The sequence below is a fragment of the Mytilus galloprovincialis genome, chromosome 7 (genome assembly GCF_965363235.1).
Source record: "Mytilus galloprovincialis chromosome 7, xbMytGall1.hap1.1, whole genome shotgun sequence".
NCBI classification, from domain to species: Eukaryota; Metazoa; Mollusca; class Bivalvia; order Mytilida; family Mytilidae; genus Mytilus; species Mytilus galloprovincialis.
Genome location: NC_134844.1, coordinates 16,965,952 through 17,038,040, shown reverse-complemented (window position 1 = coordinate 17,038,040; position 72,089 = coordinate 16,965,952). Strand labels below are relative to the sequence as shown.

The window sequence follows — 72,089 nt, the reverse complement described above, 5'->3', positions numbered from 1 at the left end:
AGAGATTGGCAACTCGGCGAAATCCCGTAATTTTACACGGCCAGATTTAAACCTCGCGAGATCTATTTGGGTAATAGAGTCATTATCAAAGTATTAAAAGTACTTGAAGTTAGGGCGAATGTTTAAGCATAAATTAATTGTTTCAGTGTTAAATTTAACATAAGTAATTAAGTATTTTGAGTTCATACATAATTATTTATTTCAATGTCATTTAATTTTGATTTGTATTATTTATATAAGAGTAAGTTTTCTATGAATAATACTGACTTGAATTAAAAGAGGCAATTATAATTTTCATAGTTAACAAAGTCATTTGTTATTTCAGAAAGACAGCATCATTTAGGATATGCTTAAATGGTCAAAGATTAGAACATTTAACAAGTATACCGGTATCATTTATGTAGCAGTATGTGCATGGAGCTGTTTGACAAGTTCTAAAGATTGCTGCTTTAAGAATTTCCACGCTTCCTCTTTGCTTTCGAAGTCAGCAATATATAATCATTCACACTAATTATTCTATAACCCTTTCTAATAAATATTATGCTTAACAATTTAATGTAACAATACATATATTTGTATTATATGTCTCTGGTCATACCAGTAGGCAAATAAGTATCTTAAATTACCAGTAACAAATAGACCATCTCTCATCACAGACATATGGAAAGACAACGTACAAAACAAATATAACAAGTACTGAATTTTTACATGTGTATATTTTTTCAAACGTTGAATAAAAATATAAGTGTTTTGAAAACTGGTTGGATTGGAAAGAAACATTTTTGATTTCAGAAATAAGTGATGGTTGTACAAAAACTTTGCCTAAGCAATTTATTGAATTGTCGTAAAACTAGGTCACATATATTTTTTATCTGTACAGATATTCTGTGTATATATAGGGGGAATGCTATAGATATGAAGCAGCATGATTTTTGAACTCACTCTCACATAAGTTTTGAACTATCATTGCAGTAAATAGTGTGTAAATGATTGAGAAGGAGATTTATAATTATAATTTGGAAATGAAGAACAAATTGAAAACCGACGTTTCCTCACCAGACAGAAGTACCTAATTACAAGTGCCGGGTCCTCATCTTACATCCTATGATTACTCCCTAAAAGAATGCAAACTTTGTCTGATAAGCCATATCAAAAGTCTGGTCTGAAATGATATAAATTTGATGATGTTATTTGTATAGAATAGGAAATACCTCAAATGGTCTGGCTACAAGTCTATAACAAATAAATAGACATAAGGAAAATTACGAAATAAAAACTATACATAGTCTTAAGGTAACACATTGTACATATTATTATCTAATTGCTACATTTTTACAACTCTTCATTTTTCTATAACATTTCCTCACGTTTGTATAACTCGTGTCTCCTGATACCAATAAATAAATATATAACAAGTGATTAGAAAAAAATATTTTGGTAATTTTTAAAATGTTTATTATAAAAGTAACATTTATTGTTTCATTTCATGTGAATCTATGGAAAACAAAACAAATTGTGTGTTGCTTTATTTTTGTTATTCGGTATAACTAAGTTTTCATGCGGAAATGACAATCAAAAGTACTATTTGTACACTCTATCAAAGCATTGGATAATGAAAATCTCCACAAGCTGCAACATATCATTTTGAAGATCATTTGTTTCATGTAATCTTTATGGAATTTGCAAAAACCGCTTTACTCCATTACACTCATTCATTGTACTTTTTTTTTACCGTAATTGCTAAGTACAGTATAATTGGCACCATTGTAGTATCAAAGTACATTCTTACTGTCCTAGTTCCCTTGTTAATAATCAAGTTTAACATGTTTTGACATGCACCTCACAGATAATGAAATATGAAAAACGGGTGTACTATAAAAGTGCGGGAAAATAGATCTTTCGGTAAAATTGCATTATATAACAAATATGAATATATCAATTAGCTTCATCTAATATTTTATTCAAATACTATTGCATTATTGACATGAAAACAAAATTATAAGCTACCGTAATTTGATTTCGGCAAAGTTAATTCTCCTGAATACGGTTTTCCATCTATCCCCAGAAACAAATTACTGTGATCCATTACCACGTTAAATAATATAATAAACAGTCTAGGAACGAAAAAGGACGATAGATAGCTATGTAACATTCCTGAATTAATCCTTCATGCACGATTTTCGACACACACATACGAAAAAAGAGATTTAGCAAAATTGAAAAGAGTAAGTATTCTATGAATAATACTGACTTGAATTGAAAGAGGCAATTATAATTTTCACAGTTAACAAATTCACAGAAAGACAGCATCATTTCGGATATGCTTTGATGGACAAAGATTAGCACATTTAACAAGTATACCGGTATCATATACATTTGTATGTAGCAGTATGTGCATGGAACTGTTTGACAAGTTTTAAAGATTGCTGCTTTAAGAATTTCCACGCTTCCTCTTTGCTTTCGAAGTTAGCAATATATATCATTCACACTAATTATTCTATAACCCTTTGTAATATATATTATGCCAAACAATTTAATGTAACAATACATATATTTGTTAATTAAGCTTTTTGGCAATGATCTGTAATCTGACTTGAACAGTAAGATGACGGAGAGAAACTGAATTGAATTAAACGACAATTTAAATGTATTTTCTTATTTTTATCTGTTGCATTGAAATCAATATGGAACTAAGCTATATACATATTAGCAGTAAAATGCATATTTCATGAAAATGAGGAGATGTGAGTAGAACCATAATTGGCACCATGAGCTAAACAAGTTGCAAAAATACCGCACTTTTCAAAACAGAAAGTCCTTTATCAAATGGCAAAATAAAAAGATGAAATACATCAAATGAAATGGAAACCAGTTGTCATATTCCTGACTTAAAACAAACATTACCTTATAAACAAATTGGTTGATTTAACATGGTATTATAGCTACATTTATCTAAAACTATCACTTCTATGACAGTTGCACATATTTGCATTATATTGACAGCAATGTGTGAGCAAAATAAATACTGACACTATAAATAAAGGCAACAGTAGTATACCGCTGTTCAAACTCATAAATCCATGGACAAAAAACAAAATCGGGGTAACAAACTAAAACTGAGGAAAACGTATTAAATATAAGAGGAGAACAACGACACAACACTACAATGTAACACACACACAGAAACGGACCAAGCATCAGAAAAAATCCCCCGAGAATAACAAATATAACATCAAAACCAAATACGTGAATTTGGGATAGACAAGTACCGTGACACGTCTTATCGCAATGTGAATTTACACTAAAAAATAACAGAAAACAAACGACGCAACGTTAAAATGCAACACACACAGAAACGAACTATAATATAACAATGGCCATATTCCTGACTTGGTACAGGACATTTTTAACAGGAAAAAATGGTGGATTGAACCTGGTTTTGTGGCATGCCAAACCTCCCTCTTTTATAGCCATGTGGAATATAACATTAAAATGACAACTCAACACCACAGGACTACAATATAAATAAATTGGAGAACACAATCGACAAAGAAACACACAAACAACAGCCAACAAAAGGCAACAAGTTCAAAATTTTAATACGCCAGAAGTGCATTTTGTCCACACAAGATCTACTAGTGACGCCCAGATACAAAAGTTTGAAAGCCGAAACAAGCATAAAGTCGAACAGCATCGAGGACCAAAAGATCAAAAAAGTTGTGCCAAAAACGGCCAGGGTGTTCTGTTAGTTACCAGAACATCCCTATTATTTAGAATAATTTATACTTTTGCAAACAGTAAATTTATAAAATTATATACAAAAGATGTACATGATAAGACTGAAGTATTAACTTATTACAGGAAACAACTGAAATACATTACATAACCAGACATTTGTAACACAAAATGTAGACAAATCCGAATAGGTTTAAACCTGAACGCCAAGTGACATCATATTTGAAATTGTAAAAAATGACAAAAAAATGACGTCATTTGAATTTGTAAAACAGATCATCAAAAAATCAACAATGACGTCACATTTGAATGAATAAGATAGAATAAGGATTGATTTAAGATTATATTTGAACTAAATACTGCATTTAATAACAATGCACATTTTAATACTTATTAATAGCAAACTAAGGTAGCAATTAACTATATTATAAAGCTATGTCCGGTTTGTTTTGAATCTAACTTCAAACGTAAAATATCGTACTGATTACGTTGAACAAAATGAAATCTAATGAATGAATGCGGTGATAAATTTGTTTTAAACCATAACACATATATATAATAGAAAAGACGTCAACACATTTGACAAAATCCGATGAAAATTACAAATATAACATTAAACATTTAAACTAAATACATGAATTTGGGATAGACAAGTACCGTAACACGTCTTATAGTAATGCGAATTCACACTCAGCAAAACAGTCACAATCGGGAATAAGTCACTTTCGGTAATTAAAAGATTAGACGACATAATGACAAACCACAATCTACCATGTGGTAAGAATGTCCTTAGCTAGTTTGGTGAAAGACACATCGTATGGATCCACCAATTCGTGATGGTGTCCATAAAATTTACGGAGTGTCAATTTTAATCTGTCCTCCTCATAACTTTGTTGGAGCAGTTTCTGCGTAAGGAGAACACTCCTGTATATGAAGTCCGTATAGTGTGAACAAGCACGAGAATAACGTATCAATTTTGATATGTAAACACCATACGAAGGGGCAGAGGGTATGTTACTGCTGAGAAATGGGAAATTGATAATTGGGAAGTTGAAATCGTCCCGTTTATCATAGATTTTCGTGTGAAGTCGTCCATCTACGTCAATATTGAGGAAAAGATCAAGGTATGAAATGATAAGTGTTACACGGACCCTTCTAGTATCAGTAGTATCCTTAATTTCAAGTTCACTGGGATATATGAGATGTAGGTATTGGCTGAAATATGGGTTATAAAATGATAGAACATCATCAATATATCGGAAAGTAAAATTAAAGAATTTTGCAAGGTGCTTTTTCTTTTTGTCTTTTAGAAGGTTCTGAATGAATTCTGCTTCATACGAGTACAAAAACAAATCAGCCAACAGGGGTGCACAATTAGTACCCATTGGAATACCGACTGTCTGTTGAAATATAAATCCTCCAAACTCAACAAATATATTGTCGATCAAAAAGTCCAGCATGTTGATAATATCATCTTCAGTATATTTTCTGGAAGATTCAGTGTGATTCTTCACAAAATACGAATCATTGTAACCCAAAACAAGAAATTTGTTTCTACGGTTCCCATTTTTATAGAAAAAGCTCTGTTCTTTGAGATGGTGAAGTCGATCTTTCAACTGAGCATGGGGAATAGTAGTATATAGCGTAGAAAAATGACAGGTTTTTATGTTGCTGCAAAATTGCAAAGATTGTGATCGAAGGTTAAGCAGTAGATCTTTCGAATTTTTGAGAATCCACATCTGGTTAACACCACTGGTAGAATATATCTCCTCACAATATTTTTGAAGCCCATCTTTAACTGTAGAAAGAATAGTAGTCAGTACTTTAGAAAGATGTTTAGTCGAACATTTTGAAGACCCAGCTATGTATCGTTCTTTATATGGAGTTTTGTGTAATTTAGGTATCCAGTATAATGAAGGCAAGTTTTCTTCGTTTTCTTTGATGTTGATACTAAAAGAAAGAAGGACAGATTTACGATTTTGTAAAATTTCGTCCTTGGTAAATGATGTTAAAGAATATGTAGGATTACCAGTAGTTTTATCAATTCCAAGCTCTGTAGTGAGACATTGCAAATAATGTTTTTTACATATGAAGACAATATTATTGGAGGCTTTATCTGCTGGAACAACGACATATTTGTCATGCAAAGAGGATAAAGCATCCACAACCTCCGGATTCTTGAAAGGGTGAGAAACTCTAGTACTCATATTACATCGTAGTTTTTGTATGCGCCTCTGAATGCATGATCGAATAGCTTTGATCCATTCAGACAGAGTGTCCAGTTCTGGTTCTTCTGGTTCGCGCTTTACCCATTTTCTTGCATAGTCCTCAACTGCATCCATCCGTAACTTGAAGTTCTTTTTCCAGGCTGGGGGATTCTATATTTTGGTCCCTTGGCTAACAACTCTCTTAGTTGTTCATTGGTAACGATACCAAGGTCACCAGTAACAATATGACCAGCTGGACTGTAATTGTATTGTGACGATTCACATGAGCAATCCGGAGGTTTGGATTTTGTATCTTTGAGGTTAAAAGCCTCTAAAACTTTCTTGTGGTTGAAAATTTTGGATGCAGTACACTTTGTGTAAGTATAAGAAATAACAGGTGTAGCTTTATTTTTGAAGTAATCAGGTATAGCTTTTTGTACAGATTTTTGATGGAAAATATTGCTAATATTTACAGCATCTAAACCTTTATTGGCGAATTCTACCTTTACAAAATAACGTTTTTCCTCACTATTGGATGTAGTCAATACGGGTTTGAATAGTCTATGGTTAGCAATGTCCATGATAATTGCAACTAATCTATACAAAATAGAACGAGAATCAGTAACGGAAGTATTTTGGGCATCTTGAAATAGTAAAGAAAGTTTTGACAATGAAATGGAGTATAATTTAGTTCTAATATGATGAATTCCTAAAGGTTTTTAAACAGATGTTAATAGACTATCAATTGTCACGGTGTGTACAGCAGGTGGTATATATTTTCTGTGACCATGATTTCTTTTTCGTCGAGCAGAAGTATTAAATAATTGTAATGTATTGACGGTACTACACCTGGGACTAGACAAAATACCTACACCATCAATTTTGTCATTGCATCCATAGGGAATGGCTGTTCCCAACTCTCTTATCCAAAAGTCTTCTCGTTGTAAACGATATGGTGTACTCAATATGGGGTCATTTGTTGGATGATATATTTTCTCTATAATCCGGACTTTCATTGAAACAATAGAATGGTCAGGCTGATTGAAATGTTTATAGAGAAATTTGTTGTTATTAGGATCATTAACATTAGACCGATGTTCATTCATCCTAAAATTGAGTCTTTGTCGAGTTTCCCCGACGTAGATCAATCCACAAAGAGTACATTCAATACCTTATACAGTATTGGACATCATGACTATGTGTATTGTAATTTTTGGTGCTTAAATTACTTTGAAAGTATCAGTTATTAGTATATCACAGGTTTTACAATTTTTACGGTTACATTCTTTCTAGATGATTTGTCGTCGTTGGGTTATAAAACCAGGTTCAATTCACAATTTTCTGCATTTGCGAATGCCTGTACCAAGTCAGGAATATGAAAGTTGTTGTCCATTCGTTTGAAGTGTTTTATCATTTGAAGTTGCCATTTGATTAAGGACTTTCAATTTTGAATATTTTTCGGAGTAAGGTATTTTTTTTTTATTTACTTTTTACACAATAAGTAAAGTTGTCAAAAATAGTGGTACAGCAGGCAAAGTTGTGTTATAAACACAAACACTATAAAACAAATAACTATTTCAACAAAGAAAAATATAATTCCATATAGACACTCTATAGACAAAGAAAACAAGATTTAGATTCCTCCCCTTTTCCTCATCCGAAAAAAAGTTGAGTAAAGTTAATTTTTTACACATGTATGTTGACCTTCATTGAGTAAATACTAATTTTCAAATTTTCAAAATCGAGGAGGTCTTTTTGTCAAAAGAGAAATACAGGCTTAACATTTGTTATTATTAAATACTTGATGTTTGTGAGCTAAACTATTACCAATTTTCGGTCTGAATTTTTTTCCTAAATAATATTCCGTATCAGATATTTTGTTTTGTTCAATTCCAACGTTCCAACATATCAATGTCGGATTTGGGTTTGAAAATTAATAAAATAAAATCATCGAATACGCATTCAAAAATGAAAACAGCAAATTATAAATTTCATTCATTCGAACCGCTTTTCTGGTTTTACCCTCACCGGAACGCTAAATTGTCGTATTTAGCATAATTATTATGATGCATTTACAATGGTACTGTTGATGGTATGTTATGATATGATATAACAAAGAGAGGTACGTTAATCAACAATGCGTAAGAAATAATGCATTCATAAAAGATAAAAATACCTCTTTTGGTGGGGAACATATAATACTTTCTAGATGATTTGTCGTCGTTGGGTTATAAACGTACACTAAGTATTTCTGCATATTCGCATTAAATATTGACAGAGCAAGTTAAAAAGAACCCGAAATGAAAAGTGTAAATCAACTCAAACGATATAACTCACTTATATAAAATGTACAAAAAAATAATAAACCAAAACCAAACAAAAAATATACTGCAACAGACGATAATCACTGAAATATAGATCCCTGACAGATACATACACAATTGTGACAGAGTTAAGCATGTTTACTAGGGCCAAACCTCGGTCGACGTAGTAACAGCAAACTACATGACCACTCTAAAAAAAATCTGTTTGTGTAAGTTATCGGAAAATGAATCAACAGTACGGGGAGCAAATGTGACACTAAGTTAGTAGGGCATTATTATCAAAATAGAACTAGTAATAGAAAATTCACAAGCTGAAATTAGATAATAGAACTAGACTACAATTTCTAGAAAGACAGGTTTGTAAAAGTTCATTATTTCAATTCTGTAAACGACCTCAGCAATAACAACCATATAAACTAAAACAATTTCATTAGTTCTGCATGTCAATGCCCTTCTTCACTTTCTCTCATGATAGCATTCATCAATCCACAAGCAACTAGGTGAACAAACGCTAAAAAATTAAATAGAAAAAGATATGGTGTAGCTCATACAGTTGATGAAATTTCGTTTTTTTACAATTTGAAGTAAAGTTGTCTGTACATTTTGGCTCTTTGAATTTTTTAGTTGACGGAGTGTAACATAGAGCACAAAGATCACATTAACATAATCTCAAAATATCTTAGAAAAAAACAATAATTGCTTTACAGGTATACATTCATTTTAAATCTGTCACTTGCCAATCAAGATTTTCACACTTTGATTAAACTACAAGACTTAGTGGAAAACACAACTATAAAGTTGAAGATCCTAACATGTTAACCTCTAAATGTCCTCTGGATTTGTTAGTAAAACTAGATATTTTCATTGCAAAATTCACCGCCTTAAAAATGTAAACATCACTTTTGTTATAAAAGATATCCCTCCGAACCGGACTTAACTTCCTTTGAAATGTTCAAAGCCGAATATTTGAAAAGCAAAGGAGTATAAGGACAGAAATAGTAGAATAGTGAAACGATCAAATTAGATCTACAATAATTGTCAAGTCCTTCAAAGGTCGATTTAAAAATGTAAAAAACAAGAGATATAGGAAGAAAATAATCTTGTATAATGTGCAAATTAATTAGTTTACAATTTCAATGCACAAAAAATAAAATATTTACCTTTTGTATACTAGTAGTTTTGTTCTAAATAATAACTGTCAATGGATTTGTGCCCGAAAAAAAATATCGATCGAACAACAACAACACAAAAAACATTTTGAGTTATCTATATGTTTTAAGCGTTATTATTTGATCAGGGAATTCTTATTTGGGTTATTGTTGTGTTTGTTTTTTGTGCTCTATGTTACATTCTACGAAAGACCAGTCGCAATAATATTAGATAAATGGTTGTTTTCCAAACTAGTAAATTAATGAAGTGAACATATTGATAATCATGTGATAGTAAATGCATTCAGTTTGCTTCTTTTGGGAATTGTAAGTACATTGTGCCTTTGATAATATAAATGTGTTTTCTTTTTCACTATATATCAAAATTTGTTAAATGATGCATTCAACATGCATGTGATACGGGCGTTTTTTTTTGTACTTACAAAAATGTAGTTTAAACCTTGCGTACGTATGTTTTATTAACATATTTGTAATTTTAATATTTTCTATTTCGTTTTACGTCAGAAACTGAATTTATTTTCTATCATAGCTGTGTTAAAAATGTTTAATTATTTTTCAAACAGTTGATGTCAATAATTAGATAAATTTTTCTCTTGAAAATAAAGCTGATTTCATTAATAATTATGTCCACGAGAATTCGTAAAGAGATACTGAATCGGAACACATTCGTATTTGGCACAACTTTTTGGAATTTTGGGTCCTCAATGCTCTTCAACTTTGTATTTATTTGGCTTTTTGAACTATTTTGATCTGAGCGTCACTGATGAGTCTTATGTAGACGAAACGTGCGTCTGGCGTATAAAATTATAATCCTGGTACTTTTGATAACTATCATCATACAAACCTTTGATCGCATTAGAAATTATTTTTTCGCTCAAAACAATTATACATCTTGTCACATTATACATCCAACAAATTACTTCATTAATAAGGTGTTTTGTTATTTTGGCGTGAAGATTTACAAAAAAACAAGACATAAACTAATTTGCACCAAAGACTAATAAACTATGATTATGGCTAAATATATAGTTCAATGATCGGTCATGGACGCATTGATATCGGAAAAGAAATATTGTAATAGTTCACATTATTCACAAAGAGTATGTTAAAACGTCTCATGATGCTATAAACAACGGCTACGTATTAGTCACATTGTAGTTGAATATGAGACAATTGAGTCATGTTATGTCCAACAAATCATAGAGTTGTTGCCTAATTGCTGCAATTGTCACGTCCAGTTGCAAATGTTTCATCATTGGCATTACCTGTCATAATTGTATAGAACTTTTATTCAATTATGTTTGAAAAATACATGAGAATTGTTGACTTCAGTTGACTTCAACTCCAAACTTACTTGATTAAAGGCTGCTTAGAGTTAATTTAGTAAATCGTATAGAGACTGGGCCTCTCAAGAAAATGAAGACAATTTAGGATTATAAGTTTTTCCTGTCGAAACGGTGTGGTTTTCAACGATTACTCTAGTTTCTTCACAAATAAAAACTGTCCGCCACGATGTAGTTATAATGCTGACAGAATGTCATTAAACACAAAAAAAAAACAATAATCAAAAACACAAAATCAAAGCTAGAATCTATGGAAACATTATTCAGAGATCTTACCACGATGTGAAACAGATAACCTATTAGACTATATTTAACAAAGATCAATAAATGTAAATGGATTGTAGCTGAATTTATTGTTTTTAGAAAACAAACTACCCTCGCAAAAGGATGCGATATTCCGTTTAATAACAAATACAGCCAAACGTTAAAAAATATAAGTTGCATTTATGAACATTTTATTTTCGAAATCTCTGACTTACTCGCATACAACTTGCCATTTTATAAAATAATTGAAATCCAAAACGTCAATGTAGACAGTGGACAGTCAAATATTTGGAGAAAACAGACCGAGAGATGAGATCAAACGAAAATTAACAAAAGAGAACGAACAATTGAATCTTTTGTGATTATTATATCATATAGTCCATTTAGGAAACTGTAATGTTCACGTACCAATACTCGTTTAATGTTTACTGCCAAAAATTCATTTCGAAATCACTTAATCGTAGCTGTTCGTTCCACTTCACCGATTAAGTTGGTCTTAGTAACATAAGACGTCGCATTTACAATTTCGAATGTATATTTTAAATGTCTGGGCTTTTGTTAAAAAGAGTTAATCTAAGATCAGTTAGCTTATATAGAAAGGATGGAATCATATAAGAAAGATCAACTTCATTTAACAAACAAAAGGTTAGTTAAAACAGGTGTGAATAACTACAGAGGACACTCTCGAAATATTGAAATTATAGATAGAGGATATTGATTGATTGGTGTTAGAGTGGCAATTATTGCTTGCATAGTTGAAAGAGAGCATTCATGTTTAATATAATTCATTCAGAATATGAACAATACTTCATACACGACCTCATGTAAAGTTTTATTTAACTTGTAAGTTCACAGTTACTATGTAACAGTTAGCAGGCAGACGCTCGTTCTACAGGATATGTAAATTATTAATGTTTCGACTCCCAACCGACGAATCTCCCATCGCATATTAAATCACGACTTTCCACAATCGAAGCAAGGAAGCTACAACGAGACCAAAACAACAAATAGATTATAATAAAAAGAAATGCCGGGTCAACTTCAATGAATTACTATGTGTGCTTACTTCGATAAAGTATTCTTTTTTTTACTCTTCTTAGAAATAAAGAATAATCATTATTATTCTAGTGTGTCGTTAAATGTCTGCAATGATAAGTGTTTTAGCAAAGTGTTGATTCTCAACACATCAACAACAAACTACGGTTGATCTCTATTTTGAACGACCCTGATACCCGTCGGTGTGTTTTACAACAAGAAAAACATTAAAGTATGCATTATCTGAAATATAGTTATGTGAAATAATTCATTTCAATTTTTGGGACTGATAGAGGCCTCAGTTCCAAAGAAGGTATCATTCATACTCATAACGCGAATTAACCTGATGTCTGATTTGTCATCATATTATACAAAACAAATATGAATAATTCTTTTTTTTTTTTTTTTTTATTAAAAAGTAATTGACACAGTTGTCTTCTATGTAATAAATTCCTCAACGTGAACATTTTCAAAAAATAAAGTATGATTACAACCGTCTTATATTTCATAATATTCAATTAATCAAATAAAATAATACTATAGAACCATTTATAATCAGTGACATAATTATCTTTTGAGTCCAAAAATGTGGGTTATTTGTACACTTGGGAAAGCATGTCGAAGTGATAATATTTCTTTTTTGTTTTTTCTTAAATAAAATTGTAAGCTCTTGACACTGAAAGATTAGATATGGGTGTTTGTTGTTTATGGGATTGCTGTTTGAAATTATCTTTTAAGTACGGCATCATATTTCAGTGCCTAAGCCAGCACGATTCCACATAAACATGTAGGGTACGAGTATATTGTCAGTGGTAATTACAAGTTTATTTTGATACAGTCTTGTTAATCATTTGTTTTGTTTAATGTTATAAATTTGTATTTTTTAACTTTTTTGATTCGTTCAGGAAAAGTCACATGTGAAATAAACTCATCAGAGATACCAAGAATGCAACTTTATATCTAAACCGGCCGAACGTTTCGTTTATAAAAAACCTAAGTATTTCAACAGTTAGTTTATAATTATGACCATATCAATGATAATTCATGTCAACACAGAAGCGCTGAGTACTGGGCTAGTGATTCCCTCGGTAAACAATGGCATCCACCCAGTGGTTGTAAATAAACTCATCCTATATACCAGGATGACAATTTTATATTTGTACCAGACGCGTGTTTTGTCTACAAAAGATTCATCAGTGTCGCTCGAATCAAAAATTTATTTCATAAAGGTCGATTGAAAACGGCGGATAGAAAGGTGATAATTGTGCACTTTTATTTTTAGAAAAAACTATAAACCGTAGTACTTCGATACGTCATCTAATAAATTTCTTGATATTGTTATAAGTGTTTAAAAGTGTATATTAACAATCGAAATATTTAATGACAATAATTTTCATACACAAAAGATGTACCCCCAAAAAAAACCATAAAAAATAACAACTAAAATGTTTTAACTGTCGTATCTATAAAATTCCGACAAATTAAAATGAACGAAAAAAAAGAGTCTATATACATTTTGTAATGCATCGATGATTATAATACAAATTTGGTTGAAAATTAATAATATAACATTTGCAGCTTTTGTTTGAGGTCAATAAAAGAGATATCGACCCTAAGCTGTATACCAATCTAGAACTTCGTCCCCAGTCGGTATGATTCTTTCAGATCATTATATCCTTGCATGGCCCTCATACAAAAGCAATAATTGTATATTACTGATTTGTTTATATAACCTATATTGTTATTGTTTATTCTGCAGGTATTGTTCAGTGAAGTGCTTTATCTTAATATAACTGAGTAGGTTGTACTTTCATATATGTTAGTTTTGTAAAACAACGGATTTTGATTAAATTTAAGAAAAAAGGTGAAGATTTTTTTTTAATAGTTTCATACAGCTTTATCTTATTCAAACTCTTAGATGCTTTACTTAGGTTATCAATGTTGTTTACGAAACGCGTCTCAGTTGTACTTTTGAAATTTTCGTTAGTTCTTTTCTATACACAGCGTTTATCTTATACCTTAAAATTGATACTAAAATTTAAAAAAAAATTGCATACCAAGGAAATATATCTATTTACATATAGGTAATACATTGTAATAATAATAAGTGTATGACATCAATAAATATATGTTATGTATTTGTCAGTCATATATATCACACTCATAGGATTGAGTGATGTATACATATTGTCCGATAATGGTGTCCATGATTGATGATTTAAGAATCCACAGCAACGTCTGATCGGGATCCTGATGTAGAGATAGTGCCATGATGTCTGCACGCAAACGAACCTAAGGATAAGTTATTGGATGACCCGTAGGTACAATATCTGCCCTATCTGACAAACCTTCATTTTACAATGACTTTTCAAACATACCTATAAGATTTATCACGAAGTTCAAACTCCTATTAAACTCTAACAAACAGAGAGTATATCTTCCTTTTCAATCTTTTGTCAATTATTTCAATGATTTAACACCGACTTTTAGAAGATTTTTTTTTCTATAAAACATATGTTTGGTTTGACTCTGCAGTATTGTAAAGTTTTTGCAATCGATATCAGGACAAACATTTGAATTATCTGAATAACATACAGTTATTATAAAGAATGAAACGTAATTAACTTTGATTGAAATATTTTTTTATTTTGCAAAATTCATCTATGAATCAAACAGCATACCCATCAAGTCCAAGCAATGAAAAATATTGCTTTTCATGACAGTACATGTATATGTATATTGTTATAGAAACCGTTGATAGTGTAAACACTCACTTATTAACATAATCTGATTCAACCTAGATATATAATGTATCCCCAGAAGTAGACAGATACGGTGATGATTGATAACTGGACATTTGATTAAGGCCATTCTCTGAAGTGGACCAGTATAGAATTTAATATACATAACTAAACAAACTATTGTTATTTAATTTTATCTGCCGCTAACTTTCTCCAGAGATAGTGTTAAGTATACATCATTTAAATATCACGAGTAACATAATTGACACCAAACCAATTTCTTTATTCCTAAGAGTATAGATATAATATAATTGATCACTGAGAGTTGACCACTGGAGTCGTGGTCATACGGTCTGTAGATTGATCAAAATCAGGGAAAAAATACCAAGTAGTTTGCTAAAATTAGTTTGTTTCAATGAAAAACAATTATCAAAATATCTTCCTTTCAGGAAACTACATATATATATGTTATCAAACTGAATAAATTTGTATTAAACTTGTGGATGTTCATTTTAGTTTAATTTCTATGGGGGATATTTAACGTGTACTTGTAATTAGTACAAATATAGTATTCTTATTCATTTCAGAAGACCATATACTGTCCAATTGTTTATGTATCGCTCATACATTTATCTAATTATAAATTTGAATGTGTCTTGATATTGGTACAATCGATATATGTAATGTGATCAAGTTTGAAATGTTTTTTAAAACATCCTCGTTTTCATTGTGATGCCTAACTAAACATAAGCAACTCAACGAGTGTCACATTTGAAGTAGGATCTGTTTGCCCTACCGGACAACCTTAGTTGACCCCCAGTTTGTTAGTTGGTTCGTGTTGCTTAAAGTCGAAGACATACTGCGCAACAGAGTAGTAGGGTTGGCTTTGCAAACCAAAGCTAAATGGATTAGCTTAAAGAGACATGCACCATATCTACCAATAACGGAAAACTCCAACAAGTGTTCTATTTCTATATTACGCATTCAACAGATCTTTACGAAATAATTAGGAAAAGATGAATAATGAAGAAGTTTGATCATGGAATACAAAAGTCTGAATTATATCTGAATAATTCCATTCTCAATTTTATTTTTATATTAATCATGTTAATCTTTGGAAGCAGAAGAAAACATCATCGAAAAAGAACTTGGTTCGACAAAATCGGTGACCCTTATCTTAAAAAAAAATATTTAAAAATGTAACGCATGACAATGCATTCAGTCATTTACATGCAAATGACCTCCATTTTCATATTCTATCTTTGGTAAGTAAGTTATCAGTTATTTATTGGACAGACAGATATTGTCAGTATTGCCTATGGTCATGAAATCGTCTTATCGTCAGATGATAAGTAAATATTTAGGTTAACTTACTTCTATCAGGAGGCACAATCATGAAGTAAGTATTCTATCTTCTATTATCTCATATATAAAATGTCACATACTCTAATATTTGACAAAATAGTATGAAACGAGAAATAAATTGAAATATTTATGACTATATGTCGTTACTCAAAAAGACTGCACATTTAAACATTTAATGTAAAACCAGTTGTTGGCATGATACGGGCTATATTTTATTATTATATTTTTCAAACCTCTAACAGGAGGAATTGTGGTTGGTTGTCTTATGATGAATACATAATCTTTAAAGCAATTTAATTGAAGTCTGGAGATAGCATGACAGTAACTGTTAGAAGTCCTTTGTTCATTTACATTGATTATTGTCATTTTGATCAGTTTTTTTCTTTACCTTTTCTAACTTCGGACTCGGACTTCATTAATACTGACTTGTATTGAGCGTATTGATAAGCGGTGGAGTATTCCATTTTGGCTAGTGAAGACTTGAGATCTCACAAAACAGTTTAAACATCGCTACATATTTGTGTCTGTCCCAAGTCAGGAACCTATAGCGTTTGTTATATAACAAAAAAAGATGATATGATATGATTGCAGATGAGGTCACTCTTACAAGAGACCAAATGACAGAGACATTAACAACCTATACGGCTTCAACATTAAGTCATGTATGTTTCGTAAATTTTCGTAAATTTTCTTTTTTAGTGTAGAATGACATCTAATTTCACATTATACATGATTGCTTCTGGGCTTGCTGAATCCCGCCTACTGTTGCATGATTTTGTTTTTCGATGTGTTGAAGACCCATTGGTGGCCTTAGGCCATTATCTGCCCTTTGGCCGAGTTTCTTTGACACATTCCTTGTTTCCAAATTAAATTTCACCTTGACGAAGTGTGTTAAAGATTGGCCAATATAATTGAAAGTGACATTCTGATTGAGATCAAGGAGATAACCTTATCATATAAATAGAAGTACATCTAAATTAGGTCAAAAAAACTTATGTAAAAATAGTCCAGGATAATACAAGATATGTAGGGGGCAATGATATCAGTACAAACGATAAATATTACTAAACAACATTTTTTACATTATGCATGAACCCAGAAGTTAGAAGTTAAACTTTAAAAAACACTTTGACATCAACACGAGCAGCAAACAAACAGAACGGGATATAAAAATAATATAAAACACAAATTGTGGGAAAAGATAACAAATAGTTTGTATGAACAAATTGATATTTCATATGTTACCCAATTTGAAAAGCATTTAACAGTCAGGTGAAGGTAACACATGAGTTATTTTTCATTTGACGTATTTTGATTGGTTAATACTTTCCCGTTGACCTGTTCCATCACTACTTTCCTGTTCACCTTTTCCATTATCTGTATTGCATATAATTGTTTACCATTATCTTTTTATAGAGGCAAAGAAAACACATTTAACATAAAAATATTCAAAATGGTTCAGTGATTGAGCTGTTTTAACTATGCATTTTCAAATAAAGATTTATTTCGACTTCAAGACTGGTTTCCACTTCTTAACTGTCGATTCTACTTACTATTTCACTTGGTACAATCAAAAACCTTATTATTTTCTTTTCAAATAAGGTCTACGAAAATAGTGCAAATAACAGCAATTAGAGTGTCAAAAAATTGTTGGAAATACTAATATTTTAGATATTTTTCAAAATAACTGTTTTGTTCCCTATAGAGATTTCGCTCATCGCCAAGTAAGTAGTTGATATCCAATGGGACCAATGAGTTTACATTGTAATGTTCTTTTTGATCCGGTCATTGTCTAATAGACACGATCCCCGTTCCAATTCTCTATTCTATTTTTCTCAATGAAATTTTTAGGATATAGCTAATATAAAAAAGAAGATGTGGTATGACTGCTAAGCATGGTCAAAACTACTTGTTCCTACTATCTTTTGTTTAACAAAAAAATACCTGACTGTTTTGTCTTTTGTTCTAATGATTTAAAACTTTCAGTTATTGCTTGATATGTTAATCTTATACATATAAAAACAAATATATAAACCTTATTTCTCTTCTGTTAAATTATAACAGCATTGTTCTGTAGAGAATTTCCATTTTTTAGCAACTGCTTTGTTAGAAGGATATATTGTAGTGTTGATCATCTGAACTTTTTTTAAATTTTTCATGAGGAGTGCATTCTAATTGTAAATAACTTGTCAAAATATAGATACCCATTCAATTGGGGTTTTTTTATCTGGAAATTCATATTTCGTCCATCACATTAAAGTTTTATAAGACAATTTTACTCGAATTTGGAATAAACCGATATTAAACAGTTATTGTCGTTTAGAAACTTGAATGAAATCACGATTCATGCTTATTTTCCAGGATAACAGCACTAATTGTTTTGACATGCGCAATGTGCACTTTTGCACAAACGCCGAAAACTACAGTGTCAGTCTCGACCGATCATCTACTTAATATTTTAGAGGTAATGCACAAATCTCATATCTACAATTCCCTGCCGTCATCAGAGAGGGTGCTACTGGTAGAGTTATTGGCTGCAGCAGAGGTTGACCAAGTCACACATTTAATTGACAGAGTTGGATTCGCTCGAATTGCTCAGTTTCTTGATCGTATGTAATAAGTTATTAATACAAAAAACAAGTTTGAATACGTGTCAATGAAACAGCAACTTCAACAGACACAAAAAAACAAATCCGAATCATTAATAGGATATACAATATTCTAATCTAGTTTTTGTTTGTAAAATTATACCATCTACCGTTTAATATCGACCAGTGGAATAACAAAATATAAATAAAAAGATTTACAATAAAACTGCATCACAGATAAATTGATATAGTTTATAGATAATGTGCAATTGAAACCACATCTATTATAAAAACATTATACGTTAACATGAAAACTATTCACATAAGTGAAGGATTGAATGCCATTTAAAAATTAGATGAAGGCAAATAATAATTTTCGTCGCCTTTTACGAACATTCTATACATTTATACACCTATTATATACTGTTGTAATTGTTGCATATCTGGTGTTATAACTGGTACACATATTTTTTTTATATATATATTCGTATGGAGTTCAACCTGTAGAATTTTATTAAATCCGAAATATCGCCAAATTAAGAATGATTTGCATAACGATACAAAACAAAATTGTAATCTAGTGTCTGGTAAAGTTACAAAACAATATTATGTCACGTATCTGTATATAGTTTTTCACACAACTTTGTTTTTTTAGAATGGTTAAAAAAAAAAGCATTACTCTCTAATATGTGTATGAATTCCTTTCGATTAGACTTGTACATGTGTATAAAAAAAATCAACAAACGACGGTTTTATGCTTATTTCGATACTGCTTTGAAGAAAGTATACCCTAATGATGAATTTCCAAATTTTATTATTTTATATATTACGACAATAGAAAAGAAAATTTATTTTCAGAAAATCAATGTACTGAGTTTATAGAAAGGAGTTTATAAGACAGTTTTAACTTAGCGCTTTAAGAAGGTAGTTTAAACACGGAAAGACATAGTATTGTCTAGTTTCCAACGTGTATGAGCTCATATATTGAAACCGAAAGGTTGATATATTTTACTGCAAACAATTTTATATTTCAGATGTAACGAAGATAGATCAAGGGGAGGCAAAACTTTTGGAACATTATCTGATACAGGTTAATATAGTTATTAATACATGCATAACATTTTTTCTTAATACTATTCACTGCTGACGTTTAAGCTGATTTTCATGCTAGAATATACGATTGTATACTATCCTAATGTCACGTTAAAACTTTCTAATTATAATATACTTGTTGGCATGAACACCAAGAAGGAAGTTTTTGAGACTATCAATAATCAGATACAGTCGTTAACTGTTAGAGTGGTAACACCATAATATACTGTCATTTTCATGAATAACAAAGGAACTTTCTTGCTCTTAGTCAGCAGTTGGTTTGTGTTACTTCTTCCTTTCCTTCTAAAATTTTACATGGGCATAAACCAGTTGGTTATATGTTCATAAAGGTGCAATGTATTGATGCATCTTTGGCTTTCAAGTGTTGAGGTTTACGCTTTCCTGCTGAAAATTACTCTAGTGAAAAAGCAACATGTTTAAGATTCCCCGTTATTTAATTAAAACATTATTAAGAAACTAAAATTCAAATTCCTTCATGCAATTTAATCTTCACGAATTTGGCTATTTGTTTATTCACTAGGTTAAGATTTGAGCGCGTTAGATGAATGTAGATCATGAAAAGTCCTTATGACTCATATTTTTTCAAGGGTTTATTCCATTTGAAAGTCATTACACAAATCTCAGTTAACATTACGAATAAGTAACCGCTATATTAACGTTAATCAGAGGTACTTTTCAAGACACCATGCATTCAATATCAATTAGGTTTTCCAGACATGCGGTTAATCTAAGAAAAACTTATCAAAGGAGCTTGAATTAAAAAAATATGACAAAGCAATAATAACCAACAATTCCAAACAGTGGTGCAAATTACGGATAGGACAATGACTACCCGTAGTTGAAAAACCTCAGTGTTTTTATGATTTGACCATTTAATGAACAGAAATTTGACAGGAAATTGAATCGGCGTTAAAAGTATTATGTGCAAGTTTTCGACACCGATCATGCTTCATGAACGGGTGTAGAAATAAAACTTTTTAAAAACAATTCCCCGGAATTATCATTGGACTAATTGCCATGTTTAACCTTTCATCAGCAACACAACTGGTGTACGTGTGACATGTAGAACATTATCTGATTATTCTTCAGGATTTGAATAAACAACTCTCCCATTGTTTTGGTGGAGTTCGTGTTGCACACTCTACATTCTATGTTTTGTTTGTGCACTTTTGTTTGTCTGTTGGTCTTCTCAAATTTAACCATGACGTTGACAGCTTGTTTTTGACTTGTGAATTTGAACGTTCCTCTGTAATCGTTCTCTTTCAACTTTTAGGATGGCATTATAAAGATATTCATGAGGTATCACAGTACCTATAATCTTCACCGAGTCAGTGGACAGTAAATACACATAATTTTGACATTTTTATTTTATTCTAGGAATTAAATCAGGAGACAGTGACCGCAGTTCATCATTCAGATGACAGTGTTGTTATAAAGGTAAATACGTCACTTTGTACTTAATTCGGCCGTTTTTTTTTTTTGTTTTGCATTTCATCTGTGTTATCTGAATCGTCTATATTTCCCAACTTTTTATTGCATCCTTGGTTTCTTCCAACCCTATTGTTAAATTTAATAGTTATGTAAGGAGAATAAGCATTGACAACACTATATATACGACAAAACAATCTAATAGTTGTTCTCGTTATATTACTAATCTTAAATATAATTTCCAAGATGTGAACAAACTCCTTCACATTTTTATGCAAACACACGTTTATTGTATCAATTGATATGTGTATGTAGAGATTACTTACATCACCAACTAAAGGCCCACGACAGATTATAATTGTATATATATAAGATTGTTTTTACAAGCACGATAAATGTAAGATGCCGATAACGCCATCAACATAATAGATACACAAGCAAGGTTTGAGCGCCTAGTGTCTGTCGACAGCTAACATTGATAGGGTCAATGCATTTTGTTGTTGCAAGCAAAACATAAAATTGAGAATGGAAATGGGGAATGTGTCAAAGAGACAACAACCCGACCATAGAGCAGACAACAGCAGAAGGTCACCAACAGGTCTTCAATGCAACGAGAAATTCTCTCACCTGGAAGCGTCCTTCAGCTGGGCCCTAAACAAATATATACTAGTTCAGTGATAATGAACGCCATGTACAGTTCTTTACTTTTTCTAAGTCACATACCGGTCGTCTCTATACGTTCACGACTAGATTTTTAATATAAATCAACTCTTTTAACTTATTAAATAGTAACTTGTTAGCAAACAAATACGGATGTCCTATGCGGAGAAGGAATGATATACATGTACCCCTTCGAATGACACGGTGTGTGGGAATCAATGTCAACTTCTTCATATACTGTAATGTCTGGCGTAAAAATATCAATACTGGTATCTATGATAAGTTTATTTTAAGAGCATAACTTTGTAAACTATGTCTTTTTATTAGAGATTTTCAATAAAACGACTTTACTCGACATAACCGACCTAACTCAACGTATTTGCATTGTAGTATGACGAAGGAAAGAATACACTACATGCATGTTTTACTCTTTGAACACGCCTTTTTAGCTGGAATATACTTTATGTAAAATTTAACCCTAAATAATTTTTTTAATATTTGAATATTTTGTCATTAAATTTTGAAAGATTTTATTGATACAAATATTATAATGGAATAAGTAAGTTAGCAACTTGAAATCAAATACACCCATCATTACTTGTCATTTTACTTGACCCATATTTTAGTTCTTTTCAAATTATGAATTTTAAAAACTACAAAGACGAAATTTAGCAAATAATATATTAAAATAATGAATTCCGAAGCGAGAAGGTTGTCTTTTGTGTTGTTTTCACAAGTTTTAACGTTTACAGTAGATTCCAACCACCCGAATGTGAAAGGTGTACTCGACTATTTTTTTAATAGTATTTTTCTATAATTTAATTGAAGATAATTTGATGTGGGCGGAAATTCATATCATTGATATATTTATCAAAAGTACTTTTTCGTCTTTTAATACCTATACCATGGAAGTATTATCAGGTGTTTGTCCTTGTATACCTAAACGTGCATTCGAGGATACAGGGGTAGAGGGCGTACCCCCTTTTTTCGATCGCTAAATAATTTTGAAAATCTCATGTTTTCCACAATATCTATACACATTTTTAGCGTATACTAGAAATCGTCCAAACTATTTTGTGGCATTGCTCCGCTCGTCAACATAAGTCCAATATCGGGAACTACACCCTCTTTCAAATATCTTGGATCCAGCCATATTCACAAATTGTATTGAACAAATAAAAAAAAATAAAAGATTGTCGTTTGACTTTGATGACTACTGTTTAAAAACAACACTGTCTGAACATTAGACATTTCGCATGAAATGTAAAAGTTTGAGACTACATGTATACTGAATTGGATTTTCCCGTAATTTAATAGCTCACTTAACACAGAAATTTGATACAGATGTGTAATCTAATGGACACACGGAAACTACATATACTCTGCTATACAACTAATGGTCCTACACACACTCTGTTCTTTTGACATGACAAATGTCTTGCTTTTCTAGACTGTCTATAGATTTCTTATACTTCATTTCACGTCAATCCCTTTCTTACTGTTTTAATTGTGACATGATCATTCGATAAACATACTTCTATGATCTCTATTGCCTTTAACTTGGACATTTATAAAAACTAGTTATGTAGCACAGAGATGCATGCGTAAAATAAGTTCTTGACATAAATTGGCAAAAATATCATATAAGAATTAAGCCTCAAGTTATAATACTTACGAAGAAGCCTCAAGCATTATAAAATGCACGGACTTACGACGGGGAATTAGCATCAAGCTATAGTACTTATGATGATGTTGATACTGATGTTTGTTTTATATCCAGCGACAAATATTACATACAATTTTTAGCTCACCTGGCCCGAAGGGCCAAGTGAGCTTTTCCCATCACTTTGCGTCCGGCGTCCGTCGTCCGTCGTCGTCCGTCGTCGTCCTGCGTCGTTAACTTTTACAAAAATCTTCTCCTCTGAAACTACTCGGCCAAATTACACCAAACTTGGCCACAATCATCATTGGGGTATTTAGTTTAAAAAATGTATCCGGTGACCCGGGCAATAAACCAAGATGGCCGCCACGTCTAAAAATAGAACATAGGGGTAAAATGCAGTTTTTGGCTTATAACTCAAAAACCAAAGCATTTAGAGCAAATCTGACATGGGGTAAAATTATTTATCAGGTAAGATCTATCTGCCCTGAAATTATCAGATGAATCGGAGAACCTGTTGTTGGGTTGCTGCCCCTGAATTGGTAATTTTAAGGAAATTTTGCTGTTTTTGGTTATTATCTTGAACATTATTATAGATAGAGATAAACTGTAAACAGCAATAATGTTCAGCAAAGTAAGATTTACAAATAAGTCAAACATGACCGAAAAGGTCAGTTGACCCCTTTAGGAGTTATTGCCCTTTATCGTCAATTTTTAACCCATGTTTCGTAAATCTTAGTAATCTTTTACAAAAATTTTTCTCTCTGAAACTACTGGGCCAAATTAATCCAAACTTGGCCACAATCATCTTTGGGGTATCTAGTTTAAAAATTGTGTCCGGTGACTTGGCCTTCCAACCAAGATGGCCGCCATGGCTAAAAATAGAACATAGGGGTAAAATGCAGTTTTTGGTTTATGACTCAAAAACCAAAGCATTAACAGCAAATCTGACACAGGGTATATTTGTTTATCAGGTCAAGTTCTATCTTCCTTGAAATTTTCAGATGAATCGGACAACCCGTTGTTGGGTTGTTGCCCCTAAATTGGTAATTTTAAGGAAATTTTACTGTTTTTGGTTATTATCTTGAATATTATTATAGATAGAGATAAACTGTAAACAGCAATAATGTTCAGCAAAGTAAGATTTACAAATAAGTCAACATGACCGAAATGGTCAATTGACCCCTTTAGGAGTTATTGCCCTTTATAGTCAATGTTTAACCATTTTTCGTAAATCTTAGTAATCTTTTACAAAAATCTTCCGCTCTGAAACTACTGGGCCAAATTAATCCAAACTTGGCCACAATCATCTTTGGGGTATTTAGTTTAAAAAATGTGTCTGGTGACCCGGCCATCCAACCAAGATGGCCGCCATGGCTAAAAATAGAACATAGGGGTAAAATGCAGTTTTTGGTTTATAACTCAAAAACCAAAGCATTTAGAGCAAATCTGACACAGGTTTATTGTTTATCAGGTCAAGGTCTATCTGACCTGAAAGTTTCAGATGAATCGGACAACCTGTTGTTGGGTTGCTGCCCATAAATTGGTAATTTAAAGGAAATTTTACTGTTTTTTGTTATTATTATCTTTAATATTATTATAGATAGAGATAAACTGTAAACAGCAATAATGTTCAGCAAAGTAAGATTTACAAATAAGTCAAACTGACCGAAATGGTCAGTTGACCCCTTTAGGAGTTATTGCCCTTTATAGTCAATTTTTAACCATTTTTCGTAAATCTTAGTAATCTTTTAGAAAAATCTTCTCCTCTGAAACTACTGGGCCAAAATAATCCAAACTTGGCCACAAACATCTTTAGCCTAAAGTCCGGTAGTCCGGTAGCCTAACAGCATGAAAACTAGTAGAACAAATAATATTATACTGGATGACACGACGCCCAGGATAAAAAGGTGTCAATCGGCTGTTGTCAAGGACACAACAACACCGATTTTATCAGGTGTCCCCAGGATCATCTTAAATGATGTTATGAAAATGACACATGTGCAGTCTTCTGAATCCGCATTGTACTATAAAAATTCAGACAAGTTTGAATATATTCGGCCGTGTACTGTTCAACTTTCAGATATTTTAGATTTCAATGACAACCATCAATATTGCTCTATTTCCAAATGTAACCGTAAAAATTGTAAAACCTGTGATATACTAATAACTGATACCCACTTTCAAAGTAATTTAACCACCAAAAATTACAATACACATAGCCATGAGGATTTGAATTGCACTGCCTCCAATATTGTTTACGGTATTGAATGTACTCTTTGTGGATTGATCTACGTCGGGGAAACTCGACAAAGACTCAATTTTAGGATGAATGATCATCGGTCAAATGTTAATGATCCTAATAACAACAAATTTCTCTATAAACATTTTAATCAGCCTGACCATTCTATTGTTTCAATGAAAGTCCGGATTATAGAGAAAATATATCATCCTACAAATGACCCCATATTGAGTACACCATATCGTTTACAAAGAGAAGACTTTTGGATTAGAGAGTTGGGAACAGCCATTCCCTATGGATGCAATGACAAAATTGATGGTGTAGGTATTTTATCTAGTCCCAGGTGTAGTACTGTCAATACATTAAAATTATTTAATACTTCTGCTCGACGAAATAGAAGTCATGGTCACAGAAAATATATACCACCTGCTGTACACACCGTGACGATTGATAGTCTATTATCGTCTGTTCAAAAACCTTTAGGAATTCATCATATTAGGACTAAATTATACTCCATTCCATTGTCAAAACTTTCTTTACTATTTCAAGATGCCAAAAATACTTCCGTTACTGATTCTCGTTCTGTTTTGTATAGATTAGTTGCAATTATCATGGACATTGCTAACCATAGACTATTCAAACCCGTATTGACTACATCCAATAGTGAGGAAAAACGTTACTTTTTTAAGGTAGAATTCGCCAATAAAGGTTTAGATGCTATAAATATTGGCAATATTTTCCATCAAAAATCTGTACAAAAAACTATACCTGATTACTTCAAAAATAAAGCTACACCTGTTATTTCTTATACTTACACCAAGTCTATTGCATCAAAGATTTTCAACCACAAGAGAGTTTTAGAGGCTTTTAACCTCAAAGATACAAAATCCAAGCCTCCGGATTGCTCATGTGCATCTTCTCAATACAATTATAGTCCAGCTGGTCATATTATTACTGGTGACCTTGGTATTGTTACCAATGAACAACTAAGAGAGTTGCTAGCCAAGGGACCAAAGTATAGAATCCCCCAGCCCATCAACTGGAACAAGAATTTCAAGTTACTGATGGATGCAGTTGAGGACTATGCAAGAAAATGGGTAAAGCGCGAACCAGACGAACCCGAACTGGACACTTTGTCTGAATGGATCAAAGCTATTCGATCATGCATTCAGAGGCGCATACAAAAACTACGATGTAATATGAGTACTAGAGTTTCTAACCCTTTCAAGAATCCGGAGGTTGTGGATGCTTTATCCTCTTTGCATGACAAATATGTCGTTGTTCCGGCAGATAAAGCCTCCAATAATATCGTCTTCATATGTAAAAAACATTATTTGCAATGTCTCACTACAGAGCTTGGAATTGATAAAACTACTGGTAATCCTACATATTCTTTAACATCATTTACCAAGGATGAAATTTTACAAAATCATAAATCTGTCCTTCTTTCTTTTGGTATCAACATCAAAGAAAACGAAGAAAACTTGCCCTCATTATACTGGATACCTAAATTACACAAAACTCCATATAAAGAACGATACATAGCTGGGTCTTCAAAATGTTCGACTAAACACCTTTCTAAAGTATTGACTACTATTCTTTCTACAGTTAAAGATGGGCTGCAAAAATATTGTGAGGAGATATATTCTACCAGTGGTGTTAACCAGATGTGGATTCTCAAAAATTCGAAAGATCTACTGCTTAACCTTCGATCACAATCTTTGCAATTTTGCAGCAACATAAAAACTTTTGATTTTTCTACGCTATATACTACTATTCCCCATGCTCAGTTGAAAGATCGACTTCACCATCTCATAAAACAGAGCTTTTTCTATAAAAATGGGAATCGTAGATACAAATTTCTTGTTTTGGGATACAATAATTCATATTTTGTAAAGAATCACACTGAATCTTCCAGAAAATATACTGAAGATGATATTATTAAAATGCTGGACTTTTTGATCGACAATATATTTGTTGAGTTTGGAGGATTTATATTTCAACAGACAGTCGGTATTCCAATGGGTACTAATTGTGCACCCCTGCTGGCTGATTTGTTTTTGTATTCGTATGAAGCAGAATTTATTCAGAACCTTCTAAAAGACAAAAAGAAAAAGCACCTTGCGAAATTCTTTAATTTTACTTTCCGATATATTGATGATGTTTTATCATTGAACAACCCATACTTCAGCCAATACTTACATCTCATATATCCTAGTGAACTTGAAATTAAGGATACTACTGATACTAGAAGGACTGCTTCATACCTTGATCTTTTCCTCAATATTGACGTAGATGGACGACTTCACACGAAAATCTATGATAAACGGGACGATTTCAACTTCCCAATTATCAATTTCCCATTTCTTAGCAGTAACATACCCTCTGCCCCTTCGTATGGTGTTTACATATCACAATTGATACGTTATTCACGTGCTTGTTCACACTATACGGACTTCATATACAGGAGTGTGCTCCTTACGCAGAAACTGCTCCAACAAAGTTATGAGGAGGACAGATTAAAATTGACACTCCGTAAATTTTATGGACACCATCACGAATTGGTGGACCCATATGATGTCTCTTTAACCAAACTAGCTAAGGACATTTTTACCACATGGTAGATTGTGGCTTGTCATTATGTCGTCTAATCTTTTAATTACCAAACGTGACTTATTCCCGATTGTGACTGTTTTGCTGAATGTGAATTCGTATTACTATAAGACGTGTTTCTGTACTTGTTTATCCCAAATTCATGTATTTAGTTTACATGTTTAATGTTATATTTGTAATTCTCATTTTGTCAAATGTGTTGACGTCTTTTTATTATATTTAGGTGTTACGGATGGAAAAATTAATCACCGCCTTTGTTTATTATATTTAATTTCGTACGATTAATTACGTTTGAAGTTGGATTCATAACAAACTGGACTTATATATATTACAGTTAATTGCTATTAATAAGTATTGCAATATGCATTTTGTTTTTATAAATTATCAGTATTTAGTTCTAATATAATCTTTAAGCAATCCTAATTCTATCTCACTTTTGAATTATAGTTTTTCATGTGTGACGTCATGCTGTTTCTAAATTTCATAAATTCAAATGTGGCATAACGTTTGCCTTTTCGCCATCGTATGTGACGTCATTTTTTTTAATTGCGTTGACGCCTGGACTGATTCGGGTGTGTCTATGCTGTATTGAACTTGGCATCATGTATTCGGGTTTAGTTTTCTGTAATAAGTTAATACTTCAGTTTCATTATGAATATATCTTTCACATTCATTTGTTCAAATTTACTGTTTGCAATACTAGTAGCATGAATCGTTCTATATAAAAGTGTTCTTATCCCGGGCATAAAAACAATGCCGTATTTGGCAAAACCTTTTCAACTTTTGATCTTCAATGCTGTACAACTTTGTACTTTTTTCAATTTCGATCTTTTATATCTGGGCGTTATGTATTCGGGTTTAGTTTTCTGTAATTAGTTAATACTTTAGTTTCATTATGTATATCTCTTTCATATTCATTTGATAAAATTTACTGTTTGCAATAGCATGAATTGTTCTATATAATAAGAATGTTCTTATCCCGGGCATACAAACAATGCCGTATTTGGCAAAACCTTTTCAACTTTTGATCTTCAGTGCTGTACAACTTTGTACCCTTTTTTTCACTTTCGATCTTTTATATCTGGGCGTCACTATTGAGTCTTGTGTGGACTAGACGCGTTTTTGGCGTATTGAATTTTAAACCTGATGCTTTTTGTTATCTATTAATCATGCTTTTCTTTGTCTAATATGGTCTCCTTTTTATTTGTATTGTAGTCCTGTAATATTATGTTGTCATTTCAATGTTATATTTAACTTTGCCATTAAAGTGCGAGGTTTGGCATGCCATAAAACCAGGTTCAACCCACCACTTTTATTCCCCTTTAAAAGTGTCCTGTACCAAGTCAGGAAGATGGCCATTGTTATAATATTGTTCGTTTCTGTGTGTGTGTTGCATTTTAACGTTGAGTCGTTTGTGTTTTCTCTTATTTTTTAGATAAGACGTGGCACGGTACTTGTCTATCCCAAATTCATGTATTTGGTTTTGATGTTATATTTGTTATTCTCGTGGTGTTTTGTCTATTGCTTGGTCCGTTTCTGTGTGTGTTGCGTTTCGGTGTTGTGTCGTTGTTCTCCTCTTATATTTAATGCGTTTCCCTCGGTTTTAGTTTGTTACCCCGATTTTGTTTTTTGTCCATGGATTTATGAGTTTTGAACAGCGGTATACTACTGTTGCCTTTATTTGGGGTATCTAGTTTAAAAAATGTGTCTGGTTACCCGACCATCTAACCAAGATGGCCGCCATGGCTAAAAATAGAACATAGGGGTAAAATGCAGTTTTTGGTTTATAACTCAAAAACCAAAGCATTAAGAGCAAATCTTACAAAGGGTAAAATTGTTTATCAGGTCAAGATCTATCTGCCCGGAAATTTTAAGATGAATCGGACAACCCGTTGTTGGGTTGCTGCCCCTAAATTGGTAATTTTAAGGAAATTTTACTGTTTTGGGTTATAATCTTGAATATTATTATAGATAGAGATAAACTGTAAACAGCAATAATGTACAGCAAAGTAAGATTTACAAATAAGTCAACATGACTGAAATGGTCAATTGACCCCCTAAGGAGTTATTGTCCTTTATAGTCAATTTTTAACAATTTTCATAAACTACTTGGCCAAGTTCATTATAGATAGAGATAATTGTAAGCAGCAAGAATGTTCAGTAAAGTAAGATCTACAAACACATCACCATCACCAAAACACAATTTTGTCATGAATCCATCTGCTTCCTTTGTTTAATATTCACATTGACCAAGGTGAGCGACACAGGCTCTTTAGAGCCTCTAGTTTTATATTAAGAATGATGATATGATTATGATAAATACATATACCTTTTTGTACATGCCCAACACTAAGAGTCGCATTGTCATATGCTAGGTTACAAGGCTTAAAGTCATTCGATCAGGGGATACAACACAATAATTGAACCCGTATTCGAGACTAGTCTGCTACAAGTCAATCCCATGTACATTGTACCAGTATATAATTATGTGTATAACAGGTTTTTTTAAGTCGTGTATCACCTTCACTGGTGATTCTGTCCATGTATCTGTCGCAGAGTTGTCACGTTTATATATATAAACCTTCAAGCGAGACAAAAATTGAAACTAAAAAAAATCTCTAACTCAATTAAAATATGTGATAACTTTAGAATCCACTTCTTATTGGTAAAGTAAGAGTAAAACAAACTTCCCGTGAAGACTGTCCCAAAAATGTAACAAGTATGTAAACTGGCATTCTCATCCACATTTAACCAGAGATACTTGGGAACAGGATATTTAAGACAATTAATATGTACTATAAATTGATAGTTTACTATCCTCAGTGACCAATGTTTATATGCAGATTATTATTCATCAGTTGTAAATTTCCTGTGTATAAAACTGCATTTTTCGAAAAACCAAGGATTTTCTTATCCCAGGCATAGATAACTAGATAACTGATATTATCAAGATGCTTGATTTCTTGATTGACAACATATTTGTTACGTTCGGAGGACGTATTTTTCAACAGACTGTCGGCATTCCAACGGGAACAAACTGTCCCCCTCTACTTGCCGACTTGTTTCTTTATTATTATGAGGCTGACTTCATGCAGGAACTTCTTAGGTAGAAAGATAAGAAGTTAGCAATATCCTTTAACTCTACTTTTCGCTATATAGATGATACTCTTTCACTAAATAATTCAAAATTTGGTGACTATGTGGAACGCATCTATCCAATCGAGCTAGAGATAAAGGATACTACAGATACAGTTAAGTCGGCCTCATATCTTGACTGACATCTAGAAATTGACAATGATGGTTGGTTGAAATCAAAACTTTACGACAAAAGAGATGATTTCAGCTTTCCAATTGTGAACTTTCCATTTCTAAGTAGCAACATTCCAGCAGCACCTGCATACGGGGTATATATCTCCCAATTGATACGATATTCCCGTGCTTGCATTTCCTATCATGATTTTCTTGATAGAGGGTTGCTGCTCACATGGAAGCTATTAAACCAAGAGTTCCAAATGGTGAAGTTGAAATCATCCCTTCGTAAATTTACGGACGCCATCACGAGTTGGTTGACCGTTATGGAATAACCGTTTCACAAATGATATCGGATATGTTCCTTACGTCGTAACTACAATCCCCTTCCCCTTCATGAATGTGACCTACCAAATTAGACTATTTACCGGATTTGTAATCACATAAGCAACACGACGGGTGCTGCATGCGGAGCAGGATCTGCTTACCCTTCCGGAGCACCTGAGATCACCCCTAGTTTTTTGTAGGCGTTCGTGTTGTTTATTCTTTATTTTTCTATGTTGTGTCGTGTGTGCTGTTGTTTGTTTGTCTTTTTCATTTTTAGCCATGTCGTTGTCAGTTTGTTTTAGATTTATGAGTTTGACTGTCCCTTTGGTATCTTTCGTCCCTTTTTTACCTTAGCCGTATTTGGCACATCTTTTTAAAATTTTACGCACGTCTGGCGTACTAAATTATAATCCTAGTACCTTTGATAACTATTGCTAATCAAGCACACCTTCCAAATTACAATCTATATATAAATAATGAATTGATGTACACACTTATTTACACACATTATTATCAATTACAATATTCTTTTTCTTTAATGTTAGTTGACTTTCATTTGAAAGAAAAGTGTATGTCAACTCATTGAATTTAAAGAAGTACAAGACCTGTTTAATTTTTTTAAATATAAACATCCCGTTGTCGTACGTTTTTCCAGTTAAAAAAATTCCGAGATTGTAAATTAAGGAGATTAACTGCAGAAGAGGAGAACGTTTGAAATAATGCTTAATATTGTAGGATGGAATCCAAGTTATCAACTTTAACAGACACATTCTAATTAACACTTTGAGTTCACTTTTTTGGAAATTGATAAAAAAAAACCACCACCATATTTAATAATAAATACCCGCGAAAATTAAATATTATAAAACATTACATAAACGAACAGGGACACCAATCTGATAACGACAAACAGAAGCAATAAAAATATTAAATAATAATCACCGTGTATCATCGTACAGCGGATATAGGTACTAACCAAGCGGGCCTGAGCGATTTTTATCTTACACGGTAACGAAAAATCTTTGTTTTTGTTCACATAATATCAATGTGTACTTCAATCTAAACATAATGTTTTAAGAAATGATTTGGTCGTAGGTTGATGATTAGAAATGTCTCATTATTTCCCCAAAACAAGAGGGATTACTAAAAGCATGTGCAAATACTTGTAAAAGAAGTTGGCACTCGTCTCATCCGATATTATTCTATATTCATTGCAACTCATGTAAATGTCTCAACAACTGTATCGAAATTGAAAGTTGGTGTTGACATTCACAACTATTTGCAAATTTACAAGTTAATTGTTCTTATTAGATATCAAAGTTGTTTTATGAATAGGAAAAAATCGATGCGAAAATTATTTGGGAGCAGGAATTTCAGATGTTCAGAAATATACATTGAATATTGATAAAGCAAAACAAAGTTTTTTGTTATCATGAAAGGTCAAAATCGATCATGCCTGCTTGGTTAGTACCTATATCCGGTGTACTGATGATACACGGTGATAAAAGGTTCATTAAATTTTGCAAAGTATATCGGACAAACAAAGTCATGGTCAAAAACATGAAAGACAACTCCTATGAATCGAATGATAGGTAAAGATACGTATATATACCGTTTATACGTGGTCTTATGACAGTGAAGATTACGCAGGAATCACGTGATATATAAAAATCATGATTTCTTTCGTTTTTCATCATCTAAGAAACACTTGATATTAAAAAAATAAATTATGAATGGGTTTAATAGTTAAGGAATACTTAGTTAAAATTTGAGAGTCGCATTTAACAAAATTAGTTGGTTAGCAATAACCGGTCCCGTTACGTGCGTACGTCGAGTGAGGTACGTATGTCATTTAATTGGAAATCTCTAATATACCTCGAATTTGACATGGTGCTTTTGCTATAAAAACAGGTTCAATCCACCAATGTCTACATTTGATTGGGACTTTCCGTTTTGAATTTTCATCGGAATTCAGTATTTTTGTGGTGATTTTACCTATTTGTTTTCAAAATAACACTGTTTGTTGCTCTCTATATATAGCTTATTTTATTTCCAGTTACGAGAACTCCAGACACAAGTCAATTATCTTATGCAGACACATTTGTACACTACATATCTTATTTTATTTCCAGTTACGAGAACTCCATACACAGGTCAATTATCTTATGCAGACACATTTGTACATTGCATATCTTATTTTATTTTCAGCTACGCGATCTCCAGACACAGGTCAATAATCTTATGCAGACACATTTGTACACTACATATCTTATTTTATTTCCAGTTACAAGAACTCCAGACACAGGTCAATTATCTTATGCAGACACATTTGTACATTGCATATCTTATTTTATTTTCAGCTACGCGATCTCCAGACACAGGTCAATAATCTTATGCAGACACATTTGTACACTACATATCTTATTTTATTTCCAGTTACAAGAACTCCAGACACAGGTCAATTATCTTATGCAGACACATTTGTACACTACATATCTTATTTTATTTTCAGCTACGCGATCTCCAGACACAGGTCAATAATCTTATGCAGACACATTTGTACACTACATATCTTATTTTATTTCCAGTTACGAGATCTCCAGACACAAGTCAATAATCTTATACAGACACATTTGTACACTACATATCTTATTTTATTTTCAGCTACGCGATCTCCAGACACAGGTCAATAATCTTATGCAGACACATTTGTACACTACATATCTTATTTTATTTCAAGTTACGAGATCTCCAGACACAGGTCAATAACCTTATGCAGACACATTTGTACACTACATATCTTATTTTATTTTCAGCTACGAGATCTCCAGACACAGGTCAATAACCTTATGCAGACACATTTGTACACTACATATCTTATTTTATTTTCAGCTACGCGATCTCCAGACACAGGTCAATAATCTTATGCAGACACATTTGTACACTACATATCTTATTTTATTTCCAGTTACGAGATCTCCAGACACAGGTCAATAACCTTATGCAGACACATTTGTACACTACATATCTTATTTTATTTTCAGCTACGAGATCTCCAGACACAGGTCAATAACCTTATGCAGACACATTTGTACACTACATATCTTATTTCATTTTCAGCTACGAGATCTCCAGACACAAACCAATAATCTTATGCAGACACATTTGTACACTACATATCTTATTTTATTTTCAGCTACGAGATCTCCAGACACAGGTCAATTATCTTATGCAGACACATTTGTACATTACATATCTTATTTTATTTTCAGCTACGCGATCTCCAGACACAGGTCAATAATCATATGCAGACACATTTGTACACTACATATCTTATTTTATTTTCAGCTACGCGATCTCCAGACACAGGTCAATAACCTTATGCAGACACATTTGTATACTACTATGAATCAGCAGGATAAGCAGTTGGTTGTTGACTTATTTGTTGCTGCTCAACATCACAACGTCACAGAATTTATTCATACAATTGGATACAGTAAAGTCCTAGCTTTGGTAGAACGTACGTAATTTTTATTCAAAAGAATATGTTATGCTAATTATAAGTTCAGACGACATTGAATCAAACAATAACTATCTTAAATGACTGTTCGCCACATTTGATGCTGGATGACAGCATATAGAGAATATGAAGTCGTATACGTTTGTTGATTTTTTAGCTCACCTGGCCCGAAGGGCCAAGTGAGCTTTTAGCATTACTTGGCGTCCGTCGTATGTCGTCCGTCGTCGTCGTCTGTCGTCCGTCGTCGTCGTCCGTCGTCGTCGTTAACTTTTTTCATTTTGAACTTCTACTAGAGAACCACTGAATTGAATGAAACCAAACATGGCATTAATGTTCCTTATGAGGTGCTGACCAAGTGTTGTTACTTTGTAGTCCATCCATCATCCAAGATGGCCGCCAGCGGGGGACTTAGTTTAACATAGGACCCTATAGGAAATGCATACAAATGACGTCTTCTAGAGAACCACTGAATGGAATGAAACCACACATGGCATGAATGTTCCTTATGAGGTGCTGACCATGTGTTGTTACTTTGTAGCCGATCCATCAATCAAGATGGCCGCCAGCGGGGGACTTTGTTTAACAGGACCCTATGGGAAATGCATACAAATGACTTCTTCTAGAGAACCACTGAATGGAATGAAACCAAAACATGGCAAAAATGTTCCTTATGAGGTGCTGACCAAGTGTTGTTACTTTGTAGCTGATCCATCATCCAGCGGGGGGCTTAGTTTAACATAGGATCCTATGGGAAATGCATACAGAAGTCCTCTAGAGAACCAAGGAATTGAATGAAATCAAACATAGCATGAACAGTCCTTTCCTTATGAAGTGCTGACCAAGTGTTGTTACTTTGTAGTCAAATTTTATCTGTTTTTATATGATTTCAAAAACCTAAGTAGAGTCAAATGAGCGATACAGGCTCTTGAGAGCCTCTAGTTTAATTTCTATAGATAAAGGTGACAAAAAACACGCTGACGGGAAGGTTTTTATTTCTAATAACTGGAAAATTGATATGATAATTAAAGACGAACATTTTCTTCTTGACAACATCTTTGTTGGTTTCGGCAATACAGCTTATCGACAGGTTGTAGGTATTTTTTGGCACAAATCGTACCCCGTGAAAAGCAAACGTGTTCTGTTGTTTAAAACTCAGTATAATCCGTCATAATTCAATTACTTGATAAATTCAACAACTCTTACCGTTACTTTGATGTTATCAAAAACTACCCACTTGATATACTTCCGAAGTTTACCCTAGGGAACATCCTACAAATAAAACAATATAACTCCTTTCATATTTGAGGTTTCCACGTGAAACCTTTTACAAAAATACGACAAATAGAACGATTTAGCTTTTCCTATAGCCAATTTTCCCTTTTTTGAGGGATATGACGTCCGTCTTAGGTGTTTATACATTCCCTCGCATTCACTTTGCTCATATCTGTAATGACGTTATTATTTGCAAGATATATAATCTATATGAATTATTTCTATTATATGTATAGAGATAAATACATTATTTAAATCAAATGACTAAAGTCATATGAAACGAGTGACTGGTGACAAATAATGTTTATCCAATTCTTAAACAAATGCATGTATATATCATAAACTTAGTCTTCTGTGCACGATTTTATCATTTTTTACATTAAGATATCGTATAATCGCCGAAGTTTACCGATTGTACCTTATAGTTAATAATCAACAAAAAGCATGGATATTGAGCACGTGATTAACATATACAATCAGATAATTGTTTATTTTATTGACAGATTCATGCGTATTGCAATCACCGGATTTTTACGAGACGGGTCATGCTAAGATCACTTGCATATACGGAAAATATATCAGTGAATTGCTTTAATGTGAACAAATTAAAGAGTTTTCGTCAGAAAAAAAGTATGTGTACATAAGTTTAATAATGAAAAGTATCCATTTAGTTATAAAAATCATATGCATAATTTTTTATTTGAGGTTTCATGTGACTTTAAATGGTTAATGTATTTTAAACATTTAGTATTTGTATTTCAGATATTTCTTCTCCAAGAGACACACATCAGTTTTTGATCTACTTAGTTGATGTAAGTTATTAGAAGTTCATGTTTTGTTATAAGTTAAGTTTTCAAATGCGAATCATAAAATGTTTTTTTTTTCAAAATAATTATTGTTACTATATAGGTTTGTCACTTGCAATATTAAATTGATTTGTAAATTTCGTGCAATTGAAGAATAAATGTTGATATGCATGCATCACAGTTTTTTTATTGTTGAGATTCTATAATTTAATATTAGAAATGTATATGTATTATAAATAAAGTATATTTTTTTATGAAAAATGCTGATATTGTTATTCTTTGCAGCATATGGAAGCTGAGGCATCAGGACAAAAGCCTGGATTTGGATGAATTAAAATAGAATTTTAAAGCTTAACCCAAAAAAGACTTTGGATTAATAAAATTATAATACTTTTTTCTACTTATCTTTCATTTCACATATTAACAGTGGTATACTCATTAGTGTACGTAGAAGTGGCGTTATATATTCATATTTATTGAAATGTTCTGTTTACTACTAACAGTACAGTTTTTAAATGCCTAAATATATAAATATATACTCAAATTGGCAGAATATCAAACAAAATTATCGTTTAAAGATGAAACATATCTATATAGCAATCTGCTAACAATTACCTTAGCCGAGTTATCCACAAAACAGACTAATCGTGAAAAATTGGAAATAAAAAAGACTGGCGAAAGATATCAAAGGGATTGTTAATGTTTATCGAATTTTTTATATCTATGCAGTTTATCCTCGTTATTTAAATTTTCCCCTGTGCATACGTTATTTCATGTCAAGCTATCCAACATATTTGGATGTGCTATAGGATCGTCTGATTTTTTTAAATGCATCCCCATTGTATGGATTTGAGTGTATGTCAGACAGAAAGTGGCTGCATGTCATGTGATAATTGCTTTTCGTTTTAAAATGTCAAGCGTCAGACGAAAAATAAAACAATGAAAACGAAAATGAAAATGATACTTCTCTGCATGGCATCTGTCGCGTTGCTCATTTTAATATCATGTATTTTGTTCAGTCTCATAGAAATAGGACTTGTTGTTTTTAAACATTTATGTTGTTTTGACAACTAGTACAGTTAGGACCGTTCCAGTTTTCCATTCAAAAAGAACAAAGAAAAGACCTATTATCGTTTAGTATTTCCTCTTTCATAAGTGTTGTTAGAGTATCATACACGCCTTGTCTTTGCTTATGGCTTTGTTGAATGAGATAGTGTGCCATGATTAAGGGACGACATCAAAAGTTCAATGTAGGATCAAAAAACTTAATTCACATAGTTTTTTTCGCCTACCCCCCACCCCCCTCCTTACCCCCTTCTTAACTTAATTTGGGAAAAATTGATTTACCTATATGGATATATGTAAAATCGATTTTAGATTAACAAAACTTGCAACAATGTTGACCCCCCAGCCCCAAACTATTCGATTTAAGTTTTTATCCTACATCGATCTTTTGATGTCGTCCCTAAATTGACCATGTTTCTTCTTTGCCATTGAATAATACTTAATATAGAAAATATATCCTGTCTTTACTATTAAATAGTACTAAACGTGATAGTCTATGACCGATATTTATATTAAAAATTACTAAGTTAGGTTCATATTACGTCATTTTTATTGAACAATATGTTGGATTACTCTCGTATTTTCTCCTGAATACTAGTAGTTATTAGATTTGCCTTTATCTTTTCTTTGCTGTTGAATAGTACTTAGCGTAGTCTATACATTGTGTACCAATCATATGCTATTGAATAATACTTAACGTAGCATATTAATCTATTGCAATACAAAATCATAATATCTAATAAAATTTGTAGATTTAGCCAACAAAGTCATTATATTTGTATAAAGTAACATTCGTTTATAGTGGAAAATTGTTTTAACGTTGAATAAGCTACAACTAAAATTTGCTTGCTGGTCCCTCTCTGTCATTACCATTAGATTACACTGGTTCATTTCCCAATCAATCTATCACCAAGGGAAGATAACTAATTCGAATTTTGTTCATAGTGTTTTTCAAAAATTATGGACGGTTCTTTATATTGGTATGTAATCATTTTAAACGTTTCAAATTTATAAAATTATATTCGTACATCAATGTTTTTGATACACCAATAACAAAAACTGAAATATATTGAATTGATACATTTTGGAATTATTCAAAATTATATCAGAAACCTTAACTTAATTATAAAAGAATGAACCTGTTAAGGGGAGAGAATACTCGCATAACTTTTTCAAATTGGCAGATAATACAACGGAATGTCACTATTGCATACAAATGGCACATCAATATAATTAATTATCTGTGCAATCGTCCCCACCTTCAATGATGATTCTAAATTAGAAATATAACCAAAAGTTGTATATCTATAGATAGTTAAGACTAATGAAAGCTAACCCACTGTAAAAATATTTCTTTGCAATTTTTTAAAACTTCCTCAGAAAAATGCTCGAGCCACTTGACTTTCATAGCTCAAAATTAACTTTTTTACACACTATTTGAATAAAGTAGTTGAAGATTATTCGCTTCTCAAAGTGTAAGACGCAATAACAAGAGGCTGTCACAACGACAGCAAACCGGATTTATTAATATTTATTTGTGTCCTGGCAATATCACAAGAACCATTACTGATGAATGGTGAAAGGGAAAATCGTCAATATCAAATTTGACCTCCATTTTGTCATCAGTATCAACATATTAAAATTTGAAAAGCTTAGATTGAATGGTTCATGAGTAAATGCAACAACGTGAATGGAAACGCCATTTTACAATCTTTCAAGAACCATAACGCCTGAACGGTAAAAGTCAAAATCGTCATTATTGAACTTGACCTCTATTTTGTCATCAGTATCAACATATTAAAATTTGAAAAGCTTAGATTGAATGGTTCATGAGTAAATGCAACAACGTGAATGGAAACGCCATTTTACAATCTTTCAAGAACCATAACGCCTGAACGGTAAAAGTCAAAATCGCCATTATTGAACTTGACCTCTATTTTGTCATCAGTAACAACATATAAAAATTTCAAAAGCTTTGGTTGAATGGTTCATGAGAAAATGCACGGACACGACTGGAAACACCATTTTTCAATCTTTCAAGAACCATAACTCCTGAACGGTAAAAGTCAAAATCGTCATTATTGGACTTGACCTCTATTTTGTCATCAGTAACAACATATTAAAATTTGGGAAGCTTTGGTAGAACAGTTCATGCGTAAATGCACGGACACAACTGGAAACTCCATTTTTCAATCTTTCAAGAACCATAACTCCTGAACGGTAAAAGTCAAAATCGTCATTATTGGACTTGACCTCCATTTTGTCATCAGTAACAACATAATAAAATTTGGGAAGCTTTGGTAGAACAGTTCATGCGTAAATGCACGGACACGACTGGAAACTCCATTTTTCAATCTTTCAAGAACCATAACTCCTGAACGGTAAAAGTCAAAATCGCCATTATTGAACTTGACCTTCATTTAGTTGTCAGTAACAACATATTAAAATTTTAAAAGCTTTGGTTGAACGGTTCATGAGTAAATGCACGGACAACATTTGATTGCCGCCCGCCCGACCGCCAGGCCGCCCGACCGCCCGGCCGCCCGACCGCCCGTCCGCCGTACATCCCCAAATCAATAACCGACATTTTTGTCACAAAAATCCGGTTAAAAATCGTATGCTTGCACCATCTTACCGAAATACGGATTTAATTAAGTCCTGAACATTTCGACATTTCTTCGTATATTTTGATCAAAACCGGTTTTAACCAAATCACAAGTACGTGTTAAGATCCGACTAAATACCCATTTTCCGATATGGTCAGGTAAAGTTGCTACAAGTTAACGTAGTCGATATCCAGTCTTTGCTATTGCATAGTATTAGCGAAGTCTATACCCCGTCTTTTCTATTGAAAAGTACTTAGCGTAGTCTTAATTCTGGCTTTGCTATGTTTAGTACTTAGCGTAGTCTTTATCATATTTTTGATACTGAAAAGAACTTACCGAAGTTCTATATCCCATATTTTCTATTTGTATAGTACTCAGTATAGTCTATATTTTGTCTTTGCTATGGAATGCTACTTAGCGTAGTCAACATCCTGTCTTTGTAACTAAATAGGACTTAGCGTCGTCTCGAAATATCAAGCGCTTGTGCTAGTTCCCAATTCACATATAATCCTGCTGGACACGTTATTACCGGTGACCTCAACATTGTTAATAACACTACTCTGCGAAATGTGTTATCGAAAGGTCCGAAATATGGTGAGCCTAAATCCATCAATTGGAAATACAACTTTAAAATTTTGATTGATTCAGTTGAGGATTATGCCAGGCAATGGGCTAAGCGCGAGAAGGAAGACGTAGACACTCTTTCCGAATAGATTAAGGCAGTGAGGTCGTTGATACAAATCAGAATTAAGAAACTGAATGGGTCTATCAATGCCCATGCTACGTCAATCTTTAAAGACCCAAATGTTGCAAAACACCTATCCTACCTCCATGACAAATATGTTGTTGTCCCCGCAGATAAAGCCCCAAACAACATCGTTTTTGTGTGTAAAACTCATTACATTAACTGCTTGATAAACGAATTGGGTATTGACAATTCACTTGGAAACTCAACATATACCCTCACGACACTTACCAAAGAGGAAATCCTGGATAATCATAGGTCTGTTCTGTGTTCCTTTGCAAGTTCAACGATGAAGAACTGGATCTGCCATCACTATATTGGATACCTAAACTATATAAGTGTCCTTACAAATAACGGTATATTGCTGGGTCCTCCAAGTGCTCCACGAAACCTCTTTCTAAATTATTAACATCTATTTTATCAGCAATCAAAGACGGGCTTCAAAGTTATTGTGAATCTGCCTATTCTAGAGGGGGCGTGAATCAGATGTGGATACTATAAAATTCCAAAGATCTTTTAGAGTACATACAATCTAACTCTCTTTCATCTTGTAACAGTATTAAAACATTTGACTTTTCTGCTCTTTACACTAGTATTCCACATTCCAAACTAAAAGACAAATTGAAAGAGTTAGTATTGCTTGGCTTCTTAAAAAAGAATGGCCAAAGTAGATACGAGTATCTTGTCTTAGGGAGGGATAAATCCTACTTTGTAAAGGATCACTCTGATTCGAACTAAAAATTCTCTGAAACTGATATTATCAAGATGCTTGATTTCTTGATTGACAACATATTTGTTACGGTCAGAGGACGTGTTTTTCAACAGACTGTCGGCATTCCAGTTGGAACAAACTGTGCCCCTCTACTTGCCGACTTGTTTCTTTATTATTATGAGACTGACTTCATGCAGGAACTTTTTAGAAAGAAAGATAAGAAGTTAGCAATATCCTTTCACTCTACTTTTCGCTATATAGATGATGTTCTTTCACTAAATAATTCCCAATTTGGTGACTATGTGGAACGCATCTATCCAATCGAGCTAGAGATAAAGGATACTACAGATACAGTTAAGTCGGCCTCATATTTTGACTTACATCTAGAAATTGACAATGACGGTCGGTTGAAAACAAAACTTTACGACAAAAGAGATGATTTCAGCTTTCCAATTGTGAACTTTCCATTTCTAAGTAGCAACATTCCAGCAGCACCTGCATACGGGGTATATATCTCCCAATTGATACGATATTCCCGTGCTTGCATTTCCTATCATGATTTTCTTGATAGAGGGTTGCTGCTCACAAGGAAGCTATTAAACCAAGAGTTCCCAATGGTGAAGTTGAAATCATCCCTTCGTAAATTTTACGGACGCCATCACAAGTTGGTTGACCGTTATGGAATAACCGTTTCACAAATGATATCGGATATGTTCCTTACGTCGTAACTACAATCCCTTCCCTTTCATGATTGTGACCTACCGAATTAGATTATTTACTGGATGTGTTATTACATGAGCAACACGATGGGTGCCACATGTGGAGCAGAACCTGCATACCCTTCCGGAGCACCTGAGATCACCCCTAGTTTTTTGGTGGGGTTCGTGTTGTTTACTCTTATGTTTTCTATGTTGTGTCGTGTGTGCTGTTGTTTGTTTGTCTTTTTCATTTTTAGCCATGGCGTTGTCAGCTTGTTTTAGATTTATGAGTTTGACTGTCCCTTTGGTATCTTTCGTCCCTCTTCTATATTATGTCTTTGGTATTGAATAGCAGTTAGCATAGTCAATAACCGTTATGTCGATTAAAAACTACTTGAATATGTTTATATTTCGTCTTTTCTATTTTAAAGTATGTTTGATTTTTCTATATTAAAAGCTCATATTTTCTACTGAACAGTACTTAGATTAGTCTATATTTCGATAGTGGAATTAACTATTTGTGGATTCTTATAAATTCTATATACAACTTTTGGACTATTTTCAATCTCGGTCTTTTTCTGATATTTATTCTTACATACTTTTGATTTATTAACCCTACATGCTAACATTGCCTATGTTAACTTTAAAATTGTTTGCATGCACATTGAACGACAAATGTATGTGACGTATAAAATAATTTGACGTCAGACACACAAATCAATGAATGAGTTTGTAGATAGATGTTTTTGTGCTCTGTTAAATTGTCCCTTTTAAAATTGTTATACGATGATGACGGATGTACCCATATTTTGACTATTTTATTTATTGTGTCTGTTTAGTTAACGCATCAATATAAATATAACGGAATTTGACGAGACTGACATCAAAGTGAGAGGGTTAGCGCTATAAAACCAGGTTTAATCCCCCATTTTCTACATTTGAAAATGCCTGTACCAAGTCAAGAATATGACAGTTCTTGTCCATTCGTTTTTGATGCTTTTTGTTATTTGATTTTGCCATGTGATTATGGACTTTCCGAATTGATTTTCCTCTAAGTGCAGTATTTTTGTGATCTTACTTTTTTTATTTTTTATATTGAATAATACTTCACTTAATCTATTTCATTTTTTCCGCTATATATTAAATGGTTCTTACTTTAGTCTGTTGTATTCAAAAGTTAACAGTACTAAGCTATGGTGATTTGTTTTTTTCTTGTCTTAAATGTTTTATATGTACTTGTGCTTTGTTTATATGTTTACATTTGGTTTTTCTTTGTTGGCATATTGTTTGTTTTATAGTCATTATGATTATCACACAATGTTGACTTATGTACCCTGAAATTTGACAGTTTTTACTATTATGTCTGTTTGTTTTGTTCACAAATTATTGTCAATATAAAGGAATTTTATTCGACTGTCATACACGTGAGATGTTTAAACCAGGTTTAATCCATCATCTTCTACAAAAGCAAATGTCATTTCCAAGTCAGGAATATGACAAGAAACCGCGACAATAGGGAAGATATATTCCACTTTCCTAGTTTTATAATTAATCAAATGTCAGGCCTAAAAATTTGAGGCCTATTTATTGATGTTGTTCCCTTTGGGTAACAAATCGTCTTCGAATGGTCGTATGTCTATTCATAGTTTTGAGGTAGGTTACTGAAAGCCGTCTTGAGTTCGGAGGGCATCATAGACCCACATTTATTTCAGTAATATTTTGAAATTGTTCCAATTATTCTCCTGTATTTTTCAAATCTTATCTCATATATATGCAGAAGCTTATAAAGTTTAAAACTCATACTCATTGCGTTTAGGAGTTTTATAATTTAGAAGAAAAAGTAATAATCTTGATAAAAACAAAATAACTTATCATCACTATCATGATTTACAAGAAACAGGTTTGTTTTATTCATGTCGGTATGAATGATACTCATAAATAACCATAAAATAAAATTATTGAACTCAATATTCGCAGTAAATTCACTATTGCTAGCTATAAAACCAAATTTAATCCACATTTTTTTACAAAAGGAAATTTCTGTACCAAGTCAGAAATATGACAGGTGTCCATTTGTTTGATACATTTGTCGATTTTGTCATTTGGTTAGTGACATTGCATTTCGACTCCGCTGATTTCAGTATTTTTGTGATTTTATTTTTTATGCATCATAAAATGAAACTAATATAATCAAGCTGTATCACAATTTTGTCAACAAAAGGTGCCAAATATATAGGTATTTAACATGAAATATGTTAAGACGTAATTTATCTACAAAGTTAAAATTTCGATCGAATTTTAAAAATATATATTTATATATATTATTAATTATTTTCATAGATTTTAAAGTTAGGGTGAAACGATAAATTTGCATAACTATATATTAACAATAATATAAGTTTCTAGAACTTAGACAGCTGAAATATTTATCTACATTTGATACATCGATTTTCCTTCTTTTCAACAACAACAAAAACATGTTTAAAGAAACTTCGGTTCTTGATAGAATGTACAAACAAATTTCAGTACATCATCTTATATGCAGAAGCTAAATGAGTAAAAAGTAAAAAAAGTGTTTGAAATTCTCCCATATGTTATCTATTGTTTGTTGTATCATTCATAGCACTATCTACACTAATGTACATTCACAACAGCGGCATGATGGACAAATGCATCTACATGAACAAGGGCAAATATAAGTTTGAATTTGAGGCTCTATCAAATAATCAGTGTCCTCTTTCTGGAAAACTTCTACGTTCCATTCCCGTTTCTTTTTAACTTCTTCCTCCATTTTTTGGAAAAGCACATTTATGTTGTATCCTGTCTTTGCTGAGGTTTCTATGAACAAGTCTGTCTTCAGATATTTGTGTTTATTATAACCTTCGTCTGAATTCACCTTTTCTCCGTTTGTGTCATCTGTTTTGTTTCCCAATAGTACAACCACTGATTTCTCTGGATATATATGTTGTATGATGATGTTGTGGAAATCGTCAATCTTCCTGAAACTTTGTCTATACGTCTTGTCATAAACAAGAACAATTACGTCGCATGTGACACATAACGCTATAATTGTCGCCCTATAACATAGAAAACAAAAAAATACCACTTCAAGTGTTACTTAAGCCTATAGAATGAACATATCAAAAAAACAAAGAAATGTCATGTTCATACATGTTGTATGTAGCATGATATTAACTCTTTAAATAAAATTAAATAATTAATTGTACAATATTTCTTATAATGTTATACCTTTGTATTGTTATCCATTCATTTCATGTCTTTGGACTTTTGATTATACCATTTGATTAGAGACTTTCCTTTCTGAATTTTCCTCGGAGTTAATTTTTTTTTTATTTCACTTTTTGCCACACTAGTATTTATATTTATAAAAAATTATATAAGAAAAATATGAAGAAAATATATTTTGATTCGGCATAAGTCAAAAATATACAACACAATTCTACGACAAAATGGCCGAATATTAAAATTAAGAAATGTGGTATGATTGCCAATGAGACATTTATCGACTATAGACCAAATAACGTAGAACCTTAGACCAAAATGACGTAGAAGTTTAGTGAACTTTACTAGACTTTCTTTTTATGCAGTTTTGGTCAGCATATACTGTACAACAAGGGACAATTTTATGTTAAAGGGGCGTTAGCTTCGAGTACGATACAAATTTAAGATACGATACTTTTAGTTTCATTTATTAGTGACTTGAAAGTTAAGTACAGCTCTTTATAAGAACCAGGCTGAGTGCTGTATACATGTGATACACGGAGGGTTCCAGATTTTATCTAAAATTGGCCTAGTAGAAGCAATAAATGAAAACTGATCAAAAAATAATTTTTAGTGGAAAAATATGAGTGGTTGCCATGGTAACGGACACACTATTTTTTAGTTGATAAGCGTAGTAAAATCTTTCAAAAATCAGCTAAATCACCCCAATTCAGAGCCTGATTATGAATAGAATCATGCATTTTTCATTAACGTTCATATGGAACATTGATACAACTTGGTTTAAGTTTTATTTTAGTGAGGATTGCATGTCAACCAAATTTGTAAATTTTTTGAAAAAAATTTTGCCAAAAAATGTATATTTTAAACTTTTCTGAAATTGGGATTTTTGCGAAATTATCAAATTTTCTCTGGTGTTTTTCAGAAAAGTGCAAATGTGTACAGAATAGTTAGCACTGTAGTTATGAAGTTTGGATACTTCTTTACAAAACTAAATAGAAAAATGCGTGGGATTTTCTTTAATTTTATCACCATAGCAACCAATTTTTTCCTTGGAAACGGAGTTTTATTTGCAGAATATTGCAGTTTAAGAGCTCAAATGTCCTGTATTGTTTTATAATCGATAAGAAAATACATAAAAGTTAACGAAAACTTAAAATTACTATCAAGTGTATTTGATTTCAATTGTTACCACGGAATCACATAATATCCATAGCAACATCCCCTCAAAAACTGCATAAATAAAAATTTATGTAAAAAAAAACATAAATAGAGGGTGTTAATTTTCAAATTGGAATATGAGTTCATTCTTTGCTTCACTCTCAGTCTAATCTGGGTTTTTTCTTCAGATTGTTCAATAGATATAATATATAATGTAACATTTGGGTTGGGGGATGAGGGGGTGGCGTGGAAAAGGGGAGAGGGAGGTATGTTAATTTTTTTAAATGTTGCATACAAGTAGATACTTGTAAAGATACTTGCGTTTGGTCAGACTTTGTTCCGAGTTCATCATCTTATAATCAAATTTTTGAAAGTGAACAGATTATGCACTTCATGGGATTGCAATAGCCGGGCCAACCGGGCTTATGGCAAGGAAAGGTAGATATGGCCCAAATAATTGTAAGAACATTCTTAATTTCTTATGGCACACACCCGTCTGAGATGTTATTACACCAGCATAAATCACAAAATTGACCTGTAACATAATATTAAGCTGTACATCCCAATAATAGAAACATTTGGTCAAAGCATTTCTAAACTGAAACTGAAGTGTGATGAACAGACGAATAGACGGACAGGCAAATTGAACACATGTTAAGTTGGTGGTGACTTAAAAATAATATTAGTCAATTGGTGATCACTAATATCAGAAGTCCAGTATAATGGAATCCTCTTAAGATATACATGTAGCTATTAACATTTCATTAATAACTCCTTTATTGTACTACTATCCCGCAATTGGAATTCCGGATCTCCGAGATAGACAAATAGAATACATTTGCTAAGTTGGAATTGTGCTAATTCCGGTAAAATAATTATGCTATTACCGGCAAAATTATCAAATCAAAATTATCAAACAAAATTATCAAGCAAAATAATTGAATCAATATATCTCATAAGTTCAAGCTCTATCTCAATTACAATGCCTAGGCAAACATGAATACAAACCAAGCAAGCAAGTCTCAAGTATCTGCTGTATATTTAGACCGAAATCGTAGACTGCTTTTCCGGTAGCAATCATTTGATTTTTTTGGGGGGGAGGGGGGGTAAGTTACTTGAAATGGCACATTAGCTTACAACCTCCGGCGCAGAGATCACATATCCGTTCCGTTCAATACAACGGATTTCTTTTTGGAAAAAGAACTATATTAATGTGTTATTGAAGAAAATGAGTATGGTCTAATTTTCAAAATTTTTCTAGGGGCTGGAGGGAGGACCCAAACCCTCCTAGCAGGTTCGGGTCACTACGTGAAAAAAAAATGTTTTCGATTGGCCCTTATAAAAAATACAAGTTACTTTGCCTGGAAAAAAATACAGGTTATTTACAGGGAAAAACATTACAAGTTACTTTTGGTCAATGTAAAAAAAATCAAAGACCTCCCCCCCGCCCCATCAGAAAATCACATGGTTGCTACTTTAGCTGTCCAAGATATATGTATACAATGATGGCGTGTAATAGGAAAGGATATTTTTAATCTTCCATATAGATCTGGGTCTGTTCAAATTATCAGAGAATATAGAATTGACAATATAAAAAAGAAGATGTGGTATGATTGCCAATAAGGCAACTCTTCACAAGAGACCAAAATGACACAGAAATTAACAACTATAGGTAACCGTACGGTCTTCAACAATGAGCAATAAATGCCATTTTTACAGCATTTATAAATATATTACCTCAGACTTTCACTCACAACGTATGCATAGATAATAAATCCTTCTGACTTCATAAATTATGTTACAGACTCGGCTAAATTAAAATCCTTCTGTGAAAATGCATCGCATATACAACAGATATATATATATATATATTGATATAAATATTAAACAGTAAACATGAATAGCATCACAAAAACAACAAAGTGGAATGTGATTCAATATCAAAAAGCTGAACAACAAACCCTGTTTTAAGTTATTCTACATTAATAATCATGTTAAAAGGTACATTTTCTACAAATGAAGCTTGACTGCTACTTTTAAAACCCTTGTACGTTCTGTTCGTTAACTTTTCTTAATATTTATCTATCTGTGTATGAATTTTACACCTGAATGGCTGTAGGGTCCGTATCAAATAATAAACTGGTTCAAACTTTAAAATAAAGAAAAACAAACAAATATATAGTTTTCTAGGAAAAAATGTAAAAACAAGAATTACTTTTTGGTAAATTAACTTTGTTCCTACAATGCTAGCTATGTTTTTCAATAAAAAAAAAAAAAGACACACACACATGAGAAAATTTGATGATTTCACAAAACTCCATGATTCAGAAAAAATGAAAATATGTGTTTTTTGTATATGTTTTGTATATTTAAATAACAAATCTAAAAGTCGGGTTCAACTGCAATCTGAAGCAAGTACGCTTCTCAGTTTCAGATTAATTAGTTAGTCAATATCGATAGGGGATTAATAAAGGAATCAAAAGAGTAAAAAAACATACAGGTCAATGTGCCTGTTTTTGAGATATTAGCCATTGAAATTTTGGCAGGAAAATATTCTCTCTTGACTTTACATAGCTTTATCAATGACTAGTTAACATTCTCAAAAGCTAATAAAGAATGATAGAAATTTTATACGACTTTCACAGATGGCTTATCATTATACATGTAAAAGATTTGTAAAAAGATAAATGAGGGTCAATGCCAATTTTTTTTTTAAGGCATTCAAATGAATAAAACGTACGGTTTCCGAAAATCTGACAAAAATCCCAAAACATGACAAGCGAACTACAATGTACCTTAACTAAGCTCTGAAGCTAAACTCAAGTTATATCGATGTAATATATGAAATTTCTGAGGAAAAAAATGATTCTATTTATAATCAGGCTCTCCGACCAAACGTTATCTTTTCAACAATCTACATCTATGATATCTTTAAAAAAAAAACTACCCCCCTTTTTTTAAATCACCTCCACCCCACCCAACCCCAATATTACATTATATATTACATTTGTATTTGTTGAACCTTATGAAAAGAACAGAAAAAACTGTGAGTGAAGCAAAGCATGCAGTCATATTCAAATTTGAAAAATAAACATCCTTTAATCTATATTTATGTATTTTTTACATAAATTTCTATTTATGCAGTTTTAGAGTGGATGTTGCTATGGATAATATGTGTTTCCATGGTAACAATTGAATTCAACAACACTTGAAGATAGTAATTTAAAGTTTGTGTTACCTTTTATGTATTTTCTTATCGGTTATAAAACAATTCAGGACATTTAAGCTCTTAAACTGCAATATTCTGTAAATAAAAACTCCGTTTCCAAGGAAAAAATTGGTTGCTATGGTGATAAAACTAAAAAAAAATCCCTCACATTTTTTTATTTAATTTGGTAAAGAAGAATCAAAACTTCATGACTACAGTGCTAACTATTCTGTACACACTTGCACTTTTCTGAAAAACACCAGAGAAAATTTGATAATTTCGCAAAAATCCCAATTTCAGAAAAGTTGAAAATATGCATTTTTTGGCAAAATTTTTCAAAAAATTTACAAATTTAATTGACATGAAATTTTCACGAAAATGAAGCTTAAACCAAGTTGTATCAATGTCACATATGAACATTAATGAAAAATGAATGATTCTATTCATAATCAGGCTCTGAAGTGTGGTGATTTAGCTGATTTTTGAAAGATTTTACCACACTATTGCTTCTACTAGGCCAATTATAGATAAAATCTGAAACCTTCATGTATCGCACTCTGCCTGGTTCTTACAAAGAGCTGTACTTAATAATTCATCCTCATGTGAGTTTGCTATAGTGTGAACTTCAATTTAACCCCTAACGTGGATATGTTCTGGGATACACATGTAATAAGCGTGTTCAGCTCTTAAAAGAAAAAAAATGTCAACATTGAAAGTGAAACAATGGTGCACCATTTCGTTGACCGATTTGATCCACACAAAAAATCGTATACATGTATAAACGATGGTTAAAATATTGTTTTCCTATAACATGAACTCAGATAGATCTTAAATAATGCAATAGCAAATAGTCGTTAACCTGTAATTAAAACTAGTATAATTTAAAAATTCCTGAAAAGTGTATGAGTCCAGTCCACTGATGAGTCTTTTTTAGACGAAACGCGCGTCAGGCGTATATTCTAAATTTAATCCTGGTATCTATAATGAGTTTATTTACAACCACTGGGTCGATGCCACTGCTGGTGGAGATTTATTTCCCCGAGGGTATCACAAGCCCAGTAGTCAGCACTTGACATTAATTGTCATTGGTTATATTTATAAATTAACTATTTACAAATTTTTGAATTTTTTGAAATACTAAGGCTTTTCTACCTCAGGCATAGATTACCGTAGCTGTATTTGGCAAAACTTTAAGGAATTTTGGTCCTCTATGCTCTTCAACGTCGTACTTTATTTGGCATTTTTGACTTTTTGGGATTCGAGCGTCACTGATGAGTCTTTTTTAGACGAAACGCGCGTCTGGCGTATATTCTAAATTTAGTCCTGGTATCTATGATGAGTTTAATTGTTTAACTGTCACCACCTTTGGGAATTTAGAGTATAAAAGATTGTGTAACAATACCGATAAATAGATGGAAAACAAAACACTAAAAAATGTTGAATATCATCGAACAAAGATGGAAAAACTGAACAGATGATATAAATTATACAATAATTGCAAATATTTCGGCTCAACAAATGGCCTTCGTCAGTGTTAAAAGTTTTAACAATACTGATATATAATGTATAAGGTGTAAACATAGATCAGTAATAATACAGGTAAGTTTTGGTCGATTGATTTTAATCCAAAATCCTGAATATAATAATATAAACATTAGACTGTAAATTTAATTATTTCTTTCTATTGATTCCATCTGTAAAGATGACACCCAGTTCTTTTATCCAAAACTTCCCCCGATTCTCTCTTTGCCTATGTTGCCATGTACAATCCTGTTCGATCACAAGGATCTTCATGTGATCAAAATCTGCCAGATTGTGATCTGGTAACCTGAAGTGTTTACTGACAGGAATATACGGTTTTTTGTGAGGTCACTCCTGTGACCATTAAGGCGTTTGTGAAATGGCTGCATAGATTCACCTACATATTGGAGACCACATATAGGACACTCAAGAACGTAAATCACGTTTGAGCTTTTGCAGTTGATACTGCAGAAGATCTTGTATGTCTTTTCTGTGGTCTTACTGTGAAATGTTGATGAATGCTGGCAATTACCTACAGTATGGTTAGGTTTGGAAAGGTCAGCACGGACAAGTATATTTCTCAGGCTGTTAGGTTGTTTGAAGGCAATCATGGGAGGCTAAGGAAAGATTTTGGATAACTTAGAATGTTTCTCGATTGCTGTCCAATGATAACAATGGTCTTGAAACTATTTATATATATATATATATATATATCATCCAGTTCATGCATTGTAAATTTGTTTATATTAGACTCTTGTGATACAGATGTACATTTGAGTATGTTATATTTCAATGGAGAGAACTTGAGTCAAAACATAAATTTGACAGCCAATGCCCCCCCCCCCCTTTAATATGATCCGTTATATTAAGTTTTGTATATACGTTTAGTATTTACACTTACTCGTTTGTTTCCCCTGCCATGTCAAGAACATGAACATTTAACTCTCCAGTAAATGTGTTTTTCATGATATGGGTCTCCACTCCCGTAGTTGCATACAATTCAGGATTGTAATGTTTCGAACCATAGAAATCAACAATAGAGCTCTTTCCTACATATTTCTCTCCAATAAAACTGATAAATATAGGATCACTCATGTTGATGTTATCATAACAAAAACATCCTGGTACACTTATAATGTTAAGTATGCACATTAGTTTTGTGTCTGCTATATTTAGAACGATATAAAACAGCTACGTATCTCAATATCGTTTGTATGCAATCCCGATATGTGCGTATGTCATTTAGACAGTATTCAAATAAAAACGTTTCATGGGTGGAGCCAATGTAGCCTTCAATAGAATAGCAAATATCTACGTAAAACATTTTCAAACTGACTTGGGTGGTGTTGTCGAAGCTATCTGAGAATTAGGACGTGTCCTAAGACCATCTTATGACAAGTCTTTGTCCTAAGTCGTGTTCTCGAAGCTCTCTTAACTTAGGATATATCGTTTTTCGTCCTAACTTTAGGACACCTAATTAGGTGTCTTGAGATCATCATATCTTCACCATAACTTTTTGCATGCTTTTTTCTCAATTTTTTACGTGAAGATGAAGATGAAATGAAACGCACCATCGGTTATTAACTCGTATACAGAAATTGTGCAGAATTTTAAACTTTGAACTTCGTGTTTTACGATACGATGACACTACGAATTCATTATTCTCATTTCAAAACAAATTGTTTTCCAGTTTAATTCACGACCTTTTTTTTGATATTATTTTATAATTACATTTGAAATCATGCATTTTATTAAATAGGTGTTATTACAAAATTCCGTGAACAATTGTATCATATGGTTTCGTCTTTAATAAATGTTTAATCAAACAATTACTTTAACCATTTAGAATTTCGCACATAGGATATGTTGAGGACGTTTTAACATAAGATGTGTCTGAGATAGCTTCGAGACACAACTTAAGAGTGTCCTAAGTCAATCCTAAAATTGGTCTTATCTATGACTTAGGACGAATCTTAGGATACTTTCGAGAGCACCACTCCTGCAGTCTAAACAAGTTGAGAATGATACATGAATATGCGCACAGAACAGCTTTAGAATATGGTTTGTAAATATTCCTCCTGACACTTTGGATGATAATAAAAATATTCTGCAAGGTTAAAGTAAATCAAATGCTATCTTGTTTTTATCAATTTAGATAATGATCATATACATTTGTAATGCAAAAATATATATCTTTGAACAATCGAAGTAAAACGTCAAATATGCTAAGATGTAGCAGATAAATTAATTTAAAGAATATCAAAAGCAAATATTTCATTTTGTTTTAGTGATTTTTGTTTTATTATTATTGTTTACTTTCACATTGTTTAATACTTTCAATGTTTATACACAATTTACTTTATCTCTTCTACAGAAAACATAATACTCATGATGTTTTATTTTTCATAACATTTGTTTTTTAATTGATAAATATTTTATAAAGAATCTTAGAGGTTTTCTTTTACTTTGATTATATGAGGTCGGGCTCATATCGTTCAAATAATAATCTGCAATACATCGATCGTGGTAAATTTCATGCGTTTTTATATTTTCTTATTATATGAATTGTTGATAGTCATATTAGTCATATAATTAGCTTTTGCTCAACCTCAAGTCACAGCTTTGGGTTTCTTTTTTTGTATCAAAAATTTCACATTCCACCTGCGTGTTTGTTTTATTTAAGGCATCCTTGATAAGTGCTAATATTGATATTATTTGTTTTGTATGTGTTGGTGTTGAATTACAACAATATTTTTATTGCTTGTTTGCCTGTTTCCAGATTTTGTCTTCTTTTTGTAATAGACAGGTAAGCAGGTGTCATGGTTGTTGTTGTTTAAATTTCAAGTTTGTCATGTAAATCTGCAATTTTTCGACAATAATAACATGTTAAGACTACTTAGTTATCAAAGGTACCTGGCTTATGATTTGGTATACTTACGGGTTGAAGTTCACATTTTCAACATGTCCTTAACAGGCCAAAAAATAAACACTTGAATGTCATGGAGACCATAAGTTGAATAATTCAATACCATAAACAGTACCATTTTTATCTGCACCAGATGCGAATTTCGACAATAAACGAGACAGTGATGCTTGAGGCCAAAAAAAATATAAAATAAAAATCTTATTAAAACAGTTGAAAAGAATATATACCTTAATTTTGAAAAAAGATATATCGAAAATCAGACAAGACATTTGAGGTTTGCATGACGGAGATATATAAAAAAAATCAAAAAAATCACAGACTTTGATTTTATGCTATACGCATTCAAGGTGGTGTGAAACAAATACAACAAAACATCGAAATAAGCATAACATAATAGCGTTACATAAATAAACCTTTACCTTGAACATGCATATACAGAATTCGGTTGGATTAAGTTGAGGGCACTCAACCTTTCCCCTAACTTTTAGCAGCTCAACATAAAAACAAACTGTAAAAGATCAGTTGAAAAGAGTTGACTTATCAGTTAAGCATATAGAACAAAAAAGAATCAACTAGCTGACAGGTTGGTCAATGCACAAAAAGAAGTCGGTGACCTTATCATCATTTGACATCAATTAAACGGGAAAATATGTATCATCAACAATTGATCTTTTAAGAAATATGTATCTACTAGAAATTCGAGTTCAGATTACTTTGAGATAAATTAAAGAACATTTTTCGCCGATTAAAATGCTTGTTGATCAAATGTTCACCTATATTCAAACCGTTCTGTAACGATATCAGAAGAGCTTTATAAAACAGGTTCTTTAATCCTATGAATAAACAAATATAACAACAGAAAACGGCTTGTTCCTTTGAAATATCATATGTATATTGAATATTCACATCATACTCGTTTCAAGCCTTACTTAAAAATAGAAAAAAAAATAAAATATCAAAAATACCAAACAACTAGGAAAATCAAAAGCTCAAACACATCAGACGAATGGATAACAACTGTCATATTCCTGACTTAGTACAGGTATACAGTCGCATACAATTTCGTTGTATTGACACCGATGTGTGAAAAAAAACAATCATAACTCTGACACATTCCCCATTTCCATTCTCAATTTAATTACTATCAAAAATGTCCAAAATAATGATACGACAGTCAACATTGTGCGACAACAGTTTTTATGGCCATCATTATGTAAAGTAAACAATTACTATAGATTTTGTCTACTTATTAGGTGCTGATTGAATGTCCATAAATGGACTCCTAGTTTTTAATTTTAGTTTCTTGTGTATAATTCGGAGTTTAGTATGACGTCCATTATCACTGAATTTGTATACATATTTTTTAAGGAGCCAGCTGAAGGATGCCTCCAGGTGCGGGAGTTTCTCGCTACATTGAAGACCCATTGGTGGCCTTCGGCTGTTGTCTGCTCTATGGTCGGGTTGTTGTCGCTTTGACACATTCCCAATTTCCTTTCTCAATTTTATCTTAGTTAAGGTCTTGGATTTTAAAATACCAGAAAACAATGTCTAGATCTTTAGCAGAATGTGCAAATTTATAGAGTAGTAGGTAATGCATGTGTGAAAACTTACACCTCAATATAGAAAATGACATGTTTTATCATATTGATGGTTGTATTTTACAAAAAACAGAAAACTTTTGTTTGATCAATTTTTTGCCAACTTTGCCACGTAAGGGGAGGCAACTCAATTGCAAGGGCAGATAATTTAGATTAAGGTACTTTTACAATAGAATGTGTTAGGAATTTACCTATTTTATAATGTAGCAAGAAAACGGGTCAGTTGACCCCATTGTTTCTTTTTCTTAACTGAAAGCATACTATTAAAGCCATCTTCTGTTATGTTATCTCAAACTTCTGTGGTGTAGATTACGCTTTATTGCAGAAAATTGGGTTTTCCATACATAATCTATACAAATTTTGTCAATTTTGAACATCGTGTAGCGTGAAAATAAGCCCGGTGACCCATTTGTTTTTAAAAAGCATGATATAAACTACATTTTGAAAAATTATTAAAAATATTTATGGATTATAATTTAGACACCCCATCTACCTTAAACACAGTAGTATAATGTTTGATTTTCTCAGCTTTATAGACATCTCGTTGAATTTCCCTTAGAGGTCGGTAGTTTTTGTTAATGTATTTTTGATTCCACAAAGGTGCTAATTCGTGACGTCGTATGGCGTATAAAATGTCGCATTTAGATGTGTGAACAACAATAGCATGTACATATGTTGATACAAGCAGATGGAGCCATGGTTAGAAGCCTTAATAATTACATTTTTGACAATAGTGATTGTATGTGTTATTCTTGTTTGCTTTTGTTGTCGATTGGTATGTCAAAAGTTGCCTGAGGAGAGAGGATTTAGTTATACTACCCCTTCCAGAACAGCAGGTAAGTTACACATTATAAATTAGGGGGTAAAACACTTTTTATGTAAAATATCAATATTTGATGTACATTATTTATGAAGAACAAAGTACTCTGTTGATAGTATGAACAATGTACATGCTCATTAACATTCAAAACCATCTTTAAAACATAAATACAGAAACATTTTGATGTGAATTCAATATTCGACCTTGACTGATGGTCATCAAAATGACAAGACATACATGATGTATAACCGGTTAATTACATGAGTTGGTTGCTAAATGTTCAAGACAAGAGGTTAATCATACTTCCGACATTTCCATGGATGATATATTAGTAGTCCATATGATACAACTTACTATGCATCTGAGGTTAATGCTAGCATACTTATATACTAGAACACAACCGCGAAATCGCGGGCATTCAGAGCGTAGTTTAAAGTATGTAAAGTGTTGTTTGAAGAATTTTGTGAAATATTGAATAACAGGAGAATTTCAGCAAAAGTATCATAAATCATAGGTTATTGGGGACAGGAAAATGTTTTTTTTTTAATCCCTCCTCCTTTATTTCCAAAATTCCCAATTTGTGGTTTTCTATCAATTTCAATATGAATATACATTTAGTATGTTATGAACATTTAAGTAAGGAGCCTGTAATTCAGTGGTTGTCGTTTGTTTATGTGTTACATATTTGTTTTTCGTTCATTTTTTGTACATAAATAAGGCCGCTAGTTTTCTCGTTTGAATTGTTTTACATTGTCATTTCGGTGCCTTTTAAAGCTGAGTATGCGGTATGGTCTTTGCTCGTTGTTGAAGGCCGTACGATGACCTATAGTTGTTAATTTCTGTGTCATTTTGGTCTCTTGTGGAGAGTTGTCAACATGGCAATCATACCACATCTTCTTTTTTTTGTAATCAATGAATTTTGAAAAAAGATTTAATGACTGGAGAATTTCAGAAAAGGTATCAAAAGTGCACATGAATAATTTTAGCGCTTATCTGTATCTATATATAAATAAAGTGTATTTACTTTCAATTCTAACTTAGTAAGTTTTCTAATCGATCCATGGTGGTCATTGATATAGTATACAGACCCTCTCTATTTAATAAACTCTGTGACCACCGTGGATAGTAAACTTGAAAATGATAGCAGATAAAATTCTGAAAATACACTTTATTCGTAGTATATGTATGTTCAAAGTATACAGAAAAACGCAAACCGGAAGTATAATCTGACTTAAAATTTTGTCCAATGACGGAACAATATCCGGATACCCTTTTTCTCGTTTTTCTCCCAAAATAACTCAATCTGAATAATCATGTGAATGGATGACAAATGCGACTATGCACTGTACCTATAGGACACAGAGGCGTGTTGATTAATTTATTGTGGAAAGAAGAGAAGCGACACCCAAAATGAGGTCTTCTCGTTTAATTGTATAGATAATATTTTAGGTACTGTTTTTGTAAAATTGTACTTCAGCAATGTTTTCATGTCTTTTAAAAGTTTAATCTATGCTTGTTTACATCTTATTAACTACTTACAGGTACATTGGTGACCGATACAAAGATTTAACAACACTGTGCTCTTGACCAATGAAATACCGTAACAAATATCCACCTTGACTCAAAATTGGAAGACATGGTTGTTGCATTTGTTCATTTCATCAGTTCAGACTGTTTACATCAATTGATTTAGTATGATGACTTAATATGATTTAAGATTCAATATTTGTTCCACTTATAAACACACAAACATAAATACTAACCATAAAAACATACAAACTGCAAGGATAATGTTATTAAATACAGACCAACATAGACTTTATTTTAAATTCTAGGAATTATTGGTGACGATATCATTTATTAAAAAGGTGCAATTTTCAAAATAAAGCATATCCATGGTTATTTTCAAAACAATTATACAATTCGACATGTTGCACTGAATATTACAAGTTTATCAACCTCAACCTTTTCAATGCATAGTCCATAGTTGCATATTCCAATGTTAATATAAAAAGCTCAATCCCATCAAACAAATAGATAATAACTGTCATGTACCTGACTTGGCTCTTCATTTACTACATTCTCGTTTCTAAACAAGATACAAGCTTATTATCTTAAATACTACAATACCGTTAAAAGCACATGTTGAACCAAAAAGGTAAACGGATCTCTTTAATCTGATGTAGAACTTTCTATTATTATTTGTTTATAAATCTATCAGCTAAACTAACGTTCAGCCTTAGTTGACTTTATATGACTATTATTTTAAGGCTTCTGTTGCTTTTTTTCACGTGTTCACGCACTCATACATTCTTGGCTTTTGAATATCTAGCTTATCATAGTTAGAAGATTGCTCTGGCTGTATATGATTGAATAAGTGTTGCTTTAATTTTATTTAATTTAGCGTAATTTTGATGATTGACCGTTATGGATAACCGTTTCACAGATGATATCGGATATTTTCCTTACGTAGTAACTACAATCCCCTTCCGTTTCATGAATGTGACCTACCGAATAAGACTGTTTACTGAGTTTGTAATAACATAAGCAACACGACGGGTTCCACATGTGGAGCAGGATCTGCTTACCCTTCCGGAGCACCTGAGATCAACCTCAGTTTTTGGTGGGTTTCGGTTGCTTAGTCTACTTTTCTATGTTGTGTCGTGTGTACTATTACTTGTATGTTTTTCTTTTTTATTTTTAGCCATGGCGTTGTCAGTTTATTTTTGATTTATGATTTGACTGTCCTTTTGATATCTTTCGCCTCTATTTTAATTTTTTACTTTGACCTAAAACAGAGGAAGATGTAACAATTTTTTTATAACATACTTGATGCAAAACATGTCATAATAAATCATGTCTATGCAATTATACTGGTGTCTAATTGGAGCTTGATGTATTTACAAAACCATAAACGAAAATTAAATGTGACTCACGGCAACAAATGACAACAACAGTTACCGGCTCCTTACACAGGCACATACAGAATATGACGGGATAAAACATGTTTTCTTGGGCTATACCGTCACTCTCACCTTTGACAGTGGTGAAACACTACATAAAATCAAACTATTAAAATCAGATGAAAGGCGCTTAAATGATCAGATCAATACATAGCACATAAAGCTCCTTATAGAAACACAAAAGACAGATAGTACAGGTCTTAGAGTACCTTAATTACTAAAAGGTAGTCACAAACCAATAACAACTAATAGAACATGCATGTGTCAAAGACTAAAATATTAACCGGTACACATCCTAAATACAATTCATTTAGTGTTAAGACGTCGTTTACAGTCAGAGAAGACCATATCTTAGTGCACTTCCAAAATATAGGTATCGAGAGATTATAGAACTGTGAACGTGTATAGTCTATAATCATACTTTTTAGCTATCGGTTTAAGTACACATTGTACCGTTGTAAAGTGCTCTTTACTTTGATATGGACTTCTGCCTCTCAAAACAAGCACAATTTCTCTTTCTCAAAGAATTAAAAAAGATGTGGTCATTATTTTTTACTGAAAAACTATTTTCTTTGTTAGGGTACAAGTGATAGCTTTTCGTTCAATGATATTTTTTTCTCAGAAGTTTGTTCATAAATATCTGACGTGCGTTTTATCTATTAGTATTCCATTCAAAAACGTTCAGCTCCGCACACTTCATTCCGAAGTATTGTAAGGTTATACATTTACGAATACAGAACTAGAGCTGTAAATAAGGCAGATAATCCATTCTCAGCAGAATAATCGGAACAATACAAAAGGTGACGTATAACAAACATCAAATCTTTAAATAAAAACCTAAATGAGAGTTATTTCATGTTCTTCAGAATGGTTAGCAGATAATGTCTCAAATGTGAAACACTGTAAAAATTGTCTCTCATGCGTTTCCCTCGGTGTTTGTTTGTTACCCGGGCTTGTTTTCTCTCAATTGATTTATGACTTTTGAACACCTGTTTACTATTGTTGCTTTATATACCATCTCAATAAATTAAAATGAATGTTCTTTATGTAGTTTTCCAGATTTGCTGAATATTGAAGAAAGGTATTGTTTATCATTTATTGTTTCAATTGATTTAGATGTCTTACCATTGCAATTCTCCTAAAATCTATTTCTACCCAAAGTTAATAATTTTAAGAATGGCTTTTTAACTGGATATGATATGTCGTAACTTCGTAGAGTATAAAAATAACACACATACCATTCTATTTGCTAAAAAAACAAGCATAGAAATCACATTTTGGCAGATAAGTCTTAAATTCTGTTTTTTTTTTTTTTTTTTTTTTTTTTTTTTGTAACAGCACTTTTAAATACTGGTAAATTTTAAATTCAACTTTTAATGATCGAAACGATATTATGGAGTGTTTTTTTTTTCCAAATGTATACTTCAAAGCGTCTACTAAGCGTTGTGAGTGTGCTCTTATGAAAATGTCGTAGGTGACTGATTTATGGTAAGATGATGACATGACATCTTGTATGAAAAAAAATCCAAAAGAAATGATATATAAGATGAGTAATGACCATTTTGGATGTGATACGCGAGTCGATGAAACAGCTAAAACGTGTGATATCGACTAAGTTATCTACTACGCCAGACATACGCTTCGTGTACATACGACTTGCCAAAAGAACTCCAATCAAATTGCCAAATCAACTGCAAGATTTTGACCATTTAAAACATAAAGTTCTGATAAATGTATCTAATATATATATATAAAAAAAGAATATGTGATATTATTGCCAATTATACAACTCTTCACAAGAGATAAAATGATACTGAAATTAACAACATACTATAGGTCACCATGCGGCCTTCTCGCATATGATATTGGATAAAGAATATATCAAGTTTATTCTAGTGAAAATAATAAACTCTTCGTGTTTTTGCAAACTTTCAATGCGTCGAATGCTTGCGTTTATATTATAATATAAAAAGATGTAGTATGCTTGTCTATGAGACAACTTTCCACAAGAGACCAAATGACACAGAAATTAATAACTATAGGTACTGTATACCCTTCAACAATGAGTTTAGCCTATACCTTATAGTCTACTATAAAAGGCCCGAAATTACAAATGAGAACCCATAGAAAAGAGAAAACTAACGGCCTAATTTATGTACAAAATAATGAACGAAAAACAAATATGTAAAACAATAACAAACAACTACTGAATTACAGGCTTCTTGCTTGAGACGTGCCCACTCAAAATGGGACTGTGAAACATGTTAGCGGATGTAAAACTCTCCTCTAACCTGCGAGAGTGGTGTAACAGTACATCAAAAGAACAAAGTATGAAAATAGTTGAAAAAGGCTAAACTCATTAGGTGGATACAAATAGAAATACCTCCAACAAAAACGCAGGGTGGAAATAGCCAGGAACTTATACATTTCAACAAAACTAAAAGACACTCAGTACAGATTAGAGAGTACTTACAGTTATTGCAGCTAGTTCTAAGCCAATAACAACTAATAAAAAAGTATGCATCTAAGGCCATTATTGTTTCGCGGTAAAAAAAACCTATGTCTTTACATTTTATTGACATATTTGGGTACTCTTTGTCGTAATGTTTTGGCTTTGGGTGGCCTTTTAACTTGATTTTTTTATTTGAGCGTCACCAATGAATAACAAAATTCTACACTTTGTATCTTTGAAAAAACAGATTTTCACCAGAACATGAAATACAATATTTTATCATAAGAGGATTGCTGACTGATGTGACGATCATCCTATTGTAGAATAAGTCATCCAGTTGAGGTTTCCACAAAATGCATATCAAAGACACTACTAGCAATTTAGATATGTATTTACATTATTATGTGTTAACAATACCTTTCAGTGCATTTTTTATTAAACACTGAGGTTCTTCAATGTAGTGTTTCTTGCATGTGTGTGAGCTGTATTTCTGTGACGAATGTAGTCATTTTAGCAATATCTATTTTAACATTATCACATAAGCGGGTGGTATTGCTAACCATAGAACCAGTTCATCCCATCGTTTGTTCTTATAATGTTGCCGTTTGTTTTCTTGCACTTAAGTCATCTTATAGTTAATGAGTTTCAATTGGATTGAGTTTGTAACCCGCATTTGTTTTCTCTTAATCTATTTATGACTGGTATACTACTGTTGCTTTTATTGATTACGAAACTAATAGATTTAATAAGAAACGACAACCTTCTGATAAATTGATAATTGATAACGGGAAGTCATTCAAATCAAATTTATTTGTTATAACTTTTTTTTTACTTTGTACAAACGACACAAAGCACATCGGCTTCATTGGTATACGGTGGACATCTTAAACTACCACATTTGGTTCGGAGAGCATAAAACAAAGCTCCATTGTCATTTCCATTCTGATTGTCCAACGGTTCTGCATTCCTGTCGACGCATGCGTAGTCTTTTTTTATAATGGCTCTTGTGCTCACTCATCAGATAACCATGATATGCTGAGGTCCAACCTTTATAACAAGTCTTTCGACCTAAAATATTCCAATAAGAATAATATAAGAGATAAGTATCAAAAACAAATAGGAGAAAAAACGTGGTCAGATCATGTGTTTAAGGTTTTTATGCGTGCAATTATTTTCATAACTAGATACAACCAATTGCAAATTTTATAAAATACATTAAAGAAATGCTAAAAGTTTATTCACCATTTTCCACATACGAACATGATTGTACCAAATCGGGAAATGACATCTGTTATCCATTCGTTTGATGTGTTTGATGTTTTGATTATGTCATTGATAGTTGACTTTCCGTTTGGATTTTTTTTTTTCGGAGTCCAGTGTTTTGTTATTTTACTTTTTTAGACAGTTCTATTGATGAGTACTTTGGAGATGAAACGCGTGTCTGGAGTACAACATTTCAATCCTGGTATCTTTAATTAAAGTTTATACATAAGAAATGATATAGACCTCCAAAGCTATATGACAAAAAGGATCAACTGGTTTAATAAGTTGAGTTTCTTGGAATATTTTCGCTTGATAATAGTAATATATAAGTCAGAGTTGCTTTGTTTTGTTTAATTATGATCACGTAAAAAACTAACCATTGTTTTTTTCGGGACCCTTATAATTTTATAGCGTGATGTGCAGTATTGGTCTTGTTCTTTATTGAAGGGTGTACAGTGAACTATATTTGCTTACTTCTACATCATTTATCTCATTGGTAATCATACCACATGATGATCATCTTCATATATTTATATCAATCAAATTGATTATAAATTCTTTCAAATTGGGCACTGTCTAATTTATTGACATACATGTACCTGGTATCATCATAACTGTTGATCTTCGTTTTTGATAACATACAGCACATGGTACTTCCTTGTCGGCCATGCTTTCTGACCAACCCGATGGCTTTATTGACGAACTAAGTTGATATTCACCTCCATATACCTGGTCGTTGGCATATGATTGATGCTGTCCATTCTCAGGATCATTTGGGAGACATAGATAGTTCACACCACCTCCTCTGTTGCCATTATAATTACCAGCAACTTGTCCTTAATAAAACATATATGTTTAAACGCAATATTAAATAGACAAATAAAGCTCTAACTCGATCATTGACAAACTCTACTTTAACATAGAAATGAATATATTAACATTTTTCTTATAAAATATTTTTATTTGTAACTTGAAGTGTTGAATGATTGCAGTTTAATCATCTTTTATCTCTATTTATAAAGATTTATGAGCAGTGCTTGGAATTTAAAAAAAAAAGCAAATATACAGGAACTCAGTTTCTTTCATCAAGTCTACAATATAGGTCACAGACCATGTGGTGATTCATTAAATAATTAAATATAAGAGCAACAATATACCAAATACGCATAAAAGAGGGACGAAAGATACCAAAGGGACAGTCAAACTCATAAATCTAAAACAAACTGACAACGCCATGGCTAAAAATGAAAAAGACAAACAGAAAAACAATAGTACACATGACACAACATAGAAAACTAAAGAATAAACAACACGAACCCCATATACCTGGTCGTTGGCATATGATTGATGCTGTCCATTCTCAGAATCATTTGGGAGACATAAATAACAGTGAACATAAGTGAACATTCTTTAATGATTGAAAGTGAAAAACATCTTAACAATCCTAGAAAGATTACAGTGTAATAGATTTATCTCAAAATAAGAAATATTATAAAATAAAATTAATGTTAAAATTAAGAATACAGCGTAACATTCACACTGATGAAAAAACATATATTTCGCTTAACAATAGCTCAGCATTATTACATAGACTGTCTTCCTCTTTCATATCAGAGTGTAACTGTCCATTCTATCATTATATATTAACAGTATTTTTCAATAAAAATACTTATATATATATGTAATAGGTCTTAACCATTTGTTGTTAATGAGTTTGTGTCAATACAAATATCTGCATTTGTATTTTTTAAGTAAAAACAAAATAAGTTACTCCATATAAGTAATTAGACATATTTTGCATTCAAAAGTACTTTAAGATTAAAAATGAACTAAATATTATTGCTCAATATTTTTTTGTTTTTTTGCTAATGCGAATCAAATATATTAGGATATAAGTTTCATTACCTGTATACACAATATTCGCTTCTTTTGGACAATTTTTCTTACCCCAACGCACGTATGTCACTCCTATGGAAAAGGAAAAATATAAACACATCAGTTATCTGTAAAAACTAACACATCAATTTTCGAAAAAAGACAATTTAATGTTGAACTCCAGCAAAATTAATTCAAAAAGGTAATTGTTCTTCGTATTCGTATGTGCGTTCAATATGTTGTGTTTGAATCTCTTCTGATGACCTAATTATTTGCACCAAAATTTACAATTTGTTTTTGGAAGCCACTGCAAATTTTTTTTGTTTTTTGTTTTTAAGGATATTTGCAATTGATAATTTGACTTTTTGATCAACAAAAAGTATATTCGTCGCCTAGAATTTGTTGCCAAACTGCCGTTTCGGTTTTATGTATTTCTGTTGTACCTCAAACTAAAAATCAAATCTCAAATATGTCAAGCTTGGGACAAAACATTATTACCTGTATCAGATGGTTTGCCTGCATGATTTGAATATTCTTCTTTCCTTGACGTATGCAGGTAATGTTTCATCATATCTATCATAGACTGGTCTGATGATGACAGGACATAGTCTTTACAATCATGGTTTTGGACAACTATAACAACAGTTGCTAGAACAATTGTCACTAATGGTGAATACATTTTAATTCTACAAGTGAATAAAATAACTATAAGGTTTTTATATTAAAATTTAAGTGCTCAGCAGGGCGCCGCTTGATACGACCGCAGAGGTCTGAACAGTTGTGGAAAGTATTGACACAACATTCAAGCTCTGTATTTGGATAGTGATTAGATAGTTGACACAGCATAGGTGTCTGACACAGCATGAATGTGGTCTACGAACTTAAAAAAAATCAATTGGACATTTACCTTTTATGGTCAAATATTCAAAATCTAAATACATGGTTAGATTCAGCATATCAAAGAACCCCATGTATTCAATTTTTGTTGAAATCAAACAAAGTTTAATTTTGGAACCCGACTTGGACCAACTAGAAAACTGGACACATAATCTAAAATCTCAGTAGATGTTCAGATTCAGCATATCAAAGAACCCCAAGAATTTAATTCTTGTTAAAATCAAACTAAGTTTAATTTTGGACCCTTTTGGTCGCTTATTCCTAAACTGTTGGGACCAAACCTCCGAAAATCAATCCAACCTTCCTTTTGTGGTCAAAAACCTTGTGTTTAAATTTCATTGATTTCTATTTACTTATACTAAAGTTATTTTCCGAAAACCAAAAAAAAAATGCTTATTTGAGCTCTTTTTTAACCCTTATTCCTAAACTTTTATGATCATAACCCCAAAATCAATCCCAACCTTCCTTTAGTGGTTATAAATCTTGTGTTAAAATTTTATTGATTTCTATGTACTTATAATAAAGTTATTATCCGGAAAGCATCTGTCTTCGGACGACGCGTACGACGACGAAGTGATACCAATATACAATAATTATTTTTTTTAATTTTTTGCGTAATATCACAAAAATACTGCAGTCCAAGAAAATTTCAAAACGGAAAGTCCCCTTATCAAAAGGCAAATTCAAATTCTCAAACAGATCAACGGAATGAATATAAATGTCATATTCCTTACCCAGTACAGGCTTTTCTTATGTAGAAAATGGTGGATTGATCCTGGTTTCAATTATAGCTATCTAAACCTATAACTTGTATGACAGTCGCATACAATTCCATTTTATTAAAACAAGACAAACAGACAGACAAACATTATAGGTTAAAATGTCAAAAATAGGGGTACAGCAGTCAACATTGTGTTATAATCTTTATCACAATAAAAACAACCAAATATGTAAATGAGAAGCACAAAAAGGCATATATCAAATTTAAACACCTCATTTATTGTTTTTTTATTATACGATTTTATGTATTAATGTTAAAACCACCCATAAAGATTTAAAATATTTTGAAGTACTGGAACTGAATCCTAACCCTGACAGACACATGGTTAGCTTAACATTTACTCTAATGTAGAATCGCTTGTTTGACGTACGTCAGTTGATAAGCAGGTAAACGTCACACAGGTAGATATAAAATAATTTTGTCTATAGTTTTATAGAACCTAGAGATGCAAGACATATGTCTTTTGTAAAATGAGTTTAGAAATATTTAATTCATTGATGCTTAAATATATATGTCGTAGCTTTACTGGTATTGTGCATTAGATCTACGACGACATATACATATACTCGTCTTTAGCAGACTGTCAAAAACCAAGATCATTTCTTGTTTTATAACTGTTCAAGGAATTTTAAATCTAGAGTATTTGAGATCATTCAACAAAAATGAAAGCGTCAGAAACTGTAACTTACCTTAGTTTGTATCTATAAAACGTCTATGACTGATATCTGCTTTTATTATTTTTCAACTTTAATTTCATTTCTATTTGTGGAAAACGAAAACGAGTAACTTGCGTGACAGTAAATTGATATCGTACGTTCATGTATATTTATTTCAACTATTTGGCAAACAGTCAAACAGCAGTTGTTGATGAATTTGATTTTTTCAGAATAACCCTACTGGTCACTTGCTTTCACTTATTGCCCTCTAGATTTCTATCTGTGTTGGTATGTGACTCTATGTTTCGCAATTACGATGAATGCGTACATATCCTTTTATATTACTTAGTAATACACAGACTTTAAATATTTTCTTTGTTATCCTTCACGAGAAGCGCTTAAGATCAAAGATATAAAAAAGAACTAAATATGTCAATCGTACTTACAAAAAATGTAGAACTTGTCTAGAGGGAGTCGGAAAATAATTTACATTTACATTTATAAATTCATCATCAACGAATTTCACAAAGCATAGTATAAATCACGTCAGTACTGATGCACTGACTTATGACCAGATGGTATTGGACTAGCAATCAAACATCATTTGTATCTACCCAGTGTTTTAAAAATATATAACACTTTATGATGTTTCAACTTCCAAATATCACTTCCTGATTTACCTTCGCAAAGAACGCACTTAAAGCCTTTTATTTAGCCATTTGTTAAAGGACTTTTAGTTTAAAGTTGATTTGTTTGAGCTCGGTATTTTTGCTGTTTTACTTTGTTTTTCAAACCTAAATACATATCTTGAAAGCCGAAAAATGTATATAAACTAACATGAATGGTGATTTTTTTTCTCTGTCCTCTTCTTAACTTCCCGGCGTTATTTATAGTGGAGTGATATAACAGAAAGTGTTTCAATGATTCAAATTATAAAAAAACAGACACACTCAATAGGGTTATTATTTAATCCCGCTGCAATTGTTTGCATCCGTCCTAAGTCAAGAATCTGATGTTCAGTGGTTCTCGTCTGTTTATGTGGTTCATAAGTGTATCTCGTTTCTCGTGTTTTATATAGATTAGACCATTGGTTTTCCCGCTTGAATGGTTTTACATTTGTATTTTTTGGGGCCATTTATAACTTGCTGTCCGGTTTCAGACTAGGTGCTGTGTTAAAGACCGTACTTTGACCTATAATGGTTTACTTCATGTAATTGTTTAGAAGTCGTTTTAAAAGCTTTAGAAAAACAACATTTTGCACCTTCAAATGATGTACCTCTAAAGTTGTTGACTTTGAAAACAGTTTTTCTTACTGCAATAACAACTTGCTGAAGGTGCAGTGATTTACAGAGTCATAGAATTTATCAAGAGTCAATGAAGATACAAGATAAGAGTATCACTTTTATTAGATATGGTTTATCAAACCAGGATAGACAAAATGATTTTGCTTTCACAATATGTCCTCATCGCAATTAACTTGGTGATTAAAAATTACATCCATAAGATGTACTCACCTACGTATTAGAATCATTTACTTTCAACTTTCAAATATTAGTCTTTAAAACAACTAAGTTGTCAATGAAGATACAAGATAAGGGTATCACTTTTATTAGATGATTTATCAAAACAGGATAGTCATTTTGGGGTTAAAAGTCATTTACCACATTTCAAAGATAGACCTTTGTTAGATCATAAAAGGTCCATTTCCGTATATTTAGACAGAAATAAAGTTATTAGACAGAAAAAGAGGGACGAAAGATACCAAAGGGACAGTCAAACTCATAAATCTAAAAAAAAAACTGACAACGCCATGGCTAAAAATGAAAAAGACAAACAAACAACTGCACACATGACACAACATAGAAAACTAAAGAATAAACAACACGAACCCCAACAAAAAACTAGGGGTGATCTCAGGTGCTCCGGAGGGGTAAGCAGATCCTGCTCCACATGTGGCACCCCTCGTGTTGTTTATGTGATAACAAATCCGGTAAATAGTCTAATTCGGTAGGTCACATTCATGAAAGGGAAGGGGATTATAGTTACGACGAAAGGAACATATCCGATATCATTTGTGAAACGGCTATTCCATAACGGTCAACCAACTCGTGATGGCGTCCATAAAATTTACAAAGGGATGATTTCAACTTCACCATTGGGAACTCTGAGCAACAACCCTCTATCAAGAAAATCATGATAGGAAATGCAAGCACGGGAATATCGTATCAATTGGGAGATATATACCTGTATGCAGGTGCTGCTGGAATGTTGCTACTTAGAAATGGAAAGTTCACAATTGGAAAGCTGAAATCATCTCTTTTGTCGTAAAGTTTTGTTTTCAACCGACCCTCATTGTCAATTTCTAGATTTAAGTCAAGATATGAGGCCGTCTTAACTGTATCTGTAGTATCCTTTATCTCTAGCTCGATTGGATAGAAGTGTTCCACATAGTAACCAAATTTTGAATTATTTAATGAAAGAACATCATCTATATAGCGGAAAGTAGAATTAAAGGATATTGCTAACTTCTTATCTTTCTTCCTAAGAAGTTTCTGCATGAAGTCAGCCTCATAGTAATAAAGAAACAAGTCGGCAAGTAGAGGAGCACAGTTTGTTTCCATTGGAATGCCGACAGTCTGTTGAAAAACACGTCTTCCGAACGTAACAAATATGTTGTCAATGAAGAAATCAAGCATCTTGATAATATTAGTTTCAGAGAATTTTTTGTTTGAATCAGAGTGATCCTTTACAAAGTAGGATTTATCCCTCCCTAAGACAAGATACTTGTATCTACGTTGGCCATTCTCTTTTTATGAAGCAAAGCAATACCAACTCTTTCAATTTGTCTCTTTGTTTGGAATGTGGAACACTTGTGTAAAGAGTAGAAAAGTCAAATGTTTTAATACTCTTACAAGATGAAAGAGAGTTAGATTGTATGTACTCTAAAAGATCTTTGGATAAGAAGTGACAGACAAAAGTCAAACTTTGTATTGCTATGAAAGAACCTCGCAAACCAGTAGGTACAGTTACAATTGCTAGTTGCATTGTTTAAACAATAAAATAATCATATTCAGATGAAAATTTAAAAGTTAATGCCCATTTCAATCGTGCAATTGCTCCAAGTTGGGCATTATACAAAGAGGCATCCACTCAATGTATTTTGGATGCTGCAGATTGGTCATCTGAATTGGTTAAGTTTAATTTGAGGGATTTAGATACCCACAAATTCTTATATGTTTTA

General features: G+C 32.2%; 2 protein-coding genes and 2 long non-coding RNA genes across 4 annotated transcripts; 2 read left to right on the top strand and 2 right to left on the bottom strand.

Moving 5' to 3' along the window:
* Positions 1-16,108: 16,108 nt before the first annotated feature.
* On the top strand, positions 16,109-38,054 carry LOC143082434 (uncharacterized). Its single transcript, XM_076258091.1, has 7 exons — positions 16,109-16,217; positions 18,545-18,792; positions 19,806-19,861; positions 21,262-21,321; positions 35,412-35,583; positions 37,618-37,667; positions 37,947-38,054. The coding sequence occupies exons 1-7, from the start codon at positions 16,213-16,215 to the stop codon at positions 37,989-37,991; spliced, it is 636 nt and encodes a 211-aa protein (XP_076114206.1). The 5' UTR covers positions 16,109-16,212; the 3' UTR covers positions 37,992-38,054.
* Positions 38,055-45,935: 7,881 nt separating this feature from the next.
* On the bottom strand, positions 45,936-53,734 carry LOC143084423 (uncharacterized). The gene is made up of 2 exons (XR_012981068.1): positions 53,519-53,734; positions 45,936-46,564 (listed from the first exon to the last, which is right to left on the bottom strand). It is a non-coding gene; the product is annotated as an uncharacterized LOC143084423 (long non-coding RNA).
* A 4,087-nt stretch (positions 53,735-57,821) lies between these two features.
* On the top strand, positions 57,822-59,925 carry LOC143084422 (uncharacterized). Its single transcript, XR_012981067.1, has 2 exons — positions 57,822-57,977; positions 59,503-59,925. It is a non-coding gene; the product is annotated as an uncharacterized LOC143084422 (long non-coding RNA).
* A 4,246-nt stretch (positions 59,926-64,171) lies between these two features.
* LOC143084420 (uncharacterized) lies at positions 64,172-67,195 on the bottom strand. The gene is made up of 4 exons (XM_076260793.1): positions 67,013-67,195; positions 66,545-66,607; positions 65,239-65,475; positions 64,172-64,444 (listed from the first exon to the last, which is right to left on the bottom strand). The coding sequence occupies exons 1-4, from the start codon at positions 67,191-67,193 to the stop codon at positions 64,308-64,310; spliced, it is 618 nt and encodes a 205-aa protein (XP_076116908.1). The 5' UTR covers positions 67,194-67,195; the 3' UTR covers positions 64,172-64,307.
* Positions 67,196-72,089: the final 4,894 nt, after the last annotated feature.

Coding starts and splice junctions, on each gene's coding strand:
- LOC143084420 (XM_076260793.1), bottom strand. CDS start 67,193: ATGTATTCACCATTAGTGACAATTGTTCTAGCAACTGTTGTTATAGTT. Junction 65,476..66,544: donor AGCGAATATTGTGTATACAG/GTAATGAAACTT, acceptor TGTTTTATTAAG/GACAAGTTGCTGGTAATTAT. Junction 64,445..65,238: donor AACAGTTATGATGATACCAG/GTACATGTATGT, acceptor GGAATATTTTAG/GTCGAAAGACTTGTTATAAA.
- LOC143082434 (XM_076258091.1), top strand. Junction 35,584..37,617: donor AGTCCTAGCTTTGGTAGAAC/GTACGTAATTTT, acceptor TTTGTATTTCAG/ATATTTCTTCTCCAAGAGAC. Junction 37,668..37,946: donor TTTTGATCTACTTAGTTGAT/GTAAGTTATTAG, acceptor TATTCTTTGCAG/CATATGGAAGCTGAGGCATC.